We start from the raw sequence: 72,089 nt of genomic DNA, 5'->3' as shown, positions 1-72,089 counted from the left end.
TGCTCATCTGGTTTTGTTTATGTCAGCCTGCCATTTTGATATCAGTATGCATCATCACACAAATGTACACACACACACGTAGTGACTTTAAGTTCAGAATAAAGTAAAATGACTATTAATAACAACTACACAGACTCACAGCCACATATACATACACGCTTTCTAAAATATTCGTTTACTTGCACAATTAATGTTCCCTCACATGAACTTGTTGCGATTAGAATAATTTCACGTTTCTAATTCATTCCAAAACCTCTTTACACCAACAACAACAACTCTGAGGGGAAAGTGCGGACATAAACCCTTTCCAGCCCAAAGTCAGTCTCAAATATTCGGCTATTGATAGGTTTGTCTCAACATTACAGCAATTATCCAAAATATTTTTTTGTGGCCATACAAATGTAGTTTTATTATTAGCCTTTACGGCTTTGTTAGCATTGAGCCTAATGTATATGCTAGTTCACTCCTAAAAACGGACAAAATAGCATTTTAGCAGATATACCGGTACATATATCTTCCGCTTCAGAGAAAATAACCAAAAATATTTATTGTTTAGAGGCATGTAAAAAAATTGGTTCAATCAAATGCTCTCTATTGACAACCCAATAAAGTAGTTTAGCTATTACAAAACAGGAAAAAAAGAAGGATTTTGTTAACATGACTAGCCTAACTTCCTCTTTCGAAAGAAAGAAGAAAAAAAAAGAAAAAACGGGAAGAAAACTTGCTTTAAAAGAAACCATTTTATGGGGTCTATAAAGTAGTAACTCAGTGGGAATTAAAAAAAAAACTTTGTATAAATAAAAAATTTTTATTTGTTAACAAATAAGATAACTGGCAATTGCCTCTGTTTAGCACTGCATAGCTAACTAGCAAGTAAGAGACATTTTCCAAAAACATTCAAAATCTTAATTATTAATTAATATACAGAAACACACAAACACACACTAGTTTCCCCATTCAAAATAAAGCCTATAAAGTGAAACAGGAAGTAGTTTAAGTGACCAAACCGCCGTGAGTTTCATTCGTCCACTACAAATATAATCCAATTGGCTTCAGCTTTTTTCACAAGCCTCAAAGGAAGAAATGCTGAAGGAATGTTTCATGTGGCTTTGGAAATGAGTTTGTGCAGATCAATTGCATAAGAGTTAAAGTTTCTATGTGGCTGCACTTGAACAGGAGCGAATATAAGAAACAACGGCTCCCTCTGTTGGTGAAGATAACACACAACACTACAAGGGTAAAGCCAGAGTCTCCCGTACGACCTCTGACCCGTGACACAGGTTTCATGGGCTGATGAGGGACCTTTGAGCTCAAGCTGGTAAATTACTCAAGCTTTGTACTTTGCACAAACACGTCAGGTTAGATCAGGTCAAGTTGTATCCCTTAAAACTCATCTTTGACAATCAAAATGACATTTTTAAAAGTCTTTTAATGTGAAAACAATTGCTTCATGCCTTCTTGAACTTTAATGTAACTCCACACCCTTGCCTTGTTTAGTATACGCGGAAAAATGAATATGCAAATTAGCCCCGCCTCCACACACTCGCACCAGCACAGAATACCTGATCCACTGATAAAAGTTAAAAAATGGCAAGTGGAAATACTGGTTTAATTCAGCCATATTTGTTTAAACCAGAAATTGACTGAGTGAATTATACAGGCTCGTCTACAAGTCGATGTATTAGAATGGGAATGCGCTTTACTGTATGTATCGCTCTTACAACGTGACACATAACGGTAATTCATATGATTAGCCTTTGCCTTGTCTATGTTATCAAACATCTAATAGTGTGTTGCCCAAACCATGTTCCCGTTCACCATCTCAGAGTCAGGCCGCTGCCTTCTAAAAACACTGGACATCATCGAATGTCAGTGGAGAAAAGCCCCGGGATTGGTCACATGTTCGTAACCGCAGGATACAGGGACGTTTCAAACCGTGTTTTTGAGACTGTCTTTGGTTCGCTGCAGTTTTAAGGAGAAAATACTCAGCAATGGTGTTGACTGGTGAATTTGCACATGGTTTGTCTTAAAGTATATTTTAAAACACCAAACAGACATATACACAACATTAAGCTTGGGTCTTTAAGCTAGGGTGACCAGATGAGATTGGCTGAAATTCGGGACAGGACGGGTGGGGGGTGACGGGTGTGGGGTTTGGGCGCGGCAAAAATGACGTCATTGCGGTGTGGGCGGTCGTGCGCGTTGGGTTCGCAAGACACAATTTCGCCTGGCGGTGTGCGCGACATTTTTTGTAACAACGCGCGCGGCGCCGCATCCGAAGATGAACGACTTCGAGCCGAATCTGGCCGAGCTCAAACTTCTCACCACACCGGCACCCAGTTTGCACGTCTAAATGAGTTGCTTACATTTAAAAAATGAGCATACAATAGCATAAAAAGTATTTTTAATGAACATAAAGGTCCATGTTTAATAAAAATGTTCACGAAACTTAATGAAATGTTTAGTGAAATTAGAAAATATGTAAGAGATCGTTAATATACTTATGTTTTATACACATTCTCATATCCATATATTTTGTTTTATTGTCACTAGTATCTCAGGGTTTACTGGGTTTTACACGATTCTTTTTGTAGTGTGGTATTGGTGGTGGTGTACTAAAATAAACATTGTCACGTGTGTAGCTTTCTTCTCACTGCTGATTCCTGATGGTTTAGAGGACAATTACTCCAGTCGCCCCCTGTCGTTTCACAGAATAGTACAACGGCGAGCGCGTCAAGTATAAACGCCTCGTCCGTTTGCGGAGGTGCAAGCGCAGTCTGCGGAGACTCGCGCTGCGGAGCCAGGCGAAAGTATAACCAAGGCTTAACACTAATAAGTCTTATGCCAAAATTATTATTACGACTAAATTGTCGGTCGTTAAATAATTGTGTAGATGATTTGCTTTGTGTAACCCGACATCAGACATTAGGCCCATATTTAACGGCTCTGGGACGACTCAACCTCCACGGACAGTTTTTAATGTTTTATCAGACAATAACAACTCAAGAAATTGCTTTAGTATAATTTTCGGGACAATTAGGGCCAGATTCGGGATTCGGGACAACAGCTTAGATTTCGGGACTGTCCCGAATTTTTCGGGACATCTGGTCACCCTACTTTAAGCACAGGTGTTCGGGAGTAACACTCACCTGTGCTTGAACGGCCAGATGAAACGCTCCCTTTTTAAACGGCAGAAGCCCGCCGTTCTGATTCCGTGTGCCTTCTGGAAACACCCACAATCGGATCTACGGAAAGTTAAAAACACAAAATGAGATTCTTTGCAGCACCCACTGAAAATGACTAGCAATTAATATATAGATGGATAAATAGATGCAACAAAGTACCAAACCACAATTTAGTTTGCAAAATATTAAATGACATCATTGCTGTTGTTAGAATGTTTGGTATTCAGAAATCAACAGAAGTATTTTTCGTATTAATTTTCTCAATATGAATTTAAAAAAAACAAAGAGGATTTGTGGATGGCAGTGAAGTGACGCAACTGATGCTGGTGGGTCACATGACAATGATAACATGTAAATGTGATTTTTTTTAAATCAAAAAGGAAACTACACCTCAATAGGAGCGTATACCATCAATTAACATGGTTTGAGCTGAATGAATTGACAGGAAGACTTAGTAAAGACGAGACCTGGTCGGCTAACATGGTTTTAGCAGCTTCACTCATGACATTCTTGGCGTCTCTGGTCTTTTGGCGGTTGATGAAGACGATTCCTCCCAGCCAGCAAATCATGCCCACCGTCCCGGCCCATACCAGCTCCTTCTTAGCTACCATCGTGCAGCGGTCCGGCAGTATCTCCATCATGCCTGCAGAGATGAGTCAGTACACAAGCATGATCACGTAACATCTGGGTGTGCATGTAGAAAGAAGCTAGTTCATGCAGGTCCGGTCATGTTGGCAGAGCTCAACAGGATTTTGACCCAGCTTTTTTGCCAGATTGCGATCCCAACCATGTTTTGAAAGGCAAGAGTGGGTAAACATGGTAATACCGAAAACATTAAGTGTTGATTGGTTGTGTGTATTGGTTCACCTAGCACGTCGAGTGATGATTGGTGGTTGGAGATGATGACGTAGGGTCCTTCTGTCTGTAGATGCTCCCAACCGCTGACCTGATAGCGCAGACCCAGGAAATACTTCACATGACGAACCATGAACCGGATTACCCTGCAGGAAGTAAACAGACATTACAATCCAGAGCACGACTGATAACGGTCACTCAATCCATTTTCACAAACATGGCTTCTATATCTCTTTCAATGCAAGACATTTTCCCAGCATTTTATCATTCACCAGGTAGAAATAAAACTTTTTTTAGTAGTATATTGTTTTCTCGATTTTAATCGTAACAGCCCATCAAAAATGCACATTTTGACGTATTGATCACGTCCGTAACTTGTTTTTCGAATCACTAGCTTCAAGTACAAGCATAAAGAAGACTACAACACTAATAATATCCATCAAGCACTATGTCATTAATTATACAAATTTTCTACATTCCAAAATGGTTTGGTCAAAAAGTTTGTTTGAATCTCTAAAAAACATTAAAAAAAATTTAGACAAAATAAAGTGACCAAGATCTTGTTTATAAGTGCAATAATTATCCAAGCTAACATGAATGCACTTGTATGTGTGTAAAAGACAAGGTTCTTATAGTTAAAGGTATAGCGGAGGATTTTTTACTTCCAGGTGGATCACCTATACTATAGGTCCTCTTAATTGTCAATCATTCTGGTGAATCAATCAAACTTTTCAAAAAGTGGAGAGGGCGGGTCTTATCTAAAATTCGGAAAGATCCTCCATTATGCCTTTAACTTAAACTAAAACTATTTTGTTATAAATATAAGATGAAAAACTTTAAATGAAAATTGGCAACTAACTGAAATTATGTTGTTGAGTTGACATTGAAGAACTAGAAATTACTAATTGCACATACATACAAATGAAAAGTAAAATTGATTTGATGTTGCGCGATAGAACAGAGAGATTAAAGATGTAGTATCTGTGAGACCTTTGAACACATAAGAGCTTCATATCAGTAATGTGAATAAGTGGAGCAAATGTGGGCCAAAGACATCTGCGGTTATGCAACACCGCAGCTGAAGCGAGTCAACAAAACTTGTTCATTCAAATATTTCAGGATCCTGAAAGATGATACAATGAATTGTGTTCAAATACTTAGGGTTAGTGGTTTAGCACAACACTTCACCCCAAGTAATATATATATATATATTGTATGCTGCTGTCAATCGATAAAAAAAATTATAACTATTAACCATAATTTTTTTCTGTGATTAATCGCAATTAAAAACACATACATTTTTGTATATATTTAGTTTATATATTTTATAATGTATTAATTTCACAGTTAATCTCCAACATAAAGACAGTATATTAACTAGCCAAAGGGTGACAAAAATTAACGGATGCTGCGTTAATAGCGTTAAATATTTGAACGCTTTAAACTGTCTTCCAGCCACTTCTGCTGGAATTTGAACTTTTTCCCATTTTTCTGGTCTAGTTTTATTCCTGTCCACCGCTGTACAAAAGGCCCTCCGCATCACGGCAATTTTGCTCCAGCCGGAAGCAATTACCAAACCGGTTCCGCGTTTATCACACTATCGTACAAATTTTGCAACAGCAAATAAAAATGATTAATTATGAAGGCTATATTCAAATAAATTGATAATATAACATTTTCTTCAAAACTATATCTACATTTTTAATGCCTGTAGGATTCAAATTTAATGCTTTTTAATGCCATTTAAGGCCTTCATTTTAGCAAAATCCATTTAATGACTTTTAATGCCCCGCGAAAACCCTGCTAAATATAAACATTTACTGTTCATTTGATTTGATTTAGCTCTGGTTCAATAATGCACAAAAATGCATGTCTGTTTCCAGAGTTTACACAGGCATTTTCTCAACAGTGATGGTTGTGAAATTACCCTGAGGGTTTGAGTTTGACATGTTGTGAATGGTAAACAACAGCTCTCGTTCTTAGCAGTCACTGCATGTGCGTTTTGTTACAAGAATCTCAGCCAGGTCTGCAATAAATCTGGACTGCTATTTTTACTGTAAGTTTATTTGAATTGTTTGAATTCGTTTAGCTTAAAAATCTACCTCATGATTACACAGAAATTAAAAAATATATATATCGAAAATTTCTCTGTCATAGGAACTGCATAAATGTGACTGTATAAAGAACAAGAAGAAAAATAATTACATTTCTTCCATTCAAACATTTGGGGTCGGTAAATTATTTTTATTTTTTTTATATTTGATTTAAAAAAAAAACAGGATAATTGTGAAATATTATTACAATTTTAAATAACTGTTTTCTATTTTAATATACACGTTAAAATGTTATTTATTCATGTGATGACAAAGCTGAATTTTCACCCTAACAGCATTAACTTGAAATAGAGTTTTTGTAACATTATAAACATTCACTTTTGATCAATTCAATGCATCCTTGCTGAATAAAAGTATTAATTTCTTAAAAGAAAACAACTTACTGACGCCAACATTTTGAACTGTAGTGTACCATGTAAATAGCATAGTATATGAATATGATAATCAATCAGTACAATGATTTTTAAAATTTTTTATAAAAATGCATTTGCATCTTATACTTTAACTGCACTGTGCATTATGCATTCTATTTGTGTACTCTGTACTCTGAGTACTCTGTAAAAGAAAAGTACCATGGTACTACCAAAGTAACATCATGCCACATAGATTTGGTCATCACACATTGGCACATATTTACATATTCATCTAAACTTCGCTCTCAGCAGTGTGGTCGGTGTCGTATGTTAGCTATCACTGGTCACGTATTTCGAATTTCGTTTTACCTCTAAACGAAGAACGAAAAAACTAACGCGAGTATATCAGGGCCTTAAAGGACACCCCGGGTATTAATATAACGTAAATGATGTCTCTTACTGAAATACGTAGTAGAAAACCCATGAAAGATTTACGTTATTTTAAAAAATCCACATCGTTTTATACATATTTTGGACAATGGGGGGCGCCATTTTAGGTGCGCAGTGCATTCTGTGTCGATGACGTCAAATGGTTGCACTGGATGAGCTAGCCTACTTACTGTTGCTATTTTTGCTGCAACACAGAAAAAAAAAAATACTGATATATTTTGGTTGTTATTTTCAGTCGAAGGGCAACAAGAGAAGTGATGTAAGTCTTCGCTGCTTTCCTAGAGATAAGAAGAGGAGAAAACACACAAGTGTATGAAACTTAAATCCATCCTAAAGTGCGTTTTGGTCTAATAAGAAAAGGTCAAACTGAATGATCCATTGTGTCACAGTGGGATATTGACTGCTAGGGGCTTGTGACGGTTCACTGGGACCATTATAAAGAAAGAAAGTGATGAAACTGTTTTCATATCACAATAAATATCACAGAAAAACTAAATTTCGCAATGTTATTTTTTTCCAATAGTGTTCAGCCTTACACCACAGACTTTATTTCAAGCGTTTAACCAAAAACACACTGACTTCAGGACGGCGAAAGAGGAAGTGCTAAAATGCTTACTTGTTTCTAGGTTTTGGTCTACAAAAATACATCATCCTCACACTCTATTACCACCAGCTATGGAACGGCAAACATATTTTATTTGTTACTACACACATCTTAAATAAACTCTGTTATCATAAATGTCAACCTGTGCTCTGACACGTTAACCCTAATACACAAGCACAAAGGAACAAGAGTTTAAACCCTGTCAAGCTTGGCTGTTATCATAGTTATCCATGTTAAATTCACGAATAGCTTATCAAGAACACACAACAACTCCGATTGAAGGTTATACTACAATCTTTTTGAGAGGTTTATTTTGTCTTCATGTACCCTCATGTATTACTTAATTTCTATTGTGAAACATTACAGGAGATATTATCAATAATGCACCGGCCAGGGTTATTACAGTTAAACCATAAAAATCATATTCTTGTTTGAAATAAAATAAATGTTAACTAAAATATAAAAAAACTTTAAACTTATTTTATATCAAATAGCTGCATCATTTTTCATTTTCATTTAGTTTAACTAAAACTAATTAAAATAATAACTAATAAAAATTATAAAAACACGACAAAATTTCTAAAACTAATTTTTTTTTTTTTTTTTTACTGTAGTATCTTAATGATACTAAGGTAAAACTGGTACAGGCCACGATGAATGGGGACTGGAGCTTAAATTGTTGATTGTGATTGTTGTTATTGTAGGAACAATAAAAATTGTTCCTAATCGCATGACTTCATAAAACTTGAACATCATTTTTTGTGTCCATTTTGAAGTTTTAAATCTCCAATACTGTAAGCACATGTAAAAGAATAAACTGATTGTCTCTAAATGGTGTTGGTGATGATAAAACAACACATTTTCATATTGTCGCTGAAGGGCGGAAAACTCGTATTGTTTAAATAATTAAACACTGTGTCGTCAAAGTTGGTTTTGTGGCTTTATATATGGCCAGACACTTGCACTTGTCATCATAATATTAACATTTGATGAAAATCAAGATTAAATGGAGTTATGAGGTTTTTGACCAGCGAATGACAGAGATATGCGTTTCGTCCATCAATAGAATGGCCGCATCTGAAGCAGTAAATGCATCACATTAGGTTTTCATCAACTTACAACTTAGGTTATAAAGTTTATTGTTGATATGTGGGTGCTCAGCTTTTCTTGTTGAATACTTTGGACAAAATATCATGATATAAAAGATGAAGCGCTATGCACAGGATATGTTGGCTATGCCAGCAAGTACCAGACTAACGGTGCGTGTCCACTGGCGCTGTGCAAGCGGAGCGGAGCGAGCGTTTTCAATTCATTCCAATGGAAGTCGAGCTTCACGCTTGCGCAGTGCATTTTGGGATTGAAAGCGGACCGGAGAAAGCGTTGAGAGCGACCGAGAGCGTCAAAAGGTTGGGCAGGACTTTATGCAAATATCAAGCGAAAAACGCGGTCGGCAGCCAATTGCTGTGAGGTTCGGGATGTGACGTCTGTTTTGAGAGTTTAAAAATATGCAAATTGTACCGGAGTTTATGCTGGATTTAGTGCTTAAACCATTTTGTTTACAAATTAGACCCTTTGCAGTTGTTATAAATATGTTAAAGATTTTATTTTGGATGTGTTCATTGTGATTATATTGGCTGGTTTTATAAAAGTTTATACAATTGAAATATCTTTGCTTGGTGCATTTGGAAACAAAGCTTGTCTATTTCTAAATGTAATCGCGTGAATCTCTAATGATTATACTGTGTGTGTGTTGTAAAAAACTTAGATTAAACACACTCGCAACAGACACACCCCAAAGCGGAGGCGTTATAGCGTTGCCAGCGGCACTGAGCGGAGTTTTGCCGCTGTAGTGGACACGCACCGTAAAGGCCCGTTCACACCGAGACGAATATCGGCTTGCGTTATTCGCCAGCGTTTTTCAACGCGTTTTTTGTGTTCACACCCAAGCGATTTTCGCTGACGATGAGCCGAGTGAACATGCAAATTCATTCCCTGACATTAGATGGCGCTTAATGTAAAACAGAAACCACTCCATAACAGTTCTCTTTTATCAAGATTTTTGTAGTCGCTGTCGCGTTTGTCACATAGTTCTTTATGTTCCGACACCAACGAGACCAGCAGCTCTACATTCATCTTGCCTTGCATCTTCCTTGTCTTATTTCTTCCCGGCAGTGTAGACGCTACTTGGCGTATATCTTCTTCGCCGTTACGTATGTGTGCTCGGCAAGACCGTTTTGTGTTTGAGCGCCCCCAAGTTGTGTTTTACTGTAACTTCAGAAGCTCCAGACACGTGAACAAAAGCGGCAATCTCATTGGTCGGATAGTTTTTGACGCGGCGCGTCAAACCAAAAAAACGAACCCGAGGCGTTTTTTAAAAAATGGCGCTTTTACGCGTGGCGTTTTTCGCGCCGGTGCGCACACTCACATTGGCGCCCTTTGTTTAGTCACGAGGCGTTAAACGTCGGCGAATATCGTGCGAAATTCGTCCCGGTGTGAACAGGCCTTAAGACTCTTCTCCATTCTTTAAATAAAAAAAACATTAGCCATTATAGACAGTAGAAGTAGACAGTTTCTTGAGTAAAGAAAATGCTGTTCTTTTTCAAACATCAGTTCTGTTTACCTTTGCATTGCAAATAATAAGTGATCTACAGTATCTCCACCTGTGTGCATCACTTCATTCATGATAGATGTAGGTGGAGTTATGAGGTTTGACTGACAGTTTGAGGATCCAATGGAGTTAGCCTACTTCGTTTAGTCACAACAAGCTAATTTTAATACTTTTCATTGTTTAATTATTTTGTAAAACCCACATACAGGCATAAAGGATGACCAGTAGCATTGATTCTTAAAATAAACGACGGAATATAGAGATACAAGGTTTCCGCCCGACAGCGATAATATATTCTTATTTGTAGCATTTATTTTCATTTAAATTTTTCTTCTTTTTTTTGGTAATTTGATAATTCTCCACGGCACACCTGACAACCTGTCACAGTGGTTGGGAAACTGCTCTGACTCTCTCTCTATTAGCCTCGTCAGCTCTCCCCTTTCACCCAATATAAGTTCAGAATCCTTGCATCATCTCTCCATGTGGCACAATCACTCTTTCCTATCACAATGATAAAGAGAGAGAGAGAGAGAGAGAGAGAGAGAGAAAGGGTGTTAGGTCATCCTGTTAAACCCTTAATTGCCATGACCAAAACACCTAAGCTTGCATAAATTAGTTTCCACATATTTGCCGCGATCAGATTCTAGTATGTACAGTGTTTTGCACGCATGACAACACTTCAACACTTGATAGTCGAGGAACGGTAAGTCAACACTGACACATGAGCTCACACTCTCCTGGCGTAATTACCGGGTAACGTCGCACCCCCACATTCAAACACTGTCCTGAACAGACTTGCTCATCTGAACCAGCTCATCTACAAACCCTACACATGGCACTCATAGCTTGAATCACTAAACAGGCCATATAAAATATCAGTGAACTTCCACTTGGGAAAGATGATTGCATTAATGACTGCAATAAACCGATGTCTGTTGTTCTATGGCGCCCAGTGTGTTCATTGTACCCTGCGCGTGAGTGAACCGACTGTTATGAAGAGCAGCAATAGTTTTTCGTGAACGTGAAATAGTCTCTTTCAAACATATTTAAAAGCTGCAGAACATCGGGACAGGCGCTGACGGGATCTTTTGTGCACATGCAGTCGGACCTCAGGTCTCTGATTTTCATATCCCATGCACACTATTACTGAAGGCCACAAACACAAGGCTGCTTTTCATATCACACAAGAGATCCTGTCTGTGCCAGTCTGGCTGGCTTAGCTGGGAACACTTAATATTCAGCGATTTTACAGATTTGACTGCACTGACACTATTGGATGAGAAGTGAACTGAGCAGGATGATAACGTCACTGTTTTCTACAGAGCTGCTATATAATTTAAATATTTTTTTATTTGATGCTCTTTAGTCTTTACACAGTTATTGAACAGAATTAACAATGACTGAATTGACCTCAGCTGAACAATGACACTCTTGTCTTTTTAGAGGTGCTTTACAGCAGAGTTGAATTCTGTTTGCATATTGATTTTACTGTTTATCACTGTAAAGCTGCTTTGGAACAATGTGCTATATTGTATACAATACAGTATTTACTGAAAGTATATTACTATATAAATAAAAATGACTTGACCATGTGTGCAGTTGACATAAACTTGACATGGCATATGGTGTGTGACAAGGCATACTCCATTTAAAACAGCTTTTTGCTATTATTATTATTAATCATCAGCATGCATGCAGATTTTATGGCCTCCTAATTGAGACATGGAATATTTTTACTTTTAAAAAGTTTGCACTCATGCAGGTTTATATACAATTTCCTGAAAACATTCATATCAATTGTAATTTAACATTTGATATTCATTATACACAATGATTTTGATAAAAAAAAAAAAAAGTTCTCCAAACTTACTTCTGTCGAGGACCCCAACTTGTAAAAATGCTTCAATAAAGGACTAAATGTCCTATTTAAATGAATGTTCCAGATTCAGTTCTAGATTAAGAAAATAATTCTGACCAACTCCTCAGTTTGTAACTTACAGTGGAAGTCTACAGGACAAGGCATTCTGGAAAGTTAAAAAGCAGTATAAAGCTCCGAGATCACTTATAATTTTCCACAACTCATGTTGTCTGAAGTTTTTTTGTCTACTGAAATCTCTTGGAAAGATATTTTTGCAGTGTTTCGTCAGCAGAACAATCCAAAAACACATTAAGTAATAGTACAACCCACTGAAGAGATGTATTGTCTATCCCTGACAGCCTCGCTTTCATACCCGTTAAAAAATCAAAGATGGCGCAGCAGTGAATAATGTCTATGGGAGGCCAAAAATAATTATAATCAAAATATTCAATGAGATGTTAATGAGAGTTACTAATACATTCCTATTTACATTCCACGGTTGCATTCTAGAACAGTGGCTCCCAAATAGGGTGGCCATGCAATAGTAAAATAATTATTAATACAATTAAATCAAGTAAAATAGCTAAAAATCACTTCTACGGTCACTTAATCATCAAGAAAACCACTAAAGTAAAAAAAATTAGGCATTTGCTTTATTCTATTTATGTATTAATTTCATTGAACAAAACTACAAACACATAATCACACAATCACAATTAATTTAAAAGGGTTGGTTCACCCAAAAATGGAAATGATCCCATATTTACTCACCCTCAAGCCATCCTAGGTGTATCTGTATATGACTTTCTTCTTTCAGCCAAACACAATCGGAATTATATACTAGCTCTTCCAAGCTTTATAATAGGAGCAAATGGTGCCTTGTTTTTTGAAGGCCAAAAAAGTGCATCCATCCGTCATAAAAGTAATCCATACGGGTCCAGGGGGTTAATAAAGGCCTTATGAAGCGAAATGATGCGTCTTTGTAAGAAAAATATACATATTTATACACTTTATAAACTATAATGACTGGCATCCGGTAATGGCTGGACATGAGTTGATTTCCAGCTGAAGCGTGACCTCTGACCCAACGCTTGGCGCATTGACGAATGAGGATAGAAGAACAGAGGATAGAGCAAAACAAAACACCGGTCACAAAATCTAAAACAAGCATTTTTAAAGAGAATTGTCAGAAGAGATTTAGTCTCTTGCCCAGGCCTATTTGTTTTAACCATGGCGTCTACTCATACCAAAGTTTACGCTGAACTCGACTCTCTCATGAACGTGCGGACGGGCATTACCGAAAGCCAGTGATTACAGCTTATAAAGTTATAATTATGGATATTTCTCTTCAAAATCTCAGGTACCATTTTTTAAAATAAAACTCCAATAGTGTTTGTCTGAAAGAAGAAAGTCATATATACACCAAGGATGGCTTTAGGGGGTGAGTTAATTATGGGATTATTAATTATTTCAATTATTAATAATTATAATTCTTAATTCTAAATAAGATTTTCATTTTTGGGTGAACTTAACCCTTTAATGTATTGACAGTCCTAGTTTATGTTAATCAGTTTAAATATTGACTTTGACAGGAGGACCTAGGAGATTCTGTGTAAGTTAAACATCCGATGTTCTAGAACGTCCGTTACCATGGCAGCGACATTCTAGACCGTTACGGAACGGTCATTCAAAATTATTTTCGGCGCGAACATTGATTCTAAACTGATGGCATGGAATCCGCAATTCCATCGATCATCTGTCCACTGTGTGAAACGTGTGACTGTTGGTTTAATCTAGCACCATCGACCAGGATGAACTCTGCACCAGCTGAGCCATGAAACCAATCCATCATGGCCTCATTAATACAACTAGGAAGTCTTCTATCAGACAAACTAGACCATGTAACTAGTAAAGCAACCGTTTCACACCTTTCCACTACATCATCAGAAAACAAACACACGCTTTGGTCGCCATATCTGGCTTGCAGCACGAGACGCTAAACCAGATAGCCTTAAACACATACAAGTGGAATATGCACGCGCTCTAACCGCATATTTACATTATCTTATGTAGATAAAACATACAGAGCTTAATTAATTCTTATTTCGAGTTAAATATAAGATACATAGGCCTGTTCTCTCTACATGTGTGTTCTCGCGTAACGTTACACTGTTCTTAGCGAGCTGGCTAAAGATTCACTAACGTGATCCGAACATCTGTCCGGGGTAAACGGATGCAATGCATTCCTTTACAAATGCATTCACATTTCAGTCATAAAAAACATATGCGGGTACATAAACAAGCAATTTGACCCATGCATCGGACGTGTAAACGATAAAAAAGATGATTGCATGTGTATAGCAATATGTTCCAGTCTTAAAATACAATTGAATCTATATTATGATAGCCAGATTTTCGGTGTAACATCCAATAACCACGTATAATGGCCGCCCAGTGTCCCGAATCAATGCACGAGTGTAGAAAGGAAACATTGTGTGACTTGCGTTGTTGACAACTCACCTCATATTCTCAATGTCTCTGCCGCCGCTTTTCAGAATGCACATCGGTATGGTGGCAACGGCCAGCAGCATCATGTACGCCACATAGAAGCACTTCTTGAAATAGTAAACGAACGTGCTGCTGGTCCATAACAGAAGCGGGAGCACCAGCAGCACAGGCAGCATCCACAGGGCATCCATACCCGCGACCAGCGCCTCTTTCCCGGCTGTCGAGAAATTATACAAGGCCAGCGGTGTGGAGCGGAGGGAAGACCGTACGAGACCAACTCAGAACCGAGTCTACATCAGACACCACGTCCAAGTCGCACACTTGAGCAACTTTACCGATCCTCCTGCTTGTCGTTTACGTAATATAACGCGACCGAGGGGGATGTCAGCCAGAACCGGAGGTTTATAGAGAGAGCCAGGCGTGGGTTATCCACTGAGAGCGCCTCTGAGTGTAACCTTTGGCCGTATGAGTGTGTGTGAGTGTCTGTGTTCGATTCGCGAATCGTTCTTTTGAACCGATTCTTTGAAATGATTCTGTCTAGAGTTTAATGACTCCCATTTAACATCAACTTTCCAACAGTATTTTAATTACTGTAATTCAATTACACTCCCGTGAAAAATTTTACTGTAATTGAATTTGTTACTTCTGATGTAATTGCATTAAATACTGTATAGACTACAACAATTCTATATAAAACAATTTAACATAAAAACCTTTATGTTTTTAATGTAACCTTCTCCCTTTACACACTTTGGTCAGTTCAAAATTAATTTATGCAATTGTAGGCCTGTTGTTTATTTGAAAGAATTGATAGGGCAGTTTCGTGTCTATCCTTGTATTGTTGTTCAACTGGTCGAGGTTGATGGGATTCTAATTACGCTGTTGAAGATGTAAATGGTAGTAATTAATTACTTACCCAACACTGCAAACTACCATAATACTACAGTTAGCTTGATAAAACTGTTAAATAGAAGTTGGCCTAAATAAAGTAAATAAAAGTGTATTTGTTAACAGTATGTGCACTTTATTTTCTGTTGCTTTGTGTGTATATTTATGCTTTGGCAATATTCTATGCAAAAAAAAAACACTATTAACAATATGCAATAATACATAGTTTTTTTGCATAAAAATATTGTTACAAACACTTTTAAGACATTTTATGACACTGACAAAAATTACATTTAACCGCAATGTAGGCTAATAATAATAATGCAATGTTTTTATTGTTGTAGTTGAATGATTATTAAGTTATCATTGTGCCAAAAAAGCAGAATTCGTGCAAGCAGTGTGTGTGTGTGTGTTCATGACACATTGTTAGTATGAAAAATATTATTCACTACTCTACAGAGTGATGATTTGGTTGAATTGATCGAACCAGTGAACCATTTTCTTTGAACCAGTTCACTGAAACGAACCGATTCTCTCAAATGATTCGGGCTACCCCACGCTCTGTCTTATGCACAAAAAAGCCTGCTGTAAGTTTGAGTCCCTCCCATGTGTGTGTTTCCGGGTACTGGTTGCTTGCATTTCCATGTCATGTGTGTTTGTTGCAAACTACAGTTTACTCAACATATTAGATTGTGGCAACATTTGGAGTGTGTATTCTATACCTCAATAGAACGTTCTGGAACAGTTGAGGATGTAGGCTATACTGTGTCTTATGAAAATGCTCAGCACTGTTAACAGGATGATCCAGTTACTGGGACAAGTCTTGAGCACGGATCCCATCGAACTAAAGTATTTACATCTAATTTGAATGTAAATTACTATTGGAAAAGGTGTCATGCTGTGCATACTTTTTCCTCTAAATCTTTGTGGTTATTTTATAGGCTGTTTAAATAATAAAAAAGGGTATTTTAATAAAAAAAGAGAGAAAATCCGGTGTTTATTAAAAATGTCTCCTTCCTGTGCACTAAAATAAAAATGAGTTATTCAATAGACCACCAGTCAATGTTACGTTAGTGTCATTGATATTTTAGTACATTAACCCTGCCATAGCCTACAGTAGGCTAAAGTTTGATTTGCACAATGTGCTGTTGCAAAACTATTTGCCATAAAATGTATCTTGTCATTTTAGAATGCTGGTAGGAAAAATCATGATGCCAAGTGTTGAGAAGTGAACAGCCAGATTACCGATGAAAGGAGTTGCAGTTAACAAGATTAAATGATTAATCAGGGTGTGTAATCTGATCCATCAGATCTTCAGTGCTACATGTGGTCACACACACAGAGTCATTTAGCCGTTTAAATGTGACCTGACCACAGTCACAGCTCTAGGCCAGTGTGTGTGTTTATTCCCGGACAAAGGCTATTTCGTCCTTTTAGTGCCATTGCTTTAGTTTCAACATACATGCATCAGTGTGTAAAATATGTGGTCTATGATTATGTCAATATGAAAATGGTTGCCTCCAAAACACATTCTGATTCACTTGAAAGTGACCGCAATCTGTATATTTATTATCGATTAATACATGGAAAGAGTTGTCTTTTGATGTAACAAAAAGACTAATAAAAATCGACATTTTCTCAGCTGAGCTAAACACCCAATCACAGCAGAGCTTCTGCGCTTCCTATCATGACGTCAGAGAGTAATGGTCAAGGGAGCACATCATGTCATCACCAGCTACGGTGACAATTTTGAGCTAAACTTTGTCCCCATAGAAGTTGCCACACTGATGATACCACTGTGACATTTTATATAATGGAGGTTATCCAGAAATTTAGCAAGATGATTATGGACTATTTCTTGTGCATTCCTTATTGTTTCTGATTTATTTTAGCACAATTTTCCATGAACCTTTACCGCACTCTGTTGTCCGTAACATGAATTGCAAGAATTTATTGCACATAATTTTGCATTTAACTTCCTTAGAAAGTAAATATAAAATATACAATACTACAAAAAATTGTTTTTATGTAATCTATTTGTCACATAAGAATTAAGCACACTGTGCGCATGCACTCACACCTCTAATTATATTTGCACTGCAGTTTCACTCTCAATGTGCTGCATGCAAGACGAAACCTCTGCAAGTACAAGCCTAACTGTAGGGAATGTGAAGGCTTGACATAAGACAAGGACAACCAGTGGGACACAATAAATAACAATAACCTGAAAGTGGCCTGCACATTTTATACACATGCATACAGTACTTTAAAGGTATGTAACTTTTTTGTTCAAAACGAACAAAATATAAATAATGAGTCAATACATCATCAGCCAGTCTTGTTTTTGTCTTTCCCTGATGGTAAGCCTTTTATAAGTGTTTATATGGGGATAAGCAGGATGGTTTTCACAGGAAATTGCTTTCATACGTCACTCACCTGTTTGTGTCTCGTCATATCCGTAAACAGAGAAAAGTTGATCCGGCTACTTTGACACATGCACTGAAAAAAATGATTAATTGAATTTAATAAAAAAATGTATGGTAAGTGATTGCACACATTGAGTTTAGTTACATTTAAACAAATGTATTAAGTTGAACTCATTCAATTTTAGTTCAACTTAATGCATTTGTTTAAATGTAGCTTAAATCAATTGTGTGCAACCACTTACCATAAAAAATTGATTAAATTCAACAAATCATTTTTTTCAGTGTGCATGTAGTGGGAGTGGCATAGGTTAGTTTTCACAATGAGCAAGAAAGGTTGACATGAAGCAGCTAAATCTCAAACCTCAAACCAAAACGCGACAGAGCTCGTAATAAAACAAGAACCAACATAGGTTTGGCTTTTTGGAGAGAACTGAGGGATTTGAAATGTTGTAAGTAACATGGTGTTTTTAAACTCAGCAGGTGAGTAAGGTATTTTTTTAACAGATACATTGCCATATTATGTAGCTCTCCAACCGAGTTCATTGTAAAAAGCATTATCTTGTGCAGGGTCATTTCTCATTTCATTATGGGTTGCTGTTGCGCTGGAATTTATTTTCAAGTAAGTACCTTGTCTATTAATGGATCTTCAGTCAGCTTGAGATCCTTCTCATCTAAATTGGTTATATCTCTTAAGCCTATGAATGTTTAATGAGCAATAGGGTAATTAAATCTCTCTTCCGTTAGTTATGAGAAAGAACCATTCATACAAACACAGCCATATTCATCCATTTGGCTTTGTCAAAGCACAGCTAAAAAAAAAAAAAGTTTTTTTTTTGGTTTAATGGTTTAAAGTTTTTTTTTTTTTTTTTTACCACTATGTATCTTTAAGAATGTTTATGCACGTAGATATAACTTGATATTCTAAATAATATATATATAACTGATAATAAGTAAAATCGAATTGAACTTAAGTGTTTAATTTTCTATTGTTCATAAATGTTCTAGAATTATTATTCAAAATGAAATTGACACTTCAATTACTTAGACTTGCAATGTGCAAAAAAATATAGCTGGTTTTCATGATAGATTTGTCTTTTTCTGTTCTATTCTATTCTATTAAAGGGATTCCCTATTCTTTTCTGTTCTATGTTGATTATTTATTTTATGTATATTTTATTCAAAATGTCTTTCTATTTAGCCTAAGGGGTATTCTTATTGTCTTTTAATAAATAAAGAAGCAAAATTAAAGATATTTTAAAACCGAAAAAAAAAAATCGATTTTTTTTTAAATATTTTTCTATTCTAAATTTCACATTTAAAGGGATATTTCTCTAAATTGTATCCTATTGTATGTGGTCAAATTTAAGGGATAGTAGGCTATATTGTCTTTTTATTTAAAAAAAAAAGACATTAAATGTTTTTTTTAATCGAAATAAATGTATTATATCACATTTAAAGAGATGTTTATCTTGTTTTTATTGTATTGTAATCAGTCCTATTTTAACTTCTATAGCTGGTTTTCATGATAGATTTGTCTTTTTCTGTTCTATTCTATTCTATTAAAGGGATTCCCTATTCTTTTCTGTTCTATGTTGATTATTTATTTTATGTATATTTTATTCAAAATGTCTTTCTATTTAGCCTAAGGGGTATTCTTATTGTCTTTTAATAAATAAAGAAGCAAAATTAAAGATATTTTAAAACCGAAAAAAAATCGATTTTTTTTATATTTTTCTATTCTAAATTTCACATTTAAAGGGATATTTCTCTAAATTGTATCCTATTGTATGTGGTCAAATTTAAGGGATAGTAGGCTATATTGTCTTTTTATTTAAAAAAAGACATTAAATGTTTTTTTTAATCGAAATAAATGTATTATATCACATTTAAAGAGATGTTTATCTTGTTTTTATTGTATTGTAATCAGTCCTATTTAAAGGGACAGTATTGTTTGTTTTCTGTCGGTATAGTGTAAATCAGAGTCTCTTCCCCTTTAAGGCGCTTTGTGGAGTCACAGAGAGGCCGAATCTCCAGCAGATCGTTCGTCAGTGATTCTCATTCTCACTCTTAAGGAGAATCAACCATCTGTCTAAATATCTTGCAAATGTCAGAGCTAGTTTTTAAAGCATCTTGGGCCGTACCGTATCTCGTCGCGCGAGGATGATGCCTGGAGCTCGCGCGTCTCTGGATGCAGCGCGTGCAAATGGATGCGTGTGCGCGCGCGTGCCCTTGAGTTGAGCACCACCAGCATGGGATGTTTCTCCATCGCACGGCCGATTGCATCGTGAAACGAAAGCACAAGGCTATAAAATAAGAGCAAATGATTATTTTTGCTCTTAATTGTGCCGGAGAACACCACTGGCGTGTCGTCTGTAAAGGTGAAAACGAGATGAGAAAGTGAATCTGTAATTGTGCTGCGCATCATCAGTGTTCCTGTGAAGATGCCGAGGAGTTTACGCAGGCTGGTGCACCTGGTGCTCTTCTGTCCCTTATCTAAGGGTTTAAAGGTAACTTTCTTCACTCGAATGACGATGTTTGGGAATAATTTCCCTACGGAAACCTTTTAAAGAAATTGAAATAACACAGTAACACAAAAGTACCATAGTATATCACCATATATTTTGAGTATGGCACAAAGGTAATATGTTTCCTGGGTATTGCATTATCATGGATACTGTTTAAATACCATGAGACATAAAAATGTAAGTCATTCAGCACTATGAAAAGGGGAACCAGGGTTAGTTAGAATTTGTACTCTAGTAAAGATATCTCATGGCAGGTTTAATTTTGAAAGTCAATTTCTGTTAGCTATTAAACATTTTTGCCCAGAAATATGTTGACATTTTGTGACACCATGCCCAACTTATAGGGGGAACCTGCTAGTAAATTAACTTATTTTAGGCTTTTCAGTAAAATCTAAACAGCAGTGTCTATGTATGTATTGTGTATATATATATATATATATATATATATATGCAGTAAAAAATACATAAACATATGTATGTATATATATATATATTGCACACGCAATGAAACCGTAAATATGCTAAAGGCAACATGTAAACATATCAGCAAATTCTGTTTGTGAAAACACACATTTGTGTAAGTGTACTCTAAAAGTTACTGAAATACAGTCTTTGTGACCCAGTGTGACAACTAGCCCCGGTCACCCCTATTCTATCATACAGCTTGGTATGACCATTTGTTACCATCACTGAATCTCCTGATTTATATGCATTGCATTCTTCGTCTGTGTTGTTAAAAGACAGATTACATAAATCATAAGAAAGAGGATCTGTCATTTTAAATGTTGCAGTTAATATACTGTTTTCACACCTTTAGCTAATCTCGCACACGACTGATGCTTAATGCACACTGTACCATAAGTGCACTCAGCGGAAGTGCACACTGTGACCGTTTGAGACTGTGCAGGTCAACTCCTTGCACTGAAGATGGCACAGATGACAAACACATCTTTCTTTTCTCTCGTACAAGAGAACGAAAACAGCAGTGATTCAGCCTGAAGTTAAACAAAAGCACTAGAGTTTCGCTGGTGTTTTATTCCATGCACTTACAATGGATGGGAACTGACGCTTTCAGTCTTCCAAGAATGATGCAAAAGTTTAATAAAATATAAAAGTGATCCGGATGACTTGTATGCTATATTCCAAGTCTTCTGAAGCCATGTGTAATTTAATTTGGTAACATTTAACAATGCCCTTGTCACATGTAGTTACTTTAGAAATAACTATAAATTATGCATACTTACATGGCATGCAACTAACCCTAATTCTAAAGCATTCCAAAGCATACTTATTTTTTTTTTATGTGTATGCTAGCGCATTCTAGCAGAGTATACTCCATTTGATAACGTGCGCAAATGTAGGCGGTGTGTCATCTTTGTCAAGTGTCTGCCCTATTTTTTTCCACAAGTTATGACCGAAGACAGATAAAAATGTCTTTTTCTTCTTTTAAACCAAAGGCTATCTCAAAAAAAACCCTCACACAAGAGCTTATCAATGAGGGCGTCTGTTGTTGTCAAGTTGTGAACAAATCATCAGGCTGGTATTGAGATCAATAGATTCATTGAAAAGATTTGACTCAAAAGAATGAACCGTTCATGCATACGACATCTCTACTTTTGTTAACTCAAATGAATGTGTCAGGAAGAGATAGGGTGAAATTTTTCATGATTGTGGTGATATGACCTCTTTTTTGTTTCTTGTATGGTGTGTTTGCGTGCTTTTTGAAGCTCGAAAGTTGTATTTGCATGTCTTTTCAATTGCAATGTTGTTCATATGAGTTTTGAACAACATGTGGGTGAGTAAATGATTACATAATGTTTATTTTTCAATGAAAAATTTAGTGCATATTTTTACATGATAGAATTTAAAAACTGATTTTTTTGGATTGCTTGTTCAGGCCTTGTTTTCAGAGAACACACAGAGTGAATTTAGGTGTCTAATAACAGTTGTCTGTATCAACAGGCAGTAATCAGATATGTGTGTTTTCATAGAGTCACACACACTCACTTTCCCACTCGAGGACAGAGAACATTTGCTGCCTCCGGCATTCAGTGCCCTTTTACACCTGAAAGCTGTCCAAGAGAAGAGGACGCATGCTAATCACCATTAAAATGCTTTCTCTCTCAAAGTAGCAAAGCTACGGTTTCATCGCAAGCCAACTCGCCCCATTCAGATTTTCTGCTCAAATCAAAAACGTTTTTCAAATGACCTTTTAAATGTGACTCAAATCCCGCATACAACCCTCCACCCTGGCATATTCATCACAATGTCATCAAGTTTCAACATGTAATTTAATATATTTTTTTCTTATATGAAAAACAAAAATGATTTCACTGTTCAAAGCAAAACATTTGAGACATACACATCGATAAATATTCAATTTTAATTTTAAATGCATTTAAAGAAATTATATATTTAAATTAATATTACATTTTGCATCTATATTTTTACATATTTTTTTAACATTTTTATATGCACATTTTTGTGTATACTTAATTTAGTTATTGTGTAAATAAATTATTTTAAATAATTTGCTTGTATATCATAAAATTATGACAATAGTTGAATTAAGATTCATCAATAAATATTACATTTTAAATTATCAAAAGATTCATTTTAAATATTACATTTAGCTTATTTTTCAAATATATTCTGTGTAATACTTTATATATTTATTGTAAGGTAAGAAAGAAATGGTTATGCATTATTGTATGATATATAGTCAAAGTACGTCACAGGTTGAGTTAAGATTGATATTATAATAATAATGATTTTTACACTGCACTTTGAAAAATTTGAAACATATGAAATTGGAAATAAGATCGATTTGAAAATGTAATGTAAACAAGAGCTTATATATGTCCTGTGAAATATTGTTGACTGTATATTTATGTTTCTTTCAGTCCCGCTTACCTGCAGTGAAGGTCAAGTACCTGTTGGTGGCGTGGTTTGGGATTCTGGTGGCCAGCTGGGTGATTTACATGCAGTATTCCTCTTATTCAGAGCTCTGCAGAGGACACGTCTGTACCATGCTCATCGTAAGTCACTGCATCCTCCATAACGCATAGGTTGAGCTCGACATCTCTTCCCATGAGCGCCATTCCCTGCCACTTAGGTGGAATCAACGTAGAATAGAGAGGATTTGCCACTTAAGACAGAGAGTGAGAGTCTTGTCATGATTCAGGATGATCTCATACACAGATGGGGTATATTTATGCCCTCTAGTATTTGTCACTGACAGGAACTCATTGCACATACAGTATCTGCTGAAACTGGAAAATTAAAAGGAGGAAGCGAGAGAATTGGCAGTCCATAATTATGCTGTTATAGAAACCACATTTAAATATTTTCAGTTTCATTGTAACAGTTGGCCTATCATGCTGTGTGATTGAGTTTACATCCTGTAGCTGAATATAGAATTTGTGATTAAACTCATTCACATATTCTTCCTTAAAAAGAGTTCACCAAAAAATGATCTCATCTCCTCACCGTCTTGTATCAAACGAATTTGCCAGTCCTTTCAGCGCCTTTCAAAGTGATGTTAGAATATACGTCTGTACATATCTGTGTGTCACGGCTATAGTGAGGCCCAGAGAAAGGAAAGCCCTTTTCAGCTCTTGTTTTGCAACATGCATGCTGACAGCCACTTTGATAGATATCAGAAATGAAAGCGAGAAGGAAGAGAGGGCGCGGATGAGAAGGAGAAGTAACGCGCTGCCTTTAGAGTGATCTGTGCATTTGTGGATCATTATCTGCCCAAGCACCAATCCATCATAACATCATGATCCGTCTGTCCTCTAACTGGCAGGTTTGTCCTCCAGTGGCTGGAACAAGGCTTTTTAATTAGGAATAGATGGCAAGAAATAGTATTTACAGTATGTAGCATTTGTGGTTAATGCCTATCCTTTTCCTGTGTGTGTTTTAGTGTGATCATTACCGCAGAGGCATCATCTCGGGGTCAGTGTGTAAGTCTCTCTGCGAGGAGAAAACGCTGTCTTTTCAACACTGTCTTTCAACGTCACCAACACACCAGGTAAACACACGCATGGATGATTCTTAAAGAAAATAAATAAGAAATTATCTTTTTTGCATCACATTTATTTTCCATAACAAAAAAGCATTTTCCTCACAGATTCTCATTGAGATAATGCATCTAGACATTTTACTTTATATTCACAGTTTTTTTATTTAATATGCATTTTTCTCAATGGTGATTTTCCTATACTGCATTGTTATACATTTTTTTAATGAATTTTTTTATTTTATTTATTACAAATAATTGTATTATTAATCATTTATTTTTTCTTTTCATTTTTTTGTCAGTGTGAAAAATAAATCAATAATGGTCCTAAATAGGCATGTATATATACAATAATGGATGATTCTTAAAATAAAATTCAGGTTACATTTGAATAAAAAAAAGAAAAAATATTATTATTTTTTTGTTACACAACAAGCACATTTTCCTCCCACAATATTCATTAGACATTTTACTTCATATTTACCTTTTTTATTTAGTTACCTTTTTACTGTATTATTTTACCCTTTTTTTAATGCATTATTTATTTAATAAAAATAATTAAAGGGTTAGTTCACCCAAAAATGAAAATTCTGTCAGTAATTACTCACCCTCATGTTGTTCGTAAGACCTTCGTTCATCTTCGGAACACAAATTAAGATATTTTTGATTAAATCTGAGAGCTGGATCACTCCTCCATAGGCTTCTAAGGGATTATAACTTGCTGGCCCAGAAAATGCATTAAAGACATTGTTAATATAGTCCAAGTGACCACAGTGGCTCAATCTTAAGTTTATAAAGCGACGAGAATACTTTTTGTGCGCAAAAAAAAAACAAAAATAACGACTTTATTCCACTATTCATTTCCTTCTCTCTGGGCCTCGAGTTTTTTCACGTAGTGTAACAACGCAGCGCATCTGTGTTGTACGTCACACGTAGGCTCACTATTGGCCGACGCTGGTCATGTGTGTGATGCGTGTGATGTATAACACAGAAGCGCTATGCTTTTTTGCGCACAAAAAGTATTCTCGTCACTTTATAAACTTAAGATTGAGCCACTGTAGTCACTTGGACTATATTAACGATGTCTTTAATACATTTTCTGGGCCAGCAAGTTATAATGCCTTAGAAGCCTATGGAGAAGTGATCCATCTCTCAGATTTAATCAAAAATATCTTAATTTGTGTTCCGAAGATGAACAAAAGTCTTATGGGGTTGGAACAACATGAGGGTGAGTAATTACTGACAGAATTTTCATTTTTGGGTGAACTGACCCTTTAAATAATTCATATTTGAATTATTTTTCCTTTCCATCATTTTTGGTCACAACGTAAAAAATAAATGATAGGCATATATATCTGTCACAGAGCTGTTAATATATATGTGTGTGTGGTGCAGGTGTACAGTGCTGTGTGGAAGGAGAAAGCCTTGTTGGTGAAGTGTGGTATTGAAGAGAGCATGAAAGGAGAAACGGGTCCTGACACGCCACTACTGCATGACAACAACCTCTATGATAAACCCACCCGCGGAACATCCATGGATGAATTCAGAGCGATGCTGCATTCCTTCCTCAAGGTCTCTTCATCTACTACATCTCCTTTATTGTACACATTAAAAGCAAATATCACAGCAAACCAGACCTGCATTCGACAAAGAAACCAGTTTTATGCTCATAGAGTACCAAAGTGCCTTTCCTTAAATTCTAGAACTTGACGTCTTTAACTTGAATTGTTGTGGTGTAGACATCTCTAATGCCATCTTTTTGTCAATTTTAAGTTGAACATTTAATGCCATGATTTTCAATGTTGATTAAATGAAATCACCATTCAACTGATCAGGAATATATGAAGAATATTCGCTGTGTCACCCAGCCCTAATTGTGACTGAGATTTGAGATGTTCATGTCCTGCAGAGCAAAGCAGAAAGTGCGCTAAAGGCAGTCTAAGCCTCTCTAAGCTTTCGGTTGTTCCTCATTCTTCTGTAGAAGGGTGAAAATGGAGAGAGAGCAGGGGAGGGAGTGGGGTAACAAGGAAGAGAAGCCAAAAATAACTGAAGGAGCTTGAAAAGGTCACAGCCAGAACAATACACTCACTTTCAGTGTCACAGGGGAGAACAACAAACACACACTTAAACACAACCCACACAAATGCTGTAAATGGCCATGCACACTTCAGCATACAAGTGTACTTGATAAGACTGTAATTTAAACATCTCATGAAGTTTTGTGGCTTTTAGTCCGTGTCTGTTAATGTTGAGGCTTGTGTCGGTACTGAAATTTAAAAAATGTGACAATACCAGCATTTCCCTCTTGCATTTTGAGCGCTGTTGAACGGATTCTTAAACACCTCTAATTGGCCATTGCGTTCATGCGCTCAACATATATGTCTGTGATGGACTACAATCAATGAACAACGCTTCAAAAACATGGCTTCAAATGCTCCCTTGTGTTTTTTGACAACATGTTTTTGAAGCATTGATCATTGTAGCCAATCACTGACATATATGTTGAGTGCGTGAACGCAATGGCCAATCAGAGGTGTTTAAGAATCCGTTAAGCAGTGCTCAAAATGCTGGTATCGTCACATTTTTTAAATTTCCTTATCTACTTGGTACCGAAGTCGGTTGCTAATCTGTTTGTTAGTGTACACCTAAAATTGCCAAATTACTTTCTTCTTTTTTCCCCACTGAAAAACAGTCCCAATTTTTTTTAAACGATCTCATACATACATGCATATAAAGATTTTCTCCAATAAAATGCTCTCTAGAATGAATACTTCTATGCTCCTAAATTTTCCCCTTTCTCCTTCTCTCATTCCTTCACAGGACAGTGTTGGAGAGCAATCGTCTCTTGGCACCCTTGTAACCCGTGTGATTTCTCTAGCTGATGTCAACGGTGACGGCAAAGTTTCATTAGCAGAGGCGAAATCCGTGTGGGCTTTGCTTCAGATCAATGAATTTGTTTTGATGGTGGCATTGCAGGATAAAGAACATGCTCCTCACCTGCTGGGCTTCTGTGGAGACCTTTACGTGACCGAACACGTAGCACACAGCGCCCTCTTCAGGCTGGAGGTGCCTGACTGGCTGCAGCCAGTATTTCCTGAGGCGCTGGGTGTCGCTCTAAACCAGTGGCTCGCTCCCGCCTGGCCCCGCAGGGCTCGAATAACCATCGGTCTGCTAGAGTTCGTGGAGGAGGTGTTTCATGGCGTTTACGGAAGCTTCTACATATGTGACGCAAGCCCGAGAAGGGTTGGCTACAATGCAAATTATGACTTCAAAATGGCAGACCTTCAGAGCTTAGCATCGGAGGCAGCCGTCAAGGGGTTCCTGCGAGGGAGAACTTGCGAGGCAAATGCCGACTGCACTTACGGGCGAGATTGTACTGCGACGTGCGACCGATTGGCAAGGCAGTGCAATGTGGAGGTGGTGCAGCCCAACTTGGCCAAGGTGTGCGCGCTACTGCAAGACTTCCTACTCTTCGGAGCGCCATCAGACCTGAGGGAGGACCTGGAGAAACAGCTCCGCACCTGTGTGACTCTCAGCGGGCTTGCTTCGCAGATGGAGGTGCATCATTCCCTTGTTCTGAACAACCTCAAAACACTACTGTGGAAGAAGATCTCGAATACCAAGTACTCTTGAGATCAACATAGGGATGATCAACAGAAAGGCAACGAAGAGCAGGAGAATTGGAGACTTCCTGAGAGCAAAAGTGGGGTCGGCACAGCAGCCTCTGAAGGGCCAACAGAATAGCTGAACTCTGTCAGCTACTACGGACTTAAAATCTGTCGAACATCAATCATCTTTGAGAGAGAATATAGTGAATGCTAAGAAAGGGCATATACTACATCCCCACCTACTATTTTCATCAAGGGAATCAATTGAAGATCCTTTAATCCTATTGAAATGCCTTTTTTGTTCACCTTTGCCTGAAAGTTCAACGGTGAAGTAAGACCAGTCCAGTTAGGAACAAAAACAATTGGAGGACATTTGACTGTGCTACACCTTCCCAAATTATACTTTGAATCCTGCTTGGTCAACTTTTGGTTAAGGATCTGACCTGCAAGCACAATACTAGTAGGGTCAATTCCAAGTAGAAGTAAACCTAGGAAAGGAGAGTTTCTGAGAGATTGGACTTGCTCTACATCCCCACCCTCTATTTTACTAGGTTTCATTTTACTCGATTCATCTGAAACCCCTTTAAAGCTATAGAAAAACTATTGGAACTATCTCTTTCCTTTGGCCAACATTTCCAAGGTGAAGTTAAGAGTCTAATTACGAACAAAGACAACTGGAGGACTTTTTTTGACCATGCAAAACCCCTTCCCAAATGAAACCTTGAATCCTGCTCTGTAAACTTTTGATTAAAAGGATTGGGGCTGCAAGCACAAAGATAAAAGGTTGATTCCATTAAGTAGTAACCCAAGGAAAGAGTTTGCAAGAGGACAGTCTTGATCTACAACTGTAATACCCTTGAGCAAGTTTTTGTGAGTTGCTTCTTGAAGGGTAAACTACATCCACACCTGTTTTGACTTTAAACATGGAACAAGAGGGATCTTTAGCAATGTTTGGAAGCACCCTTCCTTTTAAGTCAGGACTCTACGCCGAAACCTGCAACTCAACCAAGACGTCAACACTGGAATGAGTATGAGTTAAAGGAATGAGTAAAGGTTATATAAATATGTCTTTTTACAGAGTGTATGGTGTGTTGGTGTGTGTGTATTCTAGGAGGATGCTTTATCCCATGTTGTAGTTTTACTGAAAGGATATTCCTTATCTGAGCGGCCTGAAGAATTTGTGATGGGATTTGCTATGCTTAAACGGTGAGATTACTTGCTGTGTTTCTCAGGGTATGTGGGTTTATGTTTTTGGAAAATGATTACTATTAAAGGGATAGATCACCCAAAAATAAACATTTTGTCATTAACCTGTATGCGTTTCTTTGTTCTGTTAAACACAATAGAGGATATTTTAAATAATGCTGGTAACCAGAAAGTTGACAGTAGCCATTGACTTCCATAGTCATTTTTTTTTCCTGCTATGGAGGTCAATGGGTAGCCTGACTACATCAGACTTCGTACTTCCGCTCAATTTCATTTCGCTTCTGTTCTCAGTCTGAGACAGCTTCAGAGCTTTCTGTTTGCCACCGGTCTGGAAACAGCCGGGCCAATCAACAAACAGAGGGCGGGCTGAGAGCCGTGACGTACACGCTGATTGTACCGTGGATGCGTAGATTTACTTAACTTAACCTGCAAAAGCCGTTCACAGCCATGTTCACTCCGGTATTTCGCTCGATGGTTTTGTTTTCGCATCATACATGTGTTTACAGTGAAAGTTAGATGCGGCTGAGCATGCGCATAACACACGCCATAACCAAACGTTATGTGATTAGCTTACGGGTAACCAATGATTTTAAACTTCAGACAAGCGCCCCCTAGCAAGAGAGAAAACACTTCTCTGTTATGCCATTCCAGACTCTGTCTACGGAGCAAAGTGAAGTAGCAGAGTCTGGTATTACCAGGCTAGTCAATGGGTCCTTCAACTGTTTGATTGCCAACATTCTTTAAAACATCTTCTTTTGTGTTTAACAGAACAAAGAAACTCGTACAGGTTTGGAACAACTTGAGGGCGAGCAAATGGTGAACTATCCCTTTAACATTAAACAATATGGTGTTGAACAGAAAGTACAGTTTGAGGAATCACGGTCTAGTGACTGAATGCACAGGTATGTAAAACATATTTGCATATAAACCTGAAAGTGCGTGTGCATACTGTAAACACTTCTACTTGACTCACAGTAGCCACTTTTATAAACATCTCGCATCTCATTAATACTAAACAACGTGCACATTACACGGATAACCAACAGGAAGTACATCTCTCTGAGTATTTACATTAAGAATCATGTGACCAAGCGCACATTTAAAAACTCCTGTTTTCTTCTTTTTACTTTTAAGATCAGTCTCCTCCCTGACTGTGGTTCTTGCACAGATTCACACATACTATGCGAGAGTTGATTTCGAAAGGACAAGCTTATGTCTTCTAGTGTGTGCTAGGCTTTTCATGTTGTTGAAGTGATTTTTATGTACTATTAAGTCATGTTTCTTATTTTATTCTGTGCCTCTGAATGGAGAGCAGCACAATTAGCATCTGGCCTTGTTCAGGCTCTTAAATACTTATTTATTTTACCTCCATCATTCTGTTCAACTATTATCCAATGATTAGTAAATGTTTGAAACTCAAATTGTGCTTATGTGCGTTTTATTAAATATGTTTTGTTTTTGTTTTTGGGTGAAACACTGGCACAAAAAGCACAGCTCTTGGAGGACAAAACCCAAATGCACGTATCCTTTTACCTGACCTTTAGAAAGAAACAAGGAATCTGCATATATTAGTCAAGGAGGCCTCCCAAAACCTCACCTTTAAAGGGATGCGTTACTAACAGGACCAAAACATGTAAATTCACATGCTGGACTAACAAAGACTCAAACAAGCTGTTATTTATTTAAATTTATTTCATTAAATATTTCTATGCCAGAAGAATTATCACATCAGAAGACTTTAGTCTAAAGTTAAGATATCATATTTAAAATGTGAACATACGCTACTGTGCAAAGCTGAATTTTCAGCATCATTACTCCAGTCTTCAGTGTCACATGATCATTCAGAAATCATTCTAATATGCTGATTTGCTGCTCAAGAAACATTTCTTATTATTATGATCAATATTGAAAATAGAACGCCTTAGCGTTCAGATCTATTCACTTTGACGAATAGAACGTTTGCAAGAACAGCATCTATTTGAAATACAATGCGTCACATTGATCAATTTAAGGCATCCTTGCAGAGTAAAACAAATTTTTTTTTAAATCTTCATGACCCCAAACTTTAACTTTTTTCATGATCAATAATGGAGAAAAAAAAACAGATTTATTTTGTGATGATGACCAGTTCACTGTGGATTATCTCTGTTATGACAGCTTTCAAAATAAATAAACTGACACTGGATTATTGATGCGAGTGAAAACAACTGTACAATTGATGGCTTGTTAAAAAAGTTGACCAATCAGAATGAAGTATGTTGTGGGTGATGGTCATGTGATCTTGTTCAGCTGGCCCAAAGAGCAGGTGGAGATCAACAACCTCAGTTGAATCAGATACATGTGGCACGCAGCAGATAAACATTTTGGTTGGTCGTGTTTCTGAAATTATTAAAGCAAAATAAAGATTGAAGCAAAGATCCATTTCTGAGAAAGTAAAAATAACAACACACTTCATACAAAATCATACGGTTTCATCAGCAGAAGGAATCCAGAGACTTTTTTGTTGTTGTTGCTCTACTGATTTCTTTTTGACAACTTTTAATTAAATTCAAAATAGCTGATTTTCTGAATTAGAATTAATTAAAACCTAGACATACAGCAGATAACAGCGTTACAGTCATGCAAAGTTGTTTGGAAATGAAAAAAATAGAGATTGGTCTATTATTCAAACTGTTTGTCAGGTCTTTATATATATATATATATATATATATATATATATATATATATATATATATATATATATATATATATATATAATTTTAGGACCAACTAAACTTTACAGGATTACCCCCCCCCCCCCCCCCCCTTGAAACAGGGACTCATGCTGGTTTGTACGGGCTGGCACTCATTCTTTGCATTGTGGAATTACATGTACAAAGTAATTCATGGCGCCCTTCTGCTCTATGCTGCCTCATGACACAGACACGGCACATCCAGCTGTGCTGCAACGCCTCGAGGAGCAAAAACACCTCTGTGTGTGTGTGTGTTTAGTGGAGGAGGAAAACTTACTTGCCCAGCTTTCTGCAGTCGACCTTTGACCTCTGTTCAGGGTACTGTGTTAAATTGCCCCTATTATTCTATTTCAAAGGTTCCTAGTTTTGTTTTGGAGGCTCCTACAATAGATTTACATGCATTCAAGGTAAAAAAAAACTTTCTACTAATACACATTGCAGCATCACCTCTTTTCTCACAGTGTCTGAAACAGTTTAATAAATGACCAGTCTCTCTAAACCCTTTTTAAATCTTTTTTCTTAGAGCCTGCTCTGTTCTGATTGGTCAGATGGCCCAGTCTGTTGTGATTGGTCTACTCTGCTCTGATTGGTCAGATGGCGCAGTCTGTTGTGATTGGTCTACTCTGCTCAGATTGGTCAGATGGCCCAGTCTGTTGTGATTGGTCTACTCTGCTCTGATTGGTCAGATGACTCAGTCTGTTGTGATTGGTCTACTCTGCTCTGATTGGTCAGATGACTCAGTCTGTTGTGATTGGTCTACTCTGCTCTGATTGGTCAGATGGCCCAGTCTGTTGTGATTGGTCTACTCTGCTCAGATTGGTCAGATGGCCCAGTCTGTTGTGATTGGTCTACTCTGCTCTGATTGGTCAGATGACTCAGTCTGTTGTGATTGGTCTACTCTGCTCTGATTGGTCAGATGACTCAGTCTGTTGTGATTGGTCTACTCTGCTCTGATTGGTCAGATGGCCCAGTCTGTTGTGATTGGTCTACTCTGCTCTGATTGGTCAGATGGCCCAGTCTGTTGTGATTGGTTTACTCTGCTCTGATTGGTCAGATGGCCCAGTCTGTTGTGATTGGTCTACTCTGCTCTGATTGGTCAGATGGCCCAGTCTGTTGTGATTAGTCTACTCTGCTCTGATTGGTCAGATGGCCCAGTCTGTTGTGATTGGTCAGATGGTTCAGTCTGTTGTGATTGATCTACTCTGCTCTGATTGGTCAGATGGACCAGTCTGTTGTGATTGGTCTACTCTGCTCTGATTGGTCAGATGACTCAGTCTGTTGTGATTAGTCTACTCTGCTCTGATTGGTCAGATGGCCCAGTCTGGTGTGATTGGTCACAACTGTAATATCTGAAAAAGCATAATAGGGGCACTTTAAGTCACAACCCATATAAAATGCAGCTCCACTTCATCCATTCCGTGTCTGTCTTGAGTTCACGAAACACAGTTACAATCTAGAATATTCAAATACAAAAACAATTTAAGGGAACAACGGAGTATTTGGAAAGAGTTGAACAGACTAAAATGGACACTAACACACACAGAGGTCTGGGTTGGGTTATCCGGCCTCGTTCCAAGCCCCTGGTCCACCATGCAGGACAGCAGGGTCGATCACAAGCCAGTTTCTTTCTGCCCACTTTTGGCACAACAGTGGCATCACAGCCAGAGTTACGTCTCATAGGGCAAAACCCAGAGAACACAAACACAACTACACACACACACTTACACAAAATACACACACTGATGGACTAGACTTCAGCAAAAACATTATTATTATTTTTTTATCTGATTTGTACAGAATTATTGTGCAAATTATATGCATTGCATTTATTTGTATGCATTTATAATGCAGTTGTATGTTATTAATTAATATATTATGTAAAATACTATATATTATACATATATTACAATAATATATATTAAAATATTAAAAATAATATATATTATAAGAAAAATGCTACATATAAAGTTTATTTAGACTACTGTTCAAAAGTTTGAGGTCAGTAATATTTTTAGGGTTTTTGAAAGAAGTCTCTTCTGCTCACCTAGGCTGCATTTTTTTTAATATAAAATACAGTAAAAACAAAAATAATATTATTACAGTCATCAAAATATTACAATTTAAAATAACTTTTCTATTTGAATATATTTTACAATGTCAAATATTACAACGTATTACATTTTTACTCAGAATTCTTTGATGAATAGAAAGTTCAACATTTATTTGAATTATAAATATTTTGTAACATAAACATTTAAATAATATATACGTGTATATATATATTATATAAATATATAATATATATATACAGTATATACATATATATATATTTACTGTCACTTTGATCAATTTAATGCATCCTTGTTAAATCAAAGTATTAATTTCTTTAATACTAAACTATTAAGACCTTTATATAAGAACTTTTATAAATTGCAATCTAAAAACAAATATGAGAAAAAATAAAAACTGTCAACTGTGTGTTTTATAAATAACAGATTTATTTATTTATTTATTTTTCTTCTCTGATCACTTTGAAATTTCCTTAAGATTTAATTTTGGCAGAAGCAGGCTAGTAAGTGAAATTCAACCATATATGGTTGTAAATATTGTTGACCATAAACCTTTACCTGATGCTGGAAAATCATGGTGGTTTCCAAACAGGAAGAAAAAGGCCTTCATTCAGGGTCTGTAGTGGAGTTAAAACATAATTTTTTAACAGCATTGTTTTCTGTAAAGTTGACCTCACTGCAGTGGGTTCAGTGTGGTTACAGTGCTTTGCATTGTGATTGACAGTAGTGAGTGTCACTTTGAGTTGAAATCACGTGTCTTGCGCGCTCACGCCCCCTACCGACACGAGCACGCGCTGCGTCGCTCCTGTGTGTCCAAGAATAAAAATAACTAAATATATAAATAAATAAAGTACTAACACATGACAGCACGGTTTCATTATAAGCTTTTAACAGCAGAATCCAGGATTTTGCACTGTTGATCAACATTTTCCTATTATACTAAAGGCTAAGTTATTTGCAACACGTGGGCGGTTTCAGCCAGTTTGAAGCAGGAAGGTGAGTTATGTCTGTAAACATTGCATATGTACCCATCGACAATATTTAATGTGATTAATTAATGCATCGTAAATACTATTACATACTTATTTTTATGACGCCACACTCATTACCCTAACTAAGTATTCTAATGCACAAGATCTAATATACAGTCAAGATCTTATACAATATAATAAATAACATAAAATGCCTATGTCTACATAATAAAAATCTAATGCGCAAATTATTTTGCTTCGTGAATTCAAGATATATGTAGGCAATATGTAGATGTTCTTACCTTCATTGCAGAGGGAAAAAGACCCAGTGAGTTTCTTTTACTGTCTATGGTGAGTCCAGAGGAGTGGCTAAAGGTATTTATAGTACGGCAGCCTGCTGGGACATTCAAGGCGGATTTACACAGAGCAATGAATTAATCTCTAAAAAGGTAAAACAAAAGGTTGGGGTCTTATTGAACGGTATTTTTAAAATACAAGTATGTATATGTTTCAGCATTGCAGTAATGATAAAGGTTAGAAAAGTCAGAACGTGTATTTTCATTTCAGAAATAGAGATTTCATTTCCTATTTGAGTTGTCAAAATATCACTGAAATCTCATTTGTTATTATCTATTAATTAAATGTTTTTTTTTTTTTATTATTATTGTGGATTCCCTATATTATTATGACTGCCGCTAGCGAAAGCGGTCATATAGGGATTGTCAAAGTTTTTTTTTTTTTTTTTTTCGTCACCTACTGAATTTTCCGTCAACGATACCAGGGACACTGAAGCACCGGGGAACATGAAATTTGGTGGACATGTAGCCCCACTAGACTTTTACGGAAAAATTTCGTTTGGTCCCCGGGGGCCACTCCCCCCCCCCCCGAGCTGGGGCCCCCCAAACCCCAAAAATGCAGTTTTTCCTACATAACTACCTGAACCGTGGCACCGAGGATGAAGAAATTTTAATGGTATGTTGCTCTTATGGGCCCACATCAACCTAGCCCATAATCACTCATTTGTGATTTGCGCCCCTCCCATAAAAAATGAAAATGCAATATTATTCTGCTTTAATCGCCCCTATCTTCAGTTGAGATGTTCAGAACTGCACCATATTTCATGTGTATGATTAACTTGACATCCTCTGGGGGTATCCTCCTCTAAGTTTCGTAGAATTTCATCCATGGGGGGGTATAAAATAAATTCATTTATGTGCACATTTAGTGACTGTACACTCATCGGCCTGTAGATGGTGGTGTTGAGCGAAGGGTTGCTGGTTTAGGATGATACTGTCACACACACTGACATCCACACGCACAGACACACACCCATACACACACATACAAATCCACATGCACAGACACACACACACGCGCACACACACATGTACGCACGCACACATACACGCACAGACACACACATACACGCACAGACACACACACAGACACACACATACACAAACACACACACAGACATGCACATACTACTACTTTTTTTAGGTATATACCCTTTAAATGCAAATTAGCTGCCGCTGGACGACCCAGGGGGCGGAGCTTCATGAGCTCGCGCTCAGTCTCTCAGGACAATTTCATCTCACGGAATGATGATAATATCAGAAACTCTCAGTAACGGTGTTCATTTCGAGTCGGACAATAATGCCTACAGAGTCAGAGTGCTGTATAGAGATGGAACAGGTATAGTTTAGTAGTTTAATTACGGTTATTATAACGTATTTGTCATCTGCTTATATGTATCCATTATTTATTAATAGCCTACAAGTCTGCTGTCTGAATGATGATCAAACATACTGATGAGTTTAATAAAGTTTATTGTACATCACACAAAAGATGAAGCGTCAGTTTTACTTCAGAAAATCACTGTAAGAGCTGAGTAAACACAGTAAGTTATTAGAAGTGCGCAAGTACATAAACGAATTTCGGTAGAGTTGAGGGAGCATTCCTGTGGGCGGAGGTTAGTCAAAAAACGGTTTTAATGACGTCATTAAAGAAGGAAGTAGAGGGATGTAGTCCAAACGGACCGTTCGATGTAGGCGACTTCTGTTAAATAAAATATCTCGCTTGGCATTGAACTTTGAGCTTTATAATTTTACAGATATTATTTATGCTCTAACAGCAACATTACACACTAACTAAAGTTTGAAACATGGGATCACGAAGAACGGGACCTTTAAAGAATTAAGAGTGGGGGGGAAATCACATTATGATATGTTTTTCTCAAAAACATGTTGGGAACAATTATTTGGTCGAATCCATGATGCCATGGATACCAACAAGATGTCCAGGACCTCTGTCAGAGAATGAGGCCCACAGCATTAAAGATACAGCAGAGTATTTCATTTTACACATAGGGTACTTTTTTATCCCTGTGTGCACCAAACCCATCGTAAGTGTTTTAGTTAATTTTTTAGTTTCATCTGACCATCTTTAATGACACGACAAGTAAACATCGCACTATGGATTTGCAAAACTTTATTGGGTTCATAACAAGTGAGCAATGGAAATCAAAACAAAACCAATAAATATTCAGTTCGAAGCCACTGGATTTGACAAGTTGTTGGACGTCTTCAGTTCTGGGATGGTTCATTTTTAACCTGACTTTGAACTGCAGTAACTCATATTTCGACTGAGCTTTCTATATGTGGACGAACACTGCGATTAGCGCTGCTGAAGCTCATTGACTTTCCCTCATCCTGAGGCTGAAATACCCTTGAGAAGCTCCATCTGTCTCCTCTTGTCCTTCGCCCTGTTCACTGTCATTTTGAACAGCCGGCAGTACGTCTCCATCGCAACAGGAGTGTCATCGTTGCCTGGCACTGGGTACGTGATGAGGCTGGGGTTACAATTAGAGTCCACAATCCCGACGGTGGGAATATTCATTTTGGCTGCGTCCCGGATCCCGACGTGCTGCTGGAAGACGTTATTGAGCGTGGAGAAGAAGACGATTAGGTCTGGAAGTCTCACCCCGGGGCTGTACTGGATAGGGGCGTTGGTGAGCAGTCCTCCCTTCCAGTAGCGTGTGTGCGCGTATTCTCCGCACTCCCTCGCCGTCGACTCCACCAGGTGCCCGAACTGCCGCCTGCGGCTCACGAACAGGATGATCCCGCCGCGGTACGCCACGTGAGCCGTGAAGTTCAGCGCCCGCTGGAGGTGTTCTGCTGTCTGCTCCAGATCTATGATGTCAACATCCAGACGAGAGCCGAACACGTACGGTTCCATCAGCCTAGAGAGAGAAACATAGCTTAGAGATCTCAAATAAAGTTCAGGTTTTGCCACCTTGTATAGATTTAATACAGTAGTGGCCAAAAGTGATGTCCAGTCTAAGAAAATTGGCAAATTATAAAAATAATAAGATTTTGTTAGCATGAAGACATTATGATGAACACATGCAAAATACAAGAGAACCAACAAAATATTTATAACCGATTATGATGTACGTCAATGTATGCTTTTAGCTTTTTGTTTTTCTGTGCATTTATTTTTTGCATAGTACAATAAAACTTGTAACTTTAGTTTGCCTTTTTTGCTAACCAAGTTTATTGTTTTGTTGTTCCTTCATATTTATGGTTTGATGGTTTAATCGAACTTGTAGGGTCATTAAAAACACTACTTTGTGTGTGTGTGTGTGTGTGTGTGTGTGTGTGTGTGTGTGTGTGTGTGTGTGTGTGTGTGTGTGTGTGTGTGTGTGTGTATACACACATACATGAATACAAATACAAAAAAACAATAATGTGAAACATTTCTATTTTAATATACTTTAAAATCTAACTTATTTCTGTCATGCAAAGTTGAATTTCTGAAGGATCATGTGACACTGGAGTAATGATGCTGAAAATTAAGCTTTGCATCACATAAATAAATACTATTTTAAAGTATATTAAAATAAAAAAACTATTATTTGAAATTGTGTTCACAATATTACTGGTTTTTTCGCTATTTTTGATCAAATAAATGCAGCCTTGGTGAGCATAAGAGACTTCTTTCAAAACATTAAATATAGTAATGTTTACAAACTTTTGACTGATGTGTGTGTGTGTGTGTGTGTGTGTGTGTATGTATGTATATTATTCCATGTTATTTCCTCAAGTAAGGGTCATTTAAACTGAATGTATTATTATAATAACTATAAGAATATCAAGTCATACTGAAAGACACTGCATGTGAATTACCCACCTGTGTCGGCAGCCTTTCTTGTGTCCGAGATGGACACGGGCCTCAAACAGGTCCTTTACGGTGAAGAGCTCAGACAAGCGGAAATAGTCTGGTTGTGTAAGTGGGAAGTTCTGGATTTTCTCTGTAGCAGCTGCATATGGAAGACTGTATATTAGTTATGAATACATATATCTCACACTCTCATTGTATGAGTCAAGTGTTTTTTTGTATAGGGCTTTTAAATATTGTTTTACAGCTTTACAGACAAAAAGGCACACATATATCAGGTACTTAAAGTTCATACACTAAAGTTCATACACTACATAAGCTAGCTAAAGAGGAATCATTCTACATCGAGCTGCTTATATATGCAAAATACATCTCATCTTTATTAATTTATGTCTTTGTGGTTAAACAATAAAGTAATGTAAAATGTGGTGACAGATTTTGTGGTGGGAAACGCAAAGCAAAACCAAATCGCAAAGAAAATTGTTATATACCAAACATTTTCAATCTTTAGATGCCACGGACCCCCAAATATAATCCTCCTCCTCATGCAAGGGACAACCATCCTAAAACTTAAAAGGTTGCAATGTATTTTATATGTAAATAATTAAACAAATGATAGTGAAATTAGCTATATTTAATAGTTTACTTTAACCTGATATCTTTTGTATTTTAATCAACTGTTGTTATTTATTTATATATTTAATCATTTATTTTAATGTCATTAATTTTTAAAGTCACAGTATTTCCTCTAAACATTTCCATCGACCCCCAGCACTCCCTTGTGGCTCCCAGTTTGAAAAGCCCTGTAATATACTATACACAGACAGAAATGATATCTCTAGGTCGCTGGGTTTCATAATGATAATAAGGATCATAATCACCGGTGTCTCTGGTTGATTTGACTGCAGCTGCTGCGGAGCTGAATGTCTGTCCGTGACATGACAACACAGCAGTGACCAACCGAGGTCTCCGGAGAACCTGCGTTACTGAAATCATCATATTCAATTTATTAAATGTTAGATTTTTTTTATTTTTACAAAAGTATGTTGCATGCATGGCTTCTCAGAAACTCAATGGTGTCACGTAGTTTCACACGTAATTTATTGTCATAACAAATTACAAGCAAAGTAATTATGTGTTAATAACTATTCTTATTTTTACTATGGTTTACACAATAAAATGCACTTAAATTAACATTATATAAAACACGTTTTATTTCACCTCTAGTTAAGACGCCCGCTGCCATGTTTCCGCTCGAGCTCCGCCCACTGAGCTTGCGGAAGAGCGCAGAGGATTGTGGGTAGTGATGTTCCAAACAATGCTTTGGTTATATTAAAACCGTTTGGGTTACACACCACATGAACTACAAGTACCACAATGTCCCCGTTATTCGAAATGAACAAAAAAAAAAAAAAAACTTTATTCAAAGAACCAGTGTCTTTTTGATTACAATGGACAATTTAAATGATGGAACTTAAGAACGATAGATAAAACAAGAAAATGAAAACAAATATAAATCCAGAACTAAATAATGTGCTGCAACAATTACATTTTAAATACATTTTCTTACATATAAATGCAGCTCTTACATTTTAAATAAAGTTCATTTTACAATATTCTGTTGAACACGAGAACATTCTTTTCATTATATTTTCCAGCTTCTTCAGTTTATCTGTAATAAAACAAAACATCATGGACAAGTTCCACTAAAGCGTAACAACCAGAAAGCATCTAAATAATTTCTGTTGGAATGCCTATCACATTATCACAGTTCTTTACACAAAAACAACTTCAACAATATATCTACTTATCGTGTGAGCCATCAGTTGTTGTCATTATGTGTCATTTAGTGAACAATATGTCCTGTATTATCTAAGTGGTGTATTTACCTGGGCACACTGACCACAAACTGCAGCCTTCGTTTCACTGTTTTGCAGTCCTACAACACACACGTGCAAAACACATAAAAACATGTTTTGCCCAATATTGCCATCTTTGCTAGGACATTACGTAGGGTTTACCAGGACCACACACACACAGAGACTTAACCACTTCAAAAACTCAACCATCACATATGTCTATACTGTCCCTTACACGTAATGAGTGTATAAAATCTGTGTAACATCAGTGTGTGTGCAAGTAAATGCATGAATCTTTAATATAGTAATTGTATGTACCTCTAGCTGCTTTTGAATGAGGCGGCGTCTGGTTTGGAATTTCAGACACCTCTCCTCCGTGTCCAGAGCGATATATGGGCTTAGTAAGAACCCTGGATCTATAGAGGTGGAGAGAGACCTGGGGCAAACAAAACAAACATATTTACACATGCATGTACACTGCCAGTCTCTGCATCTGTCATCTGCAAATAACACATTTGATTGCTGATACCTCTAAAATACAAAGCATGCTCTTTTTTAAAAACGCTATTCGGTTTAGAGTTCCAATCTTCATTTATGCATTTTGCAAACACATCTGGATGCACGTTTATTTACTTTAGCATTACAGTGTAGAAGATAAAGCAACAAATCTAGAATTACATATTCAAGCAAAAATAAAACATCGACATTTACAAACATGCAAACTGTTTAAAACATAATTGCCATTTTTAACATAAACATAAAAAGCATTAAGACATTTGTATCTATTTATAATATTGGTCTGATACAGTATATCATGCATCAAGTTCAACCAACACAGTGTGGACACGATAATGCAACAAACATTTGTATTACATTACATTCTTATGAAATCCTCCAATCTTCTTTTGTGAGTAAAAATTGACTCCTTTGTGTCTTGATGAGTGTTTAATTACTCTAGAGTAAAAACATGAACATTCAGCAGGACAGAAATATAAAACAAACATTCTGAATATTCGCCAGTCAGTTACACGACGTAGACGTAGAGTTTATTTTTAAATCGCAAGGAAACTGTAGTTTATCCAAGAGTGCGCACATAAACCGGCATTAGCTTTAGTTTCCTCGAACATCTGTGAGAAAGGAAGCAACTTTATATTAAGATATAGCAGAGGAAGCTATGCAAGATACTGATTATAACATACATACACATACACACAGTTAAGAACAATACAGCCTTGTGTCTCAAAGTCAATTTTTATTATACATCTTCAGAGATACAGTTTGAGTTTATTTTCTCTGTGCAGAGCAGGGGACCAAAAAAGTTTTTTTTTTGCAAAATATTTATGAAAACTGGCAATGCCCAGCATAGTCAGCATGAGTCTTTACTTTCTTCTCTTCTATAAACAAAAATAAATAACATTCTTTTTACATAGGAAAACCCCTACATATAATAAGCAACAGAAACAGGAACTAAGAAACAGGTGCGGAGAGAGAGAGAGAGAGAGAGAGAGAGAGAGAGAGAGAGAGAGAGAGAGAGAGAGAGAGAGAGAGAGAGAGAGATGTGTGACTTGACAATTGTGTTTTGATAATATGCAAACGTGCAAATTAAAAAGAGAAAGATGACTGAATATTGAAACATTGAGTTTCCTCCTTGTAATTTGTAATCAGTTTGATATAAAAAAAATGTTTTAAGTCCACTGGTACAAAAATAACCTAGTTATGACAAAAGAATATAAAGAACTCCTAACTAAAAACAAACAAACAAAAAAAATGTTAAAAGGGCACATCAGGGGAAAAATGCATTTGTTGAGGGCAAGTTAGTAATTCAAAGGGCAAAGGATACAATGCTACTGCCATTTTTCTGTAAAATGTTCATACCAAGTAAATGGCTGTTTTTCATACACATTCTGTATACATATTGTCTGTAAACTCAAAGGGGCTCGTTAAGAAACACAAGCAGAACAAATTTCTTGGTAAACTGTTTGTAAAATTCATTGTAAGAAATTAATTTTGCCTGTGTTTCACAAACGAGGCCTATTTTAGTCCTTCACTGTTGCACTGAGGAGATTTTCCTCATTAAGAATCCTCAGGGAACATTTAATGTTACTGAGAGGCGACTCAGACTTCCCTCTCAGAGGTCAGAGGTCAAAATTATGTCGTTCTATTGTGGATGAATTACACTGAAACGTAACAAAATATTTACAAAAAATGTTGTAGTTCTTAAGAACCATTGCAAAATGTATAACAAATGAATATGCATTGATGCACACTAAAACAGTTTCATTCTCTTGGCTTCTACATTCTGTAGTCCTTTTTACAGTTTAGTACTGGAAGATGCAATCTGCACAGGTTTATTTACCTTTTAGCCATGTTTTTCTGGGGATTTTTTTGTTTTTTCCTATGGATGGGGGAATTTTTTAACCTGTGGAACTCTTATGTAAACTCACCGGTTATATTTTCATCTTTTCATAAACCTTCGGTTTTTCATAGCAATTACTTTTCATAGTCACAATTTCTAGTATAAAGCAAAGTTTGTAAAGCAGGATTCATTCAGAAATGCTGCAGAGAAAAAAAACAACAAAAACAATAAAAAAAAGTTTAATCTCTCTTTATGACATGTCTGCTTTTAAATATATTTATAAATGTACAAACATACAAAAAAATGATGTGGTACACTCAAACAGTCCTATGTGAGGTCCCTTGGAACCTAAATAATACAGTACAAAAAGACAAAAATGTTGAAATGCAGGATGAGACGCTGCAGTCCGTCAGGCTAAATGCTGAAAATAAAACACAGCTAACGCTTAAAGCCGAAGGAAAATTTCGGCTGTATGGTTGGGAATCTTGCAGAACACCAGTGGATCAGATATGGATCCATAAATACCGCCCAAACCAATCTCATTAATCCTTCTAATTAAAGACCGCAACAATTTGATGAAGTCTAGATGGATCAAAAGCATGGATTGGTACTGGGCTTTTGGCGACCATGTTCCCTCAACTGATATGTGTGTGTGTGTTTGGAGAGAATAAGTACTCACTGATTAGTGGGCTGATTCCTCCTGTCTTTTGTCTTCTGATCTTTCCTTTCCTCATCTGACTCTACATCTGTCTCATCAACACATTTATCTTCCTCATCTTCCTGCTTTTTCTCTTCCTTGCTAACACTTTCTCCCTCCCTTTGTTTTTCTCCTAAACTTGCAGAGGATTCTGTCGACTCAGCTTGGATGCCCTGCAGTTTTGTCTTTGCTGAGAGTGACGGGAAAGGAGTCTGGTCCTGTTGCACCTGGATTACTTCGTTGCCCAGGTGGGGCTGCAGTACGGGTGAGGGCTGGCACAGATGTGAGGTTGTGGGGGATAAGTGTAGTCTATCGGAGAGGTGTCTTTCCCTTTTCAGGCGGTTATGCAAGTAAAGTCCCTCTGTCCTGCCCCCAGAGGGTGCTGAGGTCGAGAGGTCACCAGTGATGACGGCAGGGTTATCTGCAGGGGAACTAATTTGAGGTTTCGAAAGAGGTGAGGGACAAAGAGAGCTAATGACATCCTTTAAAGGTATCCTAGTGGCTGATCTACTGTGGCGGCTGACGGGAACGTCATTACAGTCTGCCGAGGAAGGGTCCTTGACGTCGCTCATACTGCTGTTAACGGGCCTCAACAGGAACAAGTTTTGGTGTTGATGACCTGATGAAGGGGGCGTTTCTGACCTCACAGAGGGTGTTGTGAAGGAGTTGGGTCTGATGCCATGACTTGTTGGACTGTCCTTGCCGTTCTTTGGATCTCTTGGGGTCGAGATCTCTAATGTTTGACATTCAGTCCTCCTGAAACCCATAATGCAATTGCTGCCTGGTGTCAGGACTGGTCCCTTGTTGAGTTCTGCAGGTGCATCCATGGGTCTTGTGGGTGTGGCAATGGATTCCTCTTGCGTTTCACTTTTACTACCAGAGGTTGACGTTGAAGCAGACACTTGAGTTTCTTCATTCGTCTTTTGAATTTCTGTTTTAACATCAAACTCTGCAGATGAGGTCAAAGAGTTTACGGCCTCTTCCTGTTTGATGTTTGCGGCGAGAGGTGCGGACACCTTGGCCCTTTCAGCTAGAAATCTCCTGATCTCTTGCTCAATGCTATCATCGCTGTCAACAGAACTGTCATTATCTTCTGCATGTGGATTGGAAGAAGATATATCCCCATCTGTGGCCTTGGGAACCCCATCATTCCCGGTCACTTTGTCGGTTTGTGCAGGGCTTTTAGATTGTTTGATGTTCTGGACTTCTGATTTGCCTTTAACAGGTTTGCTTTTAGAACCCTTGTCGTTTTTAGCCTGAACGTTCAGCGTTTCTTTGCCACCTTTCAAGATGCCAGACTTAACAAGCTTGGCGGTTGGGATACTCTTCTGGTCGGTGAAAGGTTTCTGTTTTTTCATGACATCCAAAGACGACGCCTCTGAAGGTCTGGCATTTTTTCTCGACTTCATATCCCTCACTTTCTTTTTGACTTTTTTCTTTGTCTTAAGCAAGTCTTTAATTGCAGCATCTAAGTCCTCATCACTGTCCAGAGAGCTGCTCTTGTCACTGCTGTCGTTTCTCTCAGAGCCAATCACAGTCTTTGGGCTGGATGTACTGTAAGTGGAACCTTTGTCTTTGGGTTCACTAACATCCGAATCCTTGCAAGGTGGGGAGTTCTGCTTCGGTTTGCTATTTTTTATGGTGGTTAGACTGCTTGAATGTGATATCACAGTGGGAATGGTAGAAAGGTCAGATCTGGTGGAGTCACTCTGAATCAGAGGTGTCCCTGGGGGCTCCTCTTTAACATTTAATACCAAGTCACCATCTCTGTCAAGTTTGCTTTGTTCATCTTTAAACTTGCGTTTTTTTGACAGAGAGAGCCTGGCTGCTTTATTCGGCTGGGTTTCCTTCGTCGTCTTCTTCGGATCCTTGCTTGCTGTCGAATCTCCTGAAGCTGGTGGAGGTGCACCTGCTGTTATCGGAAGCTCTTTGTTCATTTTTGCTTTATGCTCCAAAAATTTCCGTATCTCTTGTTCAATTCCATCCTCACTGTCAACGGAGCTCTCATCACTTTTATTCTCAGATGGTGCAACAATGGGGAATGGTGGAGCCTGCAGCAAATTTGCGTTAGCAATGCTTAAGTTGGACTCAAACACCTCGGGCATGACAGTTTTGGAGATGTCTAGAATGGCTTCTGCACACATCAGCTCAGCAGTGTTGACCTTCAGGCTGGAGTGGATCTGATGTTCTGTGTGGGTTTGTTTTGGGTTTGGAGGGGGAGGTGTAAACCCTTTAACTTTAGAGCCCTGGGATGTACACTTATTCAAACAGTGATTTACAGCCAATGGTGTAGGGAGATTAGACTTCTTGGTTGTCAGTTTCTTCTTCTTGTTGTTCTTCTTCGACAGCGCTTTGAGTGGCTGAGTGCTCGTGCGTTCGGGAGAAATGACGGATGGTTTGCTACGTTGCACAGGCAGGAGTTGGGGAGGTTTGAGAGGACTCTTCTTTTTCTTCTGCTTGTGTTTATCTTCCTGGAAGCGACGGATGGCTTCCTCAATACCTTCATCACTGCTCGAATCAGAGTCCTCGCTTTGTCGTGAAGGTCTCTGGACATCTTTGTCACTTTCCTGTTTTTCTCTTTTCTCCTGCTGGAATCTCTGAATCTCTTCTTCGATTCCATCATCGCTGCTTGAATCGGGCAATTCCTCTTCCTCTTTAATGACAAGACGAGGTGGAGTTCTGTCCATCTCAGAAGACGAGGAAGATCCTTTCTTAGCTCTGGGTAGAGGAAGACTTTTTACAGGCAAAACTTTACTTGAGTCAGCTTTCTTAAAGGGATTTTCTTTGCTTAGCTTCTTCTTGATGACTTTCTTCTTTAATGCCAGCGTCCCACTCAAGGCTTTCTGGATATGATTGCTAGCGGTTAACACCTTGGCACTACTGGAATGTGTGTGTTGTTTAGCAGCATCTGGGACAGTTGGTTCTCTCCGTGGAAGTTTGGGCGCTGGGGGCGAACTTGTCACCAGATCCCCTTTGCGTTTGTGGTCCACCTTCTCCTTCAAATACTCTTGAATAGCTTCCTCAATTCCCCTGTCCACAGAATCGTCACTATCTGAATCATCGCCAGTATCAACCATGGCGGACTGTAGCTTAGTGTCGGCCCCTGCTCGTCGGGATCTCGTCGCAGTGTCCATACATCGCAATTGACCCTTGTAGCCAGCCTCGTGGCTGGAATGAGCAGCCTTTTCGGGCTGCCCGTTTTCATTCATGTCCGAAGACTGGGTGCTGTGAAGGCTCTCTATAATCATCTGGATCTTCTGTGGGATCGGGGTGCCGCTAACTGAGGCAAGGTCGCTGTCGGACGCACTGTCATTGAAAAAGAGAGGCAGGCTGCAGCTCTTACTGGACCTCCATTCCGAGTGAATAGCCACCACCGGAGGAACCGTCTTCAGGAACATTCTAGAAGGTCGGAATGGAAGGGATGTAGGTGCATGGGGAATCTCCACCGGTGATCTTCACATTCTAAAATGGGAGAAACAGATTTCTTAAATCAACAACATTATTTACTTCTAAAACATAATATGACAATGTAAGCAGAGTGCTATATAAAATATCACCTTTAAACTTATAAGGTTTCATTTGTCAAAAATATTAATGGTATGAGGTTCCAGAGAGAGTTGTAAAATTGTCACTTTAATTACTTAGAAATAAGCTACAGGCAGGGCCATAGCCATCATTTCAATTAACATTTACATGATCACTAATGGACTATAATTTGAGTTGATCAGGTTAATGGATGTTAACTGACGGAACTGGTATCATGTAATACAGCAGATTATCTTCTCAAATACGAACACAGTCTATTAATATTTGTTTTTATTAGCTTTATGTATATATATATAAAAATCCAACTTGCTTGAATTTTAAAAAACATTTTTGATTTTACCTTTTGAATTAAAATGCTTAAACCAGGGTTTAAACATGAAAATTCCAGGACTTTCAAGTACTTTTCAAGCAATATAATCAGAGATCTCACTTATCAAACAATATCTTTATTATCTTTCAAATTCAAAAAAGGTAAATAGATCAATAAAATTATACTAATAAAACAAAAAGGTATAAAGAAAGTGCAGCACATTGCAAATCATGCAATGACTTTGGCAACTTTAAGTATGGGAACATTAGCAAAGCCCTAGAACTTTCAGTGCATAGAAGAGCAAATAGAAAGCATGGATAAACTTCTTACATGATTCTGTCATAAAAGATGTAATAACTGCAATTATTGTGCAAGCCAGAACAGGTGTTTCAGTGACATATAGGCCTAAAGCAAAGAAAAATGACAAACACAATTCTGAATGATATTAATCTTTTATATAGTTATTATTATTAATATTAAGTTTTATAATAGTGACACTTTCTGCAAAGGAGCTGTTGTTAGACACATTTTGTTTAAATGAGCCAAGAGCTGTCAGTGTGTGATGCTGTTCTTAAAGCTTACTGACTAGTCGTTCATATCACAACGTTTACAAAAGAGAACATTTTATTCAGTGGTATTTGAGCTAAAATGAGTGAAGGAAATGTTCTATTTATATTTATTTATGTTTTTACTTTATAGTTAAAACCGATTATGAGAATTATTTCGTTTATTACGCCTCATAAAAATGCTGTGTTAAATGTACTTGTGCTTTGTTACACTGTTACCTTTGAGGGGAATGAATTCAGGAATAACATTTCTTATTTCAAATACTTATTTATCGAAAGTAGCCTAGTAAGCCTACTAAAAGAATCACGTTTGCAACCGTTAATGAACCAGAATCGTTAAGAGGAACCACAATGGAAATTGTATTGCTAATTTTAAAGGCGCATATGCTACACACCACGATCCCGAGCAGCGCCGTAGCCGAGGCCCCTCCACCGCCTTCAACTGCTTCATCTCCCGAGACAATAAACTCTCGTAAGTTATGAAAAAATAACTCCCTCCACTATGATGTTACAATGAAACTCCCGCCAAATAGAGACATTGTATCTCTTTTACACTTCCGTACGAGAAACTTGTTGTGTGTTTTGCCGTCAAAGCTCCGTCTCACCGGCGCTGTCCCTGCGCGCATCTCGCGGCTCTGCCTGCACCCGAGACCGGGGAGCGGAGCTAAGAGACACCGTAGAGGAACCAGCGTCTTCCGCCTGCCGGCCACGGTGTCTCCGGCAGTGTTTACACTCGTTTAGTGTCAAAAGAAGGTCTGTTAGATGGAAGTTCGGGGGTCGTCCGTCTAAATCGGACTATTAATAAAGCAGCCCCCCTAAAATGTAGTAAAGAGAGGGAAGGAGGAAAGCTAAAGTTCGCCTTGATATGTTCGCGGTGAGTCGCTCGCGGGGCCTCTTCACTTCTCGCCGGTTCATTTTGCAAAACCCTCTTTGTATGGTGTCTCTCTAACGTAAAACATCACAGTGGTAACAGCCCACTGCATACAGGCGACACATAACGGGATGAGACTCACCTTACGACTGATGAACAGCTGTTGCTATTATCGTCCAGTGTAGCAGATCCACCTTTTGTAATTCTTAACACATTTTTTGGACTGTCCACATACGGGAGCGGGCGCGCGCAGCTGTCTCGTGCACCCCTTCTGCCTTCCGACTTACCTTCAGAAATCACTTAAAGACACAGTACTGCTGAACAGACTGAATTTGTGTTGTGAAATGAACGATGTAGCCATATATATATATATATATATATATATATATATATATATATATATATATATATATATATATATATATATATATATATATATATAGTGACTGCATATGAATTTATTTTCCTAGGCTATTTTTTATTTACTGAATGATGGCAACAACAGGTGTCCAATATAGGCTACTGGACATGAAAAGCATCTCATAATATATAACGTTGCTTAAGAAGAGCATGTCAAAAAAAAAAGGGTCAAATGTTAATGATTTTAAATATTTTAAGTCACTGCATTGTTTTAGGGACTATTCAAAAGTGTGGAAAATAGTTTTTGCCTTCCCTATATAGTGTTGAGTGTGCCGCATAAAAGGTGTTTCATGAAATCGATATTTTTTCCTCGACAACAACGATTGAAATGTTTAATAGCTTTTTTTGTAGACTTAGATATAAACTCTTTAAAGAATAAACTGAGAAATTGCTTGAGTAAAAACTATTGTTGCTACAGATTTGCCTTGAAGGTTGCTATTTTCAGTCGGTATGAAACGGAAGTTGCGATAGTCTTTTATTCCATGTTGTGACGTAGGCCTAGGCTATATATCCGAGCGAAACGGCTTCTCAAACAAGAATAAATGTTGGGCGGGACTTGACTTTATCCATTGAAATGATTTAATGATTGTGGTTTGCTATTGGTGGATCTCATGTGAGTGGCAGGTTGCCCCTTCAGAAGAGAAGAGATGCTGCAAGAGGGAGGGGAACCTGGCTTTTTGTCTACTGTTTATAATTCTATTATTGTTGTTTAATTCTGTTTTGAGTTGTAACTGTATGCATTTGCTGTTATATTTGTTCAATTAAAAAAAAGAGGGAGGGGAAGTTATTAAATGATTAAAGATTACAAAGGAACATGAATTAAAAGAAAGAAGAAAAATGGTTCTGAACAGTACCAAATTAGGGTTCTTCGGCTTGTAACAATAGCAGAACCCCTTCTGGTGCTAAATAGAACCTTTTTATAAGGTTCCATAAATAAGCATGCTTTGAAAGTGCTATATAGGGCCTTAATGGTGTTATAAAAAACCTTTTCAACAATATTTATTTTCATTAATATTAGTATACAGTATCTTCATATTATTAATATTACTATTATTAATATAATTGTTTCAAATTATTTATTAATATCGTTTTTTTTTTTAAAGGAACCCTGATTATTAATACACATAGGCCTAAATATGCTACAATTGCTCTCCCCTACAAAATACATAGTTATAAATACATAAAATATTTTCGTTACTATTTATCCTCTATGCCTGGTCTTATATCTTGTTGCCTCTACTTGGGTTTTACTTTTTTTTTTAAACAGCATGTTGTGTCAATTAGATACTTTTATTTTTTATTGACATGGCAGATTGTAGCAAAAATGACAGTGCTCTCACAACAGAGGTTAGCTGAATACATTAATAAATAACAATTGACACTGAACACGATATAGATGTGATGAAGACCAAGTTCAGTGAAATATCTTCACAATCCCCTATGATGTCTCTATGTCCTTCATTATGTGTGTATTCTGAGTGGCAGATTCCCGAGGTTATGATACGGGACAGCATCTGAAATACACAATCGAGTTTAGAGTTACATTGTGTCTCTTCCATTTGATTATGTAAAAATAAATATGTTCATGAAGGCCAAAATTAGCAAAAATGGACAGTACGAGCCCTGTAAAAGGAAAAGGTGATAAAGTCATGGGATAGCTTTAATATTTTTTGTGACATGTTTAGGAATAAAGTCATAATTTACAAATATCATATTCCATATCTCTGTTGCTTATACTTTGTGGAGAAGAGAAGATGATTATCCTTAACTGAACAGAGCTGCTCACGCTTACATGTTCTGTTAAACTAAAAACAAACAAAAAAACATGATTGTTAGGAAATGATTGATAAAAATTTTAAAGTTATAATTTATAGACATTTTAAGAAAGAAATCATTTACCTGTTGAGAGTATGTTGACAGTCTGTGTACTAGTTGTACAGCTGAGTTCCAGAAAATCAGTAATGAAGAGGCTTTGACAGTTACAGATTTGAAAAACAAAAAGGCGGGAATAAAGAACCCTAAACTCTAAGAACCATTTCAGCATATAAAGGGTTCTTCAGGCAGGACGATACGGTTCTAAATAGAACTGTTACCACATGTAAAGAACCTTTAAAGAACCATCTTTTTTTAAAGTGTACACTGGGTTTGTGGAGAAGAGTGGAGCAGACTGATACAATTAATATCATAACTGCTTAGCTGAAGGAGCATGTTAGCATTTTAGATCCTAATGTGTGCTATTGCTAGCTAAAAGTCTAACTAGCTAGTAGATCCTTATAGTTCAGTTGTGTGGCACTAATTGGATGAATAAATATATGAATCAAATACCTGAATCATGTCAGGGAGTTCACTTTGAGACTTAATTGGGTCACTTAAAATGACTTAATTCCACGATGTTGAAGTTACATGAACAAATTATGTTTATTTAACTTAATTGATTCATGTAAGTCCGATGTACAAGATTAAATCACTTAAATCCAAACACACTGTGAATGATGGTGTTAGACACTGAGCAGAGTTATTTTAGTATTAGTTATATATGCTAGTCCTGCTATTTATACTTTTTTGGTAACACTTTACACACATTACATGTAGTTATGTATAATAAATTATGCACAAGTACATCTAACTAACCCTAAACCCTAACCCTTCATATTAATTATATTACACAGTAATTAAATTACTAATTACATTGTAACACGTACTAGCATTAGCTTTTAGTTTTATAATTTCAAGTATTTCATTAATTTTATTATGTGCTTTTGTCATTTTTATAGGTTTTGTTTTTTAAATATTGCATTTTTATTTTAGTTGCAGTTTAATGATTTATTTGTTTTCAGTAAGTAATTTTAGTGCTTCAAATTTAAATGGAAATTGGCAACTAATTGAAATAAGTTTAGGGTTTTCATCTAATATGTATATTTTATTTCAGTTGTATTGTGTAACGTTTTTTGTTTAAAACTATAACAAAATTTAAATAATGAATCGATACATCATCAATCCTTCTTCCAAAATGTGATTCATGGTGAGTCTAATATAAGTGTTTATATTTTAGACTTGTAGGATATATACTGTATATATATTAGTTTTATAGTTTTATAAATTGAGTTAATAACCCTGTATACAAAGCAGACAATTTCCATTTTGATCTGTATCAGTTTTTTTTTTCCGGTTAAGCTTGTAAATTTATGTTTAGGGTAAAGAATAAAATCAAAAAAGTCAAAGCATCTAGACTCTCCCTGTTTTCTGATTTGATTATTTTCCTTTTTTTTCATAACTGCCTATGTTGTGTATTAATATTAGTACTAATTCAATTATAACAGTCAAATTCACAATAAATTCTCTGAAATTGTTAATTCCTGAGAGTAAATTGAAGATGTAATTGAGACTGAATGCAGATTTTTTTTTTTTACTTTTTTTTATTGATCACAATCGTTATGAATAAGATTTAGCAGTGCTATTGTTTGGAATTATTGTGTGGATGTTGTAGCAGTCTTTGGACACATGGTGGCGCTGTTTACTAGTGTGAGAGTCAAGGCAGACTGGCTGTTTTCGAAAATGCCAGAAAAGGATTTGGTATGTTTTGTTGTATGTTTGGAGTTTCTGAATGCTTTTCTCATCCTTTACTCAGAACTAAGTTCACTTCTCTTCGTCATTTTTTAGTTCAAACTGTTGTCTTAGCAGAGTAACCACAGGTTGCCCCCCCCCCACCCCCACCCCCCTAATGTATCTATTGTTTTATCATCTAATAAGTTTAATATGTAATGGCAAAGTCTGGACTTGTGTCTGTTTCATTGTAAAAGTGGGATCTTGCATGTGCGTGCGCATCATTGTGAAGAAGACAGTATTTTTTCAGTGTGGGTGTTAAAGAGATGGAGACAGAATGGGTGTTATTTTCAGATTGATTTGGCGGATGATTCAGATGTGTTTCACTGTCGTTATAATTTTTACTTGCTGTCTCTCCTCGTCTGCCTATAACACCTACACAGTCCCAGACACACTGTCTCTTGTCTCCTCGTTTCTATCTGATCATTTTGAGGTTATTTAGGGCTGTATGTGGCTTTGTACTTTTGCAGCACCTGCGAACTCAAGACTTCCTGCCGGATGACTGACATTTGCACTGAATTTATTAACGAAGCACACAAATAAATCTGACCTAATACGCATACATTTTTAATCCTCTTAATCCTCTGATGCATGAATTATGACAACATGAGTCAGGATTTATTTTTTTCCCCTTGTGTTTTTATTGTCCTCCAGGCATGAAAAAACACAATTAACTTCTGCATGCGTTTCAGCGTTAGAACTATATGTAAAAATGCAGATAAATGACACATTAATATTTGTATACTGTTTAGGCCTATGGCAAAAAACCCCAAAAACAATCTGGAACAGTATAGCCTTTACAGTTTATAGAAACTGCATATAGATGTAGCTTTCGTATCAGGCAGCATAATGGAATATATATTCGCATTTTTTGCTTTGGTGAGCTGGGGCCAGTGATTCCATAGCCAAACCTGACCTCAGGAGACGTCCTCTGGTCACTTATCTGCTTTTCAACAGAGGTGGGGTCCCACTGCGGGTCACAATATAACTTTTTTTATTTTTTTTATTTTTACAGTGAATACCCTGCATGATAAATAATAAAGCGCAAGCTCCAGTCTGGTTTCAAGAAACCATTCAGGCTCGGAGTCAGACAGCACTTCTCCATCTTGCCTTGCCAGATCACGTGTGCTCCTCTGACTTCACTCCTATTGGTTGTCGCTCCCAAAGTCGCTCTTCATTTGCATAAAGTAACCATATCTCAACTTTGTCGCCAACAGTCACTGTTGCTCGTGTCACTGGAAATCGCCTCTCTATTGAAATGAATGGGATTGTGTTGCTGGTAGTGTGAACGCAACTTTAGAGTCCACTGTAGTGATTACAGTTACACCATTGAAACCAGAGCATTTAAAGGAAAGTGAGAAATGAATAGCTGTCCACTGTAGTGACCATCATGCATCACAGGGTTAAAAATAAATGTTTTCACAGTGAGGCCATAGAAGAACCACTTCTGTCAGGACCACTATCATCAAATATGATTGACAATTAGCATACAGTTAGGATTGGCGGTATGGTTCTGTTCTGGGCAAGAACTCTCTGCGCATCCATCCAGCTTTGCATGGATAAGTAGCCTGGCAAGCCAGACCTACATCAAGATGTTAGGTCTGGCAACTCACCATAGACACGGCTCAATCCGAGGGGCGGGATAAACGGCTGTCTTTCAAATTCCCTCTGCACGCGATAGGACAGCGCTTCAACCAACCAGAGCGTTTTCCCTACAGCGAAGCTAACGTTAGTTGATAGATTCAACTTTTGAATCTGGCCGGCAAAACTACGAACACATCTTCCTTTTTTAAGAATGACTTAAGTGCCGTTCTTTGCTCTTTTCTCAAAGAAAAACTCCAAGTCCTCCAGAGTCGCGGCCAAAGCCGATTCGAAAGACTGTTCGCCAGCAGCCGCCATTCTTTGTTTTCAAGTAGCAGGGAACCGTCGCAACTCTGTCGTCATTATGTTAAGCCCGCCCCACCTACTCTATACACGATGTGATTGTCCTGACCCAATTTAGGTTTTTACAGCTCCGAAAGTCAACGGAGAGTTGCTAGACTAGAGCAGGGAGAGCAGCAATAACTCTCGAGGGTAACTCTCGCCAAAATTGAACCTAGGCTCTTTTTGTTAATCTACCCGAATCAAACTTTCGTGTAAAAGCATAATTAGAATGGAAACGGCACTTTTAAGATTGACCGTATTTTCGTTTTAGGTCAAAATGCCTTTTGAATGGGAATGCATGGGGCACTTCTATGATAGCATCAAAATTCGGAGATTGACTACTTTTGACTGACAAAATTCCAGCCACCGGAATCACTAACTGATAAAGTGAGTCGTACAAAACCTTTTCTTTTTAGTAAACTTTGTGTACACAAACAATGTAGTCAATGCTCAAGTTCATGTGTAGAGCCCCTGACGATACTTCAAGCACAGTTTTATTTTGTGTCGAGCCTTCTTAGTGTTTTAAAAATAGTGATTTTGATGCTATCATAGAAGTGCCCCATTCACTCCCATTCAAAAGGCATTTTGACCTAAAACGAAAATACGGTCAATCTTAAAAGTGGTGTTTCCATTCTTAATATGCTTTTCTAGAAAGTTTGACTTGGGTAGATTCACAAAAAGAGCCGAGGTTCAATTTTGGCGAGAGTTACCCTTTAAAATGTCGAAACAATGTAACATTTTTTCTGGCTCATGTTTTAAATTATTTAGTTCCGTTATTATGCTTGTTGTTGTCATCTGTTGACGTTGTACAAGCAGAATGTGGCAGTAGGTCAGTGTGGTATTAGTCCCGCCCCTCCTCCACTGTGATTGGATGGTTGGGTAAAAAGTGACAGTGATGAGTGCTGTGTTTTACCCAAAGTTGAACATTCTTCAACTCTCGGCGACCTGTAAAAAACGCGGCGCTCCCATTGAAAACAAATACTGAAGGAGCTTAAATATGTATACAGTGATTTCTGTCAGAACCACTATCGTCAAATACGATTGACAATAGCATACAGTTAGGATTGGCGGTATGGTTCTGTTCTGGGCAAGAACTCCCTGCACATCCATCCAGCCTAGCATGGATAAGAACAGGGAGAGTAGCAATAACCCCCCAAAATAAAACCATATGCCATATAAACACAAACTGACAGCGAAATTCTGGATGTCTTTTACACACTATCCCCAACACGACTGATGCTGATAGAATGGTTAATACATCCTGATGTTAGTGGCATATGCATAGGTTAGTGCCACTATAGATCCAATCTAATGGGGGAAGCATCACCCGAAGCTGGAGCAAGCAAGGACATATTGCAACAAGCATTTTGCTGTAGCCAATTTAACAGTGTATGGTATCTATTGGGGGAAGCCTACACCCCTAGCGGCAGCAAAATCTGATACAACAAGCATGTTGTATAAATCGCGGAACTATTGCTAAAACTAGTGTAGTTTGGCAGGGGAAGCATACACCCTACAGCAGTAGCTCAGACTAGTGGCAACAAAATCTGATACAAGCATGTTATATAACCATGGGACTAGCATGGGGAAGCAGACAACCTGTAGCTCTGAGTCATATGCAGTGCGCAGCTAAGCAATGAAGTACAGTGTGCTTCCTAATTCATGAACATGATTTCTGCTCCCGTCGTACTGAATTCCATTGTTGTGGAGGTGAAGATGACGACTCCCATGATTCCACACTCATTCACGGGATCATCAAGCTACGATGTTGTTAGTGTTGAATGACGCTTAGTACAGTATGCTCAATAATACTAGATACGCCCAAGCAACACAGATAGCATTAGCAACAAGCATGTTGCCAATACCCCGATAGCTTTTAGCAATGAGCATTAAAAAGGAACTTAGCTTAGCTTCGGGGAGACTTTCAGAGATGAATGGAGGCTGAATCATATTGAGTCCCGTGTCAATAATGCAGCTGCAGACTGAGGTCACTTCCAAATCAGGCAGCTTATGATCGATGCGGCGAATCTCGTGTTCAAGTTCACGAATCTGAGGTGAAATCCTTGGGGGGAACAAATTCCTCTTGCTAAATTCCCAATTGCACGATTCCTTGTCAGATAATGTGGTTTGTCAGCTGAATTTCACATTTAATTAGCTCCCGAGACACGCGATAGCTGCTGATAATACTGAAGGAGCTTATATATGAATACAGTGATAGGCGTCGTATTCCTATAGGTAGACGTGGATCAGCTGAGAGTCAGCTGATAAAAGCTTGACTAACGTGACCTGCCAGAACTGATGCTACACTTGATTTCTGGTTCCTCAAAGAACATTTCAGTGAACAGTTCCTAAAACAACCTTTTTTTTATCTCAGTGTGAAGAACATTTTAATAACCCAAAATAACACTTTTCCTCTATAAAGAACCTTTTGTACAATGGAAAGTTTCCATGGATGTTAAAGGTAAAACCATGGTTAATTTTCCTAAGGGGCGGTGAACAGCCTTACAAAAGCTACATGTTGTCCTGTCCAAATACCCACACTTGCGGTGTTTGCATTGCACTTGACCACTTACTTACATGACGTTTTTTCTGTATTTGGCCAAAGTGTTCAAGTAGGCGTGAAGACTGCAAGTGTGTAGAACTTTTGATTACCTGATGGGACACACTTATGCTAAAAGTGCAAGTGTTTACAGAGCTTTATTTATTTTCAATACTTTGCATTTTAAAATAAACTTCTAAATGTCTGTTCAGTAGTAACTAGAAGACAAAATTTTAAAATTGTGGTGCTTCTAATTAAAGTCCCCCTCTGGTGGAAATCAAGTTTTTATTGTTGTTTATATGTCTATGTGGTGTTTTTAATATGCTTTAATTAAGACAAACCATGTGTAAATTCATAAGTTGCTAACACCATTGCTGAGTATTTTCTCCTTAAAACTGCAGTGAACCAAAGACAGTCTCAAAAACACAGTATGAAATCGATGTTTTTTCTGACGTCAACGTGTGATCTTCAACGAGTTGATCTTTGAGCTTGTGTGAGTGAGTGGAGGCGGGGCTAATTTGCATATTCATAGAACCGTGTATACTAAATGAGGCAAGGGTGTAGAGTTACATTCAAGCTTTTTTTAAGGCATTAAGAATTTTTTTTTTTTCAGGAAAAAAACGTTTAAAGATGTGATCAAAGATGAGTTTAAGGGATACAATTAATGACTACAGGGGGACTTTAAGTGATAAAAAGCAGTTGCTTGCAAATGTTGTACAAAATACACATAGCCTACTCATCTTTGCACCAATAAAATGTGCAAAACTTTATGTTTTACTACCAAATTATATGTAATATCTAGAATTTTTACTTGCAGTGGAATGTTTTCCCCATCTCTCGATTTCGGGGCATGCAACATAATGCATGATAGGATGCGCTTAGCATCGAAGACCGCCCCGAAGCGGTCTCCAAGATAGTGTGGGTTTAGTGTGCATTCAGAGCACTGTGCTTTGGCATTTTTAGGACATGGGACAGTCTTGCACACTTACTTTCTGTCGCGGGCACGTGCTCTCAAGTGGCCAAGACCGCAAGTGTATTTGGACAGGGCTTACAAACACTATCAACACCATGGCTAGCAGGCCAGGGCCAAACAGCCCTTTGTTTAAATCATAGCAACAACATAACACGTATAATTGGAGCTGTTAATTGAAAACACAACTACAAATAATAAGACATACTTACAAGTTGTGATCCACAAACAACAGATTGTCCCGACAAAGTGGGAACTGCTGAATTTCAGGAGAAGCTTTTGTGCGTAGCCTGCATTGTACTCTCTTAGTTTCTGGAAGCTGTTCTCCGTAAAATGTGCAGCACACAGATAAACGCTGGAGTTATATTGTTCAGGAACAGTGTTTAAAATCAATTTGAACCACTCTAAGTTTGTCAGCCTTAGGAAGGTCAAACAAATGAGTTTTGGAAAAGGGGTGGAAAAAACAGCGTTTCTTTGACAGCAGCAGCTCAACCAGGACTCGTCCACTTGTTTGCGTATTCCATGGGCAGGGATTATTTAAATGAGTATGTAGTACAAATGAGTCGTTCGTTGTAGTTCTTGGAAAGTGAATTCTGTTAAATAAAATATCTCCCTTTGGAGTGGACTTTGAGCTTTGTAACTTTGCAGATCTTTTTTTATCAGAATGAGCTTTATTCGCCAAGTGTGCGCAAACACACAAGGAAATTTTTTGTATTTTTTACAGGAGCTCTTGGGACATACATACATACATACATATATGACATGAGCACAGGCATTTAAATGAGGCTAAGGAAAAACCATAAATAAATAGAATAAACAATAATAATTTTGTGGTATACATGTGAAAGAAGACTTATGTACAGATTTGTGCATTGCGTACTGTGTGTACAGCTCTATTAATAAAATGTGTATATGTATTTAAAAAAATCTAATTATTGCTTCTTTCTCAAGTACTGAGAATGAATTATGCAACAGGTGTTAAGTGCTGTGTTAGCTGTTTAAGATGGAGATATTTGAGCTGTTTAATGCTCAAACAGCAACATTACACACTAACTAAAGTTAAAAACTGAAGAAGCATAATAGAACCCCTTTAAAGGTTCTTCATGGAACCATCAATGGCATAAAGAACCTTGTCACTGGACTAAAATTGCATATATAGAGATATAGTAACCAGGTTGTCAAAACTTGGATTAAATTATGATGTAAAGTGTATCAAAATTATACAACATTAGTCTTCAACATTATTTTGTAAGGAAATATAGTTATGCACAACTATGAAATGTATTTCAAGTAGAGCTGCACGATTAATCGTTAAAAGATCTCGATTCAAACACTCACGCAATCTCATTCCTAAATGACAATGATTCGCCCGTGTGTATTAAACCTTTGACAAAATCACACCTGAACATTCAAATATGCATTTGTGTTGCCGCTGAGCCAGAGAAAGCAGATGTTATGTAGGTCTATAGGCATGAAATGAAATTTTAGGCATGAAAATATGTATTGTCATTGAATCATTCACTCAAGAGATTCGTTCAAAAACGCTGATTCATCCAGTAATGAGTGAGTCACTGAATCATTCATTCAAAGTTTTTTTTTTTCAATAATTCATTCAGACAAATTAAACATTTGTAATAGACTGCAGCAATTATTATTTATTAGTAAATGACGTGTTATTTTGTTTAGTTGTCTGTTTAGAATCATGATCTCTGTTTGAAATAAAAAAAATTCGTGATTCTCAATTTATCCAAAATCGTGCAACTCTAATTTCAAGCAATTAAGCAAAAATATCAAGAGTTCATAAATTAAGCCAACTGTGTCCAACGTTTTGAACAGACTAAAACAGACTACTGGATGGAAAAGAGCAGCTTGGACAGTCTGCAGAATAACTCCTTTTGAGCTCCACGAAAGAAAGTCTCTACACAACATGATGGTGAGTAAATTACTTACTAATATGGTTTATTCTGCACCTAGTTGAGTTTTCTTATGAGAGATATTCTTCATCAAAGAAAGAAAATTGTCCCAACCAGTCCCGGTCTGTCAATCAGTGAAACAAATGAGAGAGGAAGAGAGACGTTTCTGCTGGAAGTGATGAGTATTTAAATGAATATGTTAGTATTCAAGTGAGGTGTAAGAGAGAGAAATTCAAGGAAATTGCCCAGGAGCGTCATTACCAATGATTAAGTGAATATAAGAAAAGAGTGGAAAGTGAAAGATTGGGAGGGAGAGAAAATAAGCAATGTCCAATAAACCAAATCAGATACATGTACCGCTAAACAAGTTTGTTTCCCTGTGGTTCGAGCTGCCAATTTCCTCTGATGAAATATCAGCCAAAGTTTTCAACGGCGGCAGATTTATCTTGCTGATAATTGTCTTTTAGATTATGGATGTTTTTGGAGTGATTTATTGCTGGCAGAACGTCCCTGTAAACCCGGTTACAAGGGCACCTTTAACTCAGCAGAGATTTTGATAATATGCCTTTTGAATAAATTAATCTATGTGTGTGTTTGACCCTGCAGTAGGGAACAAACACACACACACACACACACACACACACACACACACACACACACACGCACACACGCACACGCGCACACACACACACACACACACACACACACACACACACACACACACACACACACACACACACACACACAGCTTAATCAAAGCCAACTTTGTAATGATGTTTGTCTTTGCCCCGGAAAGTTTGTTTTATTCAGACTAACTTCAACACACACACACACACACACACACACACACACACACACACACACACACACACACACACACACACACACACACACACACACACACACACACACACACACACACACACACACACACACACACAAACTTTTACTTTGTCCCCTTGAACAGACTTTGTCCTACCCTGAATACACACACCTAAAATACGGGAATGTCTATTTTAACAGAATACACCCTTAAAATAGAGATTCTTTATTGGCATCTGGTTCATTGAAGAAATGTTAAACATCCATACAACATTTCCATTGCAGAAAAGTTTATTTATAGTAGAAAAAGGTTCTTTAGATTATTAAAATGTAAAAAAAAATATATATATATTTTCACTAAATGGTTCTTTTATGGCATCACTGGAAAAAGAAACAACAACCTTTGGACCTTTATTATTCAGAGTGTACAATAGGCCTAAGTAATATTTTGCAGGCTATAGTTATAGGCTTACTCCCAAAGTAAAATAAATAAATAAATAAAAAATCTTATGATCCCACAAGTAATCGAAGATAGTTGGAATCACTTTCAGAGTGATTTTTCTTTTCTAGCTGATGAACAATAAAAACATTGACAGCCAATCAGAATCAAGCATTTAATATTGTTTGTCTATGTGGTGTTTTTAATATACTTTAAGACAAACCATGTGCAAATTCATAAGTCAACACCATTGCTGAGTATTTTCTCCTTAAAACTGCAGTGAACCAAAGACAGTCTCAAAAACACGGTTTGAAATCGCTGGTGTTTCTGACGTCACAAACTTGTAACCAATCAGGTCAAAGTGTGATCGCCAACGAGTGGATTAATAAAGGTTACTTGTTAGTTTGGATTTATTAAAAGAAGCACATCAAGCATTTAAAATATTGGTGCTGCAGTGAAATTAAATATTAATATCCATATAAAATATGAGAAAATAATTTGAGATAGATTTGTAAAACATTCCTGCTTGGTGTAATGAAGACTTTTGTGAGACAAAGACATTTTTTTTTTAATATTTCAAACATTATTATATTATTTGTATTGCAATTTTAAGTCTCTATCAAAGCAATAACTTTTTTTTTTTTTTTTTACAGAAATTTGCAGCCACTGTGCAATGCCCCACATCTTGGCGAAGGACAGTACCGGTAGATTGATTTTTTATTTTGTGTGTCAAAAGAACCATTCAATAACATTTTCTTGTAGTTCTGCCTCAAATCACAGAATAAACCTCTCCCCCACACACACAGCAGGGAAGTGAGGGAAAGGATGGCCAGTGTGAGCGTCGCAGCAGGACAGAGGTTAGAGAGCGTATCGCTGAGGACGGACAGACATCCGGTCATTACTCTGAGACTTTCGGCAGGAGGGATTTTAGATATTCTGCTCCTTCATGTGATGCAGAAAAATATTCAGCCATTATTTTCAGTGTGTGTTACACATCAATGAAGAACACTTGGTTAGTGCTGAGAAATATGATTCAGTCAATCGGTTTGTTTGGACAGTTTGTTTCAATGAACCAATCAAAATAAAGAGAAACAATTCACTGATTGGTTTAAGACATCACTCACTGATGGGTAACACTTTATTTTACAGTGTCCATGTTACATAAGTTATGTACTTACCATAGTAATAACAGTAAATTATGCATAATTACATGCAACTAACCCTCAACCAAATCCTAATCCTACATGTAGTTGATTAATATTACTCAGAACTTAAATATATACACTGTAACAATGACACCTTAAAATAAAGTGTAACCTGATGTTCTCAGAGGCATATTTTAGTTAAATATTGCCGTTTGTGCTGTGAGTGTTTGAGAAGCTGGTATAGACTGCAATGCAAAATTGATTTTCCATTTGTAAAGATCTGTTTGTTCTTTATTTTGAGTATTTAAATGTAATGATAATGTAAAATATTTTACTTAAAATGTATTTTATTAAAAGTAATTCCTTCTGTATAGTGCTATTTTAGTAGGCCGTACACAGTAGCTATCTGGGGTCAGTAAGATTTTCTAAAACAAATTAATACTTTATTCAGCTAGGATGCATTAAATTGATTAAAAGTGACAGTAAAGACATTTCAAATCAATGCAAAATAGCAAATCAGCATATTAGAATGATTTCTGAAGGATCATGTGACAGAAGACTGGAGGAATGAAGCTGAAAATTCAGCTTTGCATCACAGGAATAAATTACATTTTAAAATTTATTAAAAAAGAAAACTGTTATTTTAAATTGTAATAATATTTCACAATATTTCTGTTTTTAATGTATTTTTAATCAAACAAATGCAGCCTTGGTGAGCAAAAGAGACTACAGGACTTTCAAAAACAAACATTTGAATGACATTGTATGCTATACATTATGTATCTAGCATTTCTAACCTAAGCTAATATTATTTCCCTATTAATTTATCACACTGGAAATGGAAAGCCAAGTCAAGTGCATTGCACATTTTTAAGCAAATGTTGTTGGTCATTCTGTGCATAAAGAAAATTCACACACTGCACGGCATATATACAATACACTGCAGAAATAGTTATATAGTATGTGATAGTATGCAAATCTGAACATGTTGAGTATCACTGATTGGCCAACAGGAGGCACTGTTCTCCTATCCTTGACTTATATGGCTCTGAATAGGGAACCATTTACACATTGAAATCCCCTTTTAGCTGCAAGATAGAACAAGCCTCTTTTGTTTCACTGATTATATTCATATTAAATTCACGATTCCATATAAATTTCCACATTACGGGGAATCAATATATGGTTTTATGGTCGTATCCACAGGCAGACCCTCTGGCGGGAAGGAGGGAGGGAAATTGAATCAGTGACAAAAGCAGGAAAGACAAGTGAGCATCTCAAAGCAATAAAGACATTATCAGGCGCTCACATGTGATGATAGTAATGTTCTTATGCTAATAATAATTGAATGAGCAGTTTGCTCCTCCTCCTCAAGGTTAAAATAATGCAGCGTTAATGTGAATGTGGGAGTTCCTGAGACGGATAAAATCAAACTCCTGAAGGATTAAATCCCAAAAGATGTTGCACCTGTGGGTCTGTGCACCATCCCAATGGATCAAAATTGACCATTCTTTGTGTGCGTGTGTGTGTGTGTGTGTGTGCATGCGTGCGTGCGTGTGTGTGTGTGTGTGTGTGTGTGTGGAATATTGCTGTAGGCTATTTATTATAAATGATTTATCTGTGCACAGTATTGTTTTTCATAGCTAATTCATGTTCCCTCGTAATCTTGAATTAAAATATTCCCCTCCCTCTTGCAGCGACTTCTCTTCTCTTCTCTTCTCTTCTCTTCTCTTCTCTTCTCTCTTCTCTTCTCTGATGACATGTTTATTTGCGTGAGGGCGGGGCAACCTGTCAATCACATGAGATCCACCAATAGCAAACCACAACCATCCAATCAATTCCCAACGGACAAAATCAAGTCCCGCCCTACATTTATTCTTGTTAAAGAAGCACTCGGATAGAGAAGAATAGATTATATCACAACTTCCGCTTCATGCCGACTTGAACAGCTGTGTGTGTGTGTGTGTGTGTGTGTGTGAGGTTACAAGGTGAAAAGTGTAAATGCTAATTACATTGTTCCATTTCTGTAATTTATTTATTTTTTAATATTTGTGAGTGCAGATTTCAGAAATTAATATTGATGCTGAATATGCCGTATTAGTATGGCTACAGGAAGCGTCATGGGATAATGTGTGTGTGTTGCTGTACAGCGATTAATGTTGTGACACTAAAAGCAGTACTTAGTGAGATCTAAATCACCTCATGTGGGAACATCTGTGTGTGTGTGTGTGCGCGCTTAATGATATTTAATATCTAATAGCATTTTACTTTAGTGCTTCTGCCCCATAGCACAGACACTGAGCGAGAGAGAAAATTAATGTAAATGTGTTCATATCAGAGAGTACATCAAATCACAGGTGGAAATTCTAGAGGAAGGAAGTTCATTCAGAGGGCAACATCAATCCTTTGCTGTAAAGGAACTCGGAAATGACCTATGTTTACACACTCTTTAGGAACCTCTTAGCAATACAAAGGCAACAACCAACATGCATAGGCAAACAGTCATGTTTTCAGTGTAGTGTAGTGTAGCCTATCTAGTAAGTGTAGTGTAGTGTAGTGTAGTGTAGTGAGTGTAGTGTGTACGGAGTGAGTACACTAAAAGTGTAGTGAGACTAATGTTGTCCAAATAATTGAAGTTTTGTGTTGACACAAACATCTCTGTGGACTTCTACATTGGGGATTCAGGACAAATGCACTTCCTTTTCCTATATTGGATTTATTTAACCACACAATGTCCTTCAAGGGAGACACTTCCCCCTGTAGTTCTGTGAATAATTTATAAGCAAATGGAAACAATTACACCGGGTGAAGAGACATGTACAATTGATCTTACAGCAACTTTTTACACAATTTAAACATGAAACATAGTTCAAAACGCTTTTTATCTTCTGTGTTGTGAGGTATTGCAGAGAAAATGCAGTGAGCTGTACACAGTCCGTAATGTTTATCTCAGCGCTAGAGCATACACCCGGTGCAATGCAGCACAAAGCGCGACGCAAGTGTTTTTTGTTAGTTTCAGCCCGACACAATTATCATTTTCACGTCCTGCACCACGTTGTTTAAATAGCAAATGCATTTGCGCCTATTTGTACGCCCATGGTCTGAAAACGAAGTGTGTTCGGGCGCATTGTTGGCGTGTTGCTATTTTGAGGCAACTGAAATAGACTGTCACATTGACCAACTGAAACCCGGTCTTAAGTCAATAGCGCAATATTTTTTTTTTGTTATTTAAAGCTGCATTATGCAGCTTTGCCGATTTCTTCGCTGTTTTCTCGCTTTTTGCTCACGGGTTTCTCTATAGAGCTCCCCCTACAGCTTCGGAATAGATATTTGACAACACTGTCGTCAAAACTCGTTGGCTCGTCCCATCTTCTCCCGCTGGTCATGTGCATTTGTTTTCAAAGAACCAGGCGAACGCACGGAGCCATGTCCACTGAGGTATGTATAATACACAGAAGGCTAGCATATAAATGTTTAGATAGTATATGTGTGCAGTGCCGTAAAGCAGTTTGTTACATCGCGAGACCAGATATCACGCGACACTTCCAGATGCTGCGGCCGGCGGCCCGCTGGCCCAAAGTTGCAAGGGGGGTTTTTCGTCTCACAGGCGCTCGAGGGGGTGCGAGAAGACCACCATTTAACCCGAAAACAGTCATATAACCATTCCAATGACTTCGAAGCTGTTCGGTTAAGATAAAAAAAGTTACTTAGTTCACCTTTAAAGAGCGTGTTAGTAATATGAGCCTATAGGCGGGTCTACAACGCACTTACACTCTGCTTATTAAACACACAGGGACACGCAGCAGCACACAAACATTTTTAAATATGACAAATAAAAGGATTACAAATGTAAAAGATTATTATTGTGTGCATAAATATATGGTGGAATACGGTTTGTCCTGTAAATGGTCTGCTTGCACACTTTAACCTCGTGCACGAGAAGATCCGTTTCCTCTCTGGAGACGCGTTCACTCATTCTGCTTGCAAATTCCGTAATGTAAATAGTGAATCCGCCATGGCGCGGACACAACTGGCTTTTAAAGGGAATGGGAGATGAGACTCGGATTGGTTTATTGCACACAAAGCCCAAAACACACCCATTACTCATTAAGAGAATAGGGACAACCCTTTTAGACCATGAGCTGGGCATGCCGACCATTTTTCCTGTGGTTAAACAAAAGTGGATTCAGACACGCCCTAAGTGCACTAGCGCCCTGCGCTTTAGACCATGCGCTTAGAACGTTAAAATAGGGCCCATAGAGTCAAGAGCAGTGAGTGATTTTCTATTTTTCTTTTGTTGTTTGATTCATATTAACAGCATATATAGCAGTAGGTACTGTATTGCGCTGCTTTCACTTTAATACACAGATCTAATACACATGTGATTTCTTTACTTGCTGTTTAGATTCACAGACATAACTGGCTGTGTGAACTTTGTGTGTTTTTGACATAACCTTATGCGTATTTGACAGTTTAAGTGCAATAAGACGTGAAAGAGAACTTAGTTTAATACTCACGGGACGCTCCGTCTGACAGCCAGCTTTCTGTGCGTGTGCTTCGGGTGTGTGCGCTCGGAAAACCATATAACAGTTTAGACTGATATAGCTTTAAAACGCATGCAAATTATAAACTTTCATGATGATGAAGAACAGCAATGATAAAGATGATAACTAAAACATCTTTTTGGTTTTGATTTTTGGCAGAATATCGGAGTCACGAGCTGTATAGGCTCCGCCCTCTTCTTGAAAGTGTGTTGGTGGGGAGCAGCAGCTCATTTTTATTTAAAGACACATGAACGAAAACAGCATGTTTTTCTTTCCACTCAAAAATGGGCATTTACAACATGCTATAATAAATGATCTGTGTGGTATTTTGAGCTGAAACTTCACAGACACATTCTGGGAACACCTGGGACTTATTTTACTTTTTCTAAAAAGGGGCATAATATGTCCACTTTAAGGACTTAAAGGGTCATTTCACCCATTTGAACATTGTTTTTTATTTAAAGTGGGTCATATATGTAGTCGAAATGTAAAATAATTTTTGAATTTGGTGCCTTCGTGACCGAGAAAAGACAAAAAATAACTTCAGAACGCATTTGTATGAAAGACAACAACTCCCACAATGCACCACATTGCACAGCTCCGCAAGCCACTCCCACTAATCCAGAAAGCGCATATCTGCCTATAAGAGAAATCACTCTTCCGTCTACAAGGCTAGCTACTACCAGAGCTTGAAATTCATTTCACATTCACACAAAATGTCTAGTTAGTTGGCGAACTCATATAGTGCATTACTCCTCGTTTGTATTTCTTTCGAAAAGGTGAATTATTGCATGGTACCTGGATGTTCAGTCAGAACATATGCGGTGCGAAACTAGGATAGTTCTCAACACAAACGTCCGTGTCCTCGTCTGATTCAGAGATTTCGTCCAGGAGAAATTGTCATCGTTGAAATTCTTTGCCGCAGACGGACTCTATCTCTGTGTTCGTAGCGGTTCGTAGTTGCATAGTGAGATCACCGGCGCCACCAGTCCGCCCTAACTCGAGCCAGTCCGGGCTCCTCGTCCGCGGCAGGCAGGTCTTCTCTGCCTCGGCTGCTCTTCGCTATAATGCGGCTTGTAAAGGTAGCCACAAACACCTGATTCAAGCATCAGACTTCCGAAATCCTCTTCTTCTATATCATATTGAGCACTCTCCTCCGCTATTGTCATAACTGTACATCTGTCTCCACAGCGCCTGTTAGCTTAGCTTCAAACAAGATGGAGGATATTGCTTTCAGTTTCAGAGAGTAAAGTCCCACCCACTGATCTGTAATAGGTCTGTAGCGTGAGCGCGCCCCACCCTGGGAAAGATGAGAAACTAGTGTCTGTAGTCTTAACAGAAATCCCCCCCTCTAACACTTCCTCCTACAATGACGCAAAATGACGATTTTTGCGTCATTGTAGGAGGAAGTGTAAGAGGTAAATAACAGATTTCTCCCGTCTCAGGGGAAAATGAGAGAGTGTTGCACGACCATTCAATAGTATGACTGGGTTTCTAACAATGCAAAGCTTAATGCAAATGGGTGAAGTGTCCCTTTAAGGTTTTATGGTCTTATCCACAGGCAGACCCCCTGGCGGGAAGGAGGGAGGGAAATTGAATCAGTGACAAAAGCAGGAAAGACAAGTGAGCATCTCAAAGCAATAAAGACATTATCAGGCGCTCACATGTGATGATAGTAATGTTCTTATGCTGATAATAATTAAATGAGCAGTTTGCTCCTCCTCCTCAAGGTTAAAATAATGCAGTGTTAATGTGAATGTGGGAGTTCCTGAGACGGATAAAATCAAACTCCTGAAGGATTAAATCCCAAAAGATGTTGCACCTGTGGGTCTGTGCACCATCCCAATGGATCAAAATTGACCATTCTTTGTGTGCGTGTGTGTGTGTGTGTGTGTGGAATATTGCCGTAGGCTATTTATTAAATTTATGCACATTATTGTTTTTTTTATAGCTAATTCATGTTCCCGCGTAATCTTGAATTAAAATATTCCCCTGCCTCTTGCAGCGACTTCTCTTCTCTTTTCTTCTTTTCTCTTCTCTGATGATGACATGTTTACTTGCGTGAGGGCGGGGCAACCTGTCAATCACATGAGATCCACCAATAGCAAACCACAACCATCCAATCAATTCTCGACAAAATCAAGTCCCGCCCTACATTTTATTCTTGTTCAAGAAGCACTCGGATAGAGAAGAAAAGATTATCACAACTTCCACTTCATGCCGACTTAAACTTCTAAACAGACATGAATGTTTAAAACAGTTTACTGGAATGTTCTGTTTTATTTATGTGTGTTTTATTTCTTTAACTTGGTCACTTTATTCATAAATATTATGAATGCTTTGTAACTCTGATCAGCTATACATCATTCTGTTGAATGAAAGTATTTTTTTTTTTTTTTTTTTTTTTTTTTATGAAAGTCTGTGAGTATACATAGTTCCCACATGACGTTACAACATACGGGCATTTGCCGACCCGACGCCATTTCTGAGGGCAGAACACAACATTCTTACAATGCAGAACATGAGAAGAAGAAGCTGAAACGGAAATTTTGTGATTAAAACGTAAAAATAGTCATCTCCTGCTGGGTCAATGGATGTTCCAATCGTGCCGGAGGTTCAGTTAAATTTAGTTTTTTAGCATTTGCCGACCAGGCGCCATTTCTGTGGGCAGAACAATATTAGAAGAAGCTGAAGCGAGTTAATTTCGTGATAAAAAGTGAAAATGGTGATCTCCTGCTGGGTCAATGGATGTTTAAATCGTGTCGGAGGTTCAGTTAAATTTGGATTTTACAGTATACCCATCATTAGACTTCATGAATGTGAGAAGACTAAGCTTTTGTCAGAACAACGACGGAGGTTATGGCTGGCGAGGATAAACAGGAAAGAAACTCCCTAAAAACACGCAAGCATTTGTTGTTTTTTTATTGCGAGTGTACACAAATATAAGTTAACACTTTGCAGTTTGAATTATGTCCTGTGAACAAAATGACGAGATATTAAAAACATACAAAAACAACATTGTTTCCACTGTTCGATCGCGCCCGCGACTCTCTCACTCTCTCACACACACACTCAGGGGCCACTTTTCAGCCCGGGAGTTTCAGGCCCAAGACCGGCCCACTTTTTCCATGGTGGAATTCCAAATTAGCACTTTTTCTAAATTGGATAAATGAAGCAACAGTTCAGCTCTTACTATTGTGTTGTTTGTATTAATACCATGGGTTAACAAATAATGTAAAAGTTAAATAATAAGTCACTTAGACTTTATAAGAAGCAATTACAACTTTATTTCACACAATTCTGACTTTATATTTCGCAATTCTGACTTTATATCACAATTCTGACTCTATAACTTGCAGTTCTGACTTTATAAGCAACTGCAACTTTATTTCACGCAGTCCTGAATTTATATCTTGCAATTCTGACTTTATAAGAAGCAATTGCGACTTTATCACACAATTCTGACTTTATATCTCGCAATTCTGACTTTATAACACGCAATTGCGACTTTATTTCACACAATTCTGACTATATATCTTGCAGTTCTGACTTTATAAGCAATTGCGACTTTATTTCACACAATTCTGAATTTATAACACACAATTGCGACTTTATATCACACAATTCTGACTATATATCTTGCAGTTCTGACTTTATAAGCAATTGCGACTTTATTTCACACAATTCTGAATTTATAACACACAATTGCGACTTTATATCACACAATTCTGACTATATATCTTGCAGTTCTGACTTAATAAGCAATTGCGACTTTATTTCACGCAGTTTTTCTTTATATCTTGCAATTCTGACTTTATAAGAAGCAATTGCGACTTTATTTCACACAATTCTGAATTTATATCTCGCAATTCTGACTTTATAACACACAATTGCGACTTTATATCTCGCAATTCTGACTTTATAACACGCAATTGCGACTTTATTTTTACGCAATTTTGACTTTATATCTCGCAATTCTGAGAAATAAAGTCAGAATTGCGAGATGTAAACTCGCAATTGTGAGATAAAAGGTCGCAATTATCTTTTAAAATGTTTTATTCTGTGGCTTAAAAAAAGCTTCCATACCTCCTGGCCTCTTCCTCCCATCCATCCTCCCTGACGCGTTACGGTAGGGCCGGCCCAGCTATCGGTAGGCGCCGGCGGTGCCGCGGTAGCCTACCTGAGAAAACGTTTTGGAAAAGACCTTTCTTTTATGTCTATGGAAAAGACGGACTATGGACCCAACCCACTCCATAGGAGGGGAGGGGAGAACTCCCTCACATGGTACAACCCATGCAGAGGCTGCGCGCTGCGGTGTCAGAATGCGAAACGCGTGTAGCCTATGTAACTAACGTGAAAAAAAAAAAAAAAATTCCTCGACCGGCCCAAAAGTGAAGCGGCCCACC

General features: G+C 37.5%; 4 protein-coding genes and 1 long non-coding RNA gene across 6 annotated transcripts in view; 1 reads left to right on the top strand and 4 right to left on the bottom strand.

Moving 5' to 3' along the window:
• The window catches only part of agpat2 (1-acylglycerol-3-phosphate O-acyltransferase 2 (lysophosphatidic acid acyltransferase, beta)), a 20,283-nt gene extending 5,273 nt beyond the window's left edge, over nt 1-15,010 (bottom strand). Inside the window, exons 1-4 of the mRNA XM_081391155.1 lie at nt 14,548-15,010; nt 4,053-4,186; nt 3,653-3,828; nt 3,150-3,245 (exon numbers count right to left, since the gene is read on the bottom strand). Of these exons, the coding sequence (XP_081247281.1) occupies nt 3,150-3,245; nt 3,653-3,828; nt 4,053-4,186; nt 14,548-14,726 (585 nt within the window). The 5' untranslated portion in view covers nt 14,727-15,010. The remainder of the gene's footprint in view (nt 1-3,149; nt 3,246-3,652; nt 3,829-4,052; nt 4,187-14,547) is intronic.
• A 4,802-nt stretch (nt 15,011-19,812) lies between these two features.
• dipk1b (divergent protein kinase domain 1B) lies at nt 19,813-30,627 on the top strand. The gene is made up of 5 exons (XM_081391154.1): nt 19,813-20,356; nt 23,278-23,412; nt 24,300-24,407; nt 25,791-25,967; nt 27,216-30,627. Exons 1-5 carry the CDS (start codon nt 20,291-20,293, stop codon nt 28,026-28,028), a joined length of 1,299 nt encoding a protein of 432 aa, XP_081247280.1. The 5' UTR covers nt 19,813-20,290; the 3' UTR covers nt 28,029-30,627.
• Nucleotides 30,628-30,883: 256 nt separating this feature from the next.
• LOC308705870 lies at nt 30,884-35,340 on the bottom strand. 2 transcript variants are annotated; one of them, XR_014031974.1, is made up of 4 exons: nt 35,284-35,340; nt 34,569-34,627; nt 32,219-33,394; nt 30,884-31,588 (listed from the first exon to the last, which is right to left on the bottom strand). It is a non-coding gene; the product is annotated as an uncharacterized lncRNA (long non-coding RNA). The 2 variants fall into 2 exon arrangements; XR_014031975.1 differs by lacking the exons at nt 34,569-34,627; nt 35,284-35,340 and having other exon boundaries at nt 32,219-34,146.
• Nucleotides 35,341-36,794: 1,454 nt separating this feature from the next.
• On the bottom strand, nt 36,795-40,459 carry mrps2 (mitochondrial ribosomal protein S2). Its single transcript, XM_081390430.1, has 4 exons — nt 40,382-40,459; nt 40,042-40,146; nt 39,173-39,302; nt 36,795-38,222 (listed from the first exon to the last, which is right to left on the bottom strand). Exons 1-4 carry the CDS (start codon nt 40,404-40,406, stop codon nt 37,688-37,690), a joined length of 795 nt encoding a protein of 264 aa, XP_081246556.1. The 5' UTR covers nt 40,407-40,459; the 3' UTR covers nt 36,795-37,687.
• Nucleotides 40,246-49,650, bottom strand: ppp1r26 (protein phosphatase 1, regulatory subunit 26). The gene is made up of 5 exons (XM_081390429.1): nt 49,508-49,650; nt 44,055-47,534; nt 41,338-41,455; nt 41,050-41,099; nt 40,246-40,832 (listed from the first exon to the last, which is right to left on the bottom strand). The coding sequence occupies exons 2-5, from the start codon at nt 47,468-47,470 to the stop codon at nt 40,829-40,831; spliced, it is 3,588 nt and encodes a 1,195-aa protein (XP_081246555.1). The 5' UTR covers nt 47,471-47,534; nt 49,508-49,650; the 3' UTR covers nt 40,246-40,828.
• Nucleotides 49,651-72,089: the final 22,439 nt, after the last annotated feature.

Source organism: Scardinius erythrophthalmus (assembly GCF_964197995.2).
Source record: "Scardinius erythrophthalmus genome assembly, chromosome: 17".
NCBI classification, from domain to species: Eukaryota; Metazoa; Chordata; class Actinopteri; order Cypriniformes; family Leuciscidae; genus Scardinius; species Scardinius erythrophthalmus.
Note: the sequence above shows the minus strand (reverse complement) of the source record. Positions and strands in the feature narration are given on the sequence as shown.

Coding starts and splice junctions, on each gene's coding strand:
- ppp1r26 (XM_081390429.1), bottom strand. CDS start 47,470: ATGTTCCTGAAGACGGTTCCTCCGGTGGTGGCTATTCACTCGGAATGG. Junction 41,456..44,054: donor AGGAATCAGCCCACTAATCA/GTGAGTACTTAT, acceptor TGTTTGCCCCAG/GTCTCTCTCCACCTCTATAG. Junction 41,100..41,337: donor TCATTCAAAAGCAGCTAGAG/GTACATACAATT, acceptor TGTGTGTTGTAG/GACTGCAAAACAGTGAAACG.
- dipk1b (XM_081391154.1), top strand. CDS start 20,291: ATGCCGAGGAGTTTACGCAGGCTGGTGCACCTGGTGCTCTTCTGTCCC. Junction 23,413..24,299: donor ACGTCTGTACCATGCTCATC/GTAAGTCACTGC, acceptor TGTGTGTTTTAG/TGTGATCATTACCGCAGAGG. Junction 25,968..27,215: donor TGCTGCATTCCTTCCTCAAG/GTCTCTTCATCT, acceptor ATTCCTTCACAG/GACAGTGTTGGAGAGCAATC.
- mrps2 (XM_081390430.1), bottom strand. CDS start 40,406: ATGGCAGCGGGCGTCTTAACTAGAG. Junction 40,147..40,381: donor AGCGGGCGTCTTAACTAGAG/GTGAAATAAAAC, acceptor TGATGATTTCAG/TAACGCAGGTTCTCCGGAGA. Junction 39,303..40,041: donor CAAATCAACCAGAGACACCG/GTGATTATGATC, acceptor TTCCATATGCAG/CTGCTACAGAGAAAATCCAG.